The 72,089-nt window shown below is 48.9% G+C and overlaps 1 protein-coding gene and 6 non-coding genes across 7 annotated transcripts; all 7 read right to left on the bottom strand.

Annotated features, from left to right (window-relative positions):
- Positions 1 to 26,930: 26,930 nt before the first annotated feature.
- Positions 26,931 to 27,002, bottom strand: TRNAP-AGG (transfer RNA proline (anticodon AGG)). Its single transcript has one exon. It is a non-coding gene; the product is annotated as a tRNA-Pro (tRNA).
- Positions 27,003 to 27,216: 214 nt separating this feature from the next.
- TRNAP-UGG (transfer RNA proline (anticodon UGG)) lies at positions 27,217 to 27,288 on the bottom strand. The gene has a single exon. It is a non-coding gene; the product is annotated as a tRNA-Pro (tRNA).
- A 142-nt stretch (positions 27,289 to 27,430) lies between these two features.
- On the bottom strand, positions 27,431 to 27,502 carry TRNAP-CGG (transfer RNA proline (anticodon CGG)). Its single transcript has one exon. It is a non-coding gene; the product is annotated as a tRNA-Pro (tRNA).
- Positions 27,503 to 31,242: 3,740 nt separating this feature from the next.
- TRNAP-AGG (transfer RNA proline (anticodon AGG)) lies at positions 31,243 to 31,314 on the bottom strand. The gene has a single exon. It is a non-coding gene; the product is annotated as a tRNA-Pro (tRNA).
- Positions 31,315 to 31,658: 344 nt separating this feature from the next.
- On the bottom strand, positions 31,659 to 31,730 carry TRNAA-CGC (transfer RNA alanine (anticodon CGC)). Its single transcript has one exon. It is a non-coding gene; the product is annotated as a tRNA-Ala (tRNA).
- Positions 31,731 to 32,136: 406 nt separating this feature from the next.
- Positions 32,137 to 32,208, bottom strand: TRNAP-AGG (transfer RNA proline (anticodon AGG)). The gene has a single exon. It is a non-coding gene; the product is annotated as a tRNA-Pro (tRNA).
- Positions 32,209 to 43,100: 10,892 nt separating this feature from the next.
- LOC143975955 (uncharacterized) lies at positions 43,101 to 69,692 on the bottom strand. Its single transcript, XM_077478482.1, has 3 exons — positions 68,654 to 69,692; positions 56,645 to 58,288; positions 43,101 to 44,078 (listed from the first exon to the last, which is right to left on the bottom strand). The coding sequence occupies exons 1-3, from the start codon at positions 69,690 to 69,692 to the stop codon at positions 43,720 to 43,722; spliced, it is 3,042 nt and encodes a 1,013-aa protein (XP_077334608.1). The 3' UTR covers positions 43,101 to 43,719.
- Between the last annotated feature and the right edge of the window lie 2,397 nt (positions 69,693 to 72,089).

Genomic DNA, 72,089 nt, shown 5'->3' with positions numbered 1-72,089 from the left:
CCCCCAATGTACATTTATGTCCCCCTCAGAGCCCCCACATACATTTGTGCCCCCCTCAAAGCCCCCATTTACATGTATGTCCCCGTCAGAGCACCCCATGTACATTTATGTCCCCCTCAGAGCCCCCATGTGCATTTGTGTCCCCCTCAGAGCCCCATGTGCATTTATGTCCCCCTCAGAGCCCCCCATGTAAATTTATGTCTCCCCAGAGCCCCCATGTACATTTATGTCCCCCTCAGAGCCCCCCATGTAGATTTATGTCCCCCTCAGAAACCCCACATACATTTGTGTCCCCCTCAGAGCCCCCCAATGTACATTTATGTCCCCCTCAGAGCCCCCACATACATTTGTGCCCCCCTCAAAGCCCCCATTTACACGTATGTCCCCGTCAGAGCACCCCATGTACATTTATGTCCCCCTCAGAGCCCCCATGTGCATTTGTGTCCCCCTCAGAGCCCCATGTGCATTTATGTCCCCCTCAGAGCCCCCATGTACATTTATGTCTCCCCAGAGCCCCATGTGCATTTATGTCCCTCTCAGAGCCCCCCATTTACATTTATGTCCGCCTCAGAGCCCCCACATACATTTGTGTCCCCCTCAGAGCCCCTGGAGCCCCATGTGCATTCATGTCCTCCTCAGAGCCCCCATGTACATTTATGTCGCCCCATGTGCATTTATGTCCCCTTCAGAGCCCCCATGTACATTTATGTCCCCCCGGAGCCCCATGTTCATTCATGTACCCCTCAGAGTCCCCATGTGCATTTATGTCCCCCAGCGCCCCATGTGCATTTATGTCCCCCTCAGAGCCCGATGTACATTTGTGTCCCCCTCAGAGCCCCCACATACATTTATGTGCCCCTCATTGCCCCCGACATACATTTGTGTCCCCCTCAAAGCCCCATGTACCTGTATGTCTCCCTCAGAGCTCCCTATGTACATTCATGTCCCCCTCAGTGACCCCACATACATTCGTGTCCCCCTCAGAGCACCCATGTACATTTATGCCCCCTCAGTGACCCCACATACATTTGTGTCCCCCTCAAAGCTCCCATGAACATTTATGTCCCCCTCAGTGACCCCACATACATTTGTGTCCCCCTCAGAGCTCCCATGTACATTTATGCCCCCTCAGTGCCCCCCCATACACCTGTGTCCCCCTCAAAGCCCCATGTACATTTGTGTCCCCCTCAGAGCCCCCACATACATTTATTTCACCCTCAGATCACCCCATGCACATTTATGTCTCCCTCAGAGCCCCCATGTACATTTGTGTCCCCCTCAGAGCCCCACATACATTTGTGTCCCCCTCAAAGCCCCCATGTACATTTATGCCCCCCTCAGAGCCCCATGTACATTTGTGTCCCCCTCAGAGCCCCCACATACATTTGTGTCCCCCTCAGAGCCCCCATGTACATTTATGTCCCCCTCAGATCCCCCCATGTACATTTATGACCCACTCAGAGCCCCCACATACATGCGTGTCCCACTCAGAGCCCCCCATGTACATTTATGTCCCCCTCAGAGCCCCTATGTACATTTATGTCCCCCTCAGAGCCCCCACATACATGTGTGTCCCCCTCAGAGCCCCCCATGTACATTTATGTCCCCCTCAGAGCCCCTATGTACATTTATGTCCCCCTCAGAGCCCCTATGTACATTTATGTCCCCCTCAGAGCCCCCACATACATGTGTGTCCCCCTCAGAGCCCCCCATGTACATTTATGTCCCCCTCAGAACCCCTATGTACATTTATGTCCCCCTCAGAGCCCCTAATGTATATTTATGTCCCCCTCAGAGCCCCCACGTACATTTGTGTCCCCCTCAGAGCCCCCATGTACATTTATGTCCCCCTCAGAGCCCACATGTACATTTATGTCCCCCTCAGAGCCCCCCATGTACATTTATGTCCCCCTCAGAGCCCCCACATACATTTGTGTCCCCCTCAGAGCCCCCCCATGTACATTTATGTCCCCCTCAGAGCCCCACATACATTTGTGTCCCCCTCAGAGCCCCCCATGTACATTTATGTCCCCCTCAGAGCCCCCACATACATATGTGCCCCCTCAGAGCCCCCATGTACATTTATGTCCCCCCAGAGCCCCATGTGCATTTATGTCCCCCTCAGAGCCCCCCATGTACATTTATGTCCCCCCAGAGCCCCATGTACATTTATGTCCCCCTCAGAGCCCCTAATGTACATTTATGTCCCCCTTAGAGCCCCCCATGTACATTTATGTCCCCCCAGATCCCCATGTGCATTTATGTCCGCCTCAAAGCCCCCCATGTACATTTATGTCCCCCCAGAGCCCCATGTACATTTATGTCCCCTCAGAGCCCCCATGTGCATTTATGTCTCCCTTTTAAACCCCCTCGTACATTTATGTCCCCCTCAGAGCCCCAATGTACATTTATGTCCCCCTCAGAGCCCCAACATACATTTGTGTCCCCCTCAAAGCCCCCACGTACATGTATGTCCCCGTCAAAGCACACCATGTACATTTATGTCCCCCTCAGGGCCCCCATGTGTATTTGTGTCCCCCTCAGAGCCCCATGTGCATTTATGTCCCCCTCAGAACCCCCCATGTACATTTATGTCCCCCCAGAGCCCCATTTACATTTATGTCCCCCTCAGAGCCCCCACACACATTTGTGTCTCCCTCAGAGCCCCTAATGTACATTTATGTCCCCCTCAGAGCCCCCATGTACATTTATGTCGCCCCATGTGCATTTATGTCCCCCTCAGAGCCCCCCATTTACATTTATGTCCCCCCAGAGCCCTATGTGCATTCATGTCCCCCTCAGAGTCCCCATGTACATTTATGTCCCCCCCCCCCAGAGCCCCATGTGCATTTATGTCCCCCTCAGAGCCCCATGTACATTTGCGTCCCCCTCAGAGCTCCCACATACATTTATGTCCCCCTCAGTGCCCCGACATACATTTGTGTCCCCCTCAAAGCCCCCATGTACCTGTATGTCGCTTTCAGAGCTCCCCATGTATATTTATGTACCCCTCAGTGACCCCACATACATTTGTGTCCCTCTCAGAGCTCCGAATGTACATTTATGTTCACCTGAGTGACCCCACATACATTTGTGTCCCCCTCAGTGACCCCACTTACATTTATTTCCCCCTCAGTGACCCCACATACATTTATGTCCCCCTCAGAGCTCCCCATGTACATTTATGTCCCCCTCAGTGACTCCACATACATTTGTGTCCCCCCCCCAGAGCTCCCATTTACATTTATGTCCCCCTCAGAGCCCCCACATACATTTGTGTCCCCCTCAGAGCCCCTAATGTACACTTATGTCCCCCCGGAGCCCCATGTGCATTCATGTCCTCCTCAGAGCCCCCCATGTACATTTATGTAGCCCCATGTGCATTTATGTCCCCCTCAGAGCCCCCATATACATTTATGTCCCCCCGGAGCCCCATGTGCATTCATGTCCCCCTCAGAGTCTCCATGTGATTTATGTCCCCCAGCGCCCCATATGCATTTATGTCCCCCTCAGAGCCCCATGTACATGTGTGTCCCCCTCAGAGCCCCCACATACATTTATGTCCCCCTCAGTGCCCCCGACATACATTTGTGTCCCCCTCAAAGCCCCATGTACCTGTATGTCTCCCTCAGAGCTCCCTATGTACATTCATGTCCCCCTCAGTGACCCCACATACATTTGTGTCCCCCTCAGAGCTCCCATGTACATTTATGTCCCCCTCAGTGACCCCACATACATTTGTGTCCCCCTCAGAGCTCCCATGTACATTTATGTCCCCCTCAGTGACCCCACATACATTTGTGTCCCCCTCAGAGCTCTCATGTACATTTATGTCCCCCTCAGTGCCCCCCCATACACCTGTGTCCCCCTCAAAGCCCCATGTACATTTGTGTCCCCCTCAGAGCCCCCACATACATTTGTGTCCCCCTCAAAGCCCCCATGTACCTGTATGTCTGCCTCAGAGCTCCCCATGTACATTCATGTCCCCCTCAGTGACCCCACATACATTTGTGTCCCCCTCAGAGCCCCCATGTACATTTATGTCCCCCTCAGAGCCCCCCATGTACATTTATGTCCCCCTCAGAAACCCCACATACATTTGTGTCCCCCTCAGAGCCCCCCAATGTACATTTATGTCCCCCTCAGAGCCCCCACATACATTTGTGCCCCCCTCAAAGCCCCCATTTACATGTATGTCCCCGTCAGAGCACCCCATGTACATTTATGTCCCCCTCAGAGCCCCCATGTGCATTTGTGTCCCCCTCAGAGCCCCATGTGCATTTATGTCCTCCTCAGAGCCCCCCATGTAAATTTATGTCTCCCCAGAGCCCCCATGTACATTTATGTCCCCCTCAGAGCCCCCCATGTAGATTTATGTCCCCCTCAGAAACCCCACATACATTTGTGTCCCCCTCAGAGCCCCCCAATGTACATTTATGTCCCCCTCAGAGCCCCCACATACATTTGTGCCCCCCTCAAAGCCCCCATTTACACGTATGTTCCCGTCAGTGCACCCCATGTACATTTATGTCCCCCTCAGAGCCCCCATGTGCATTTGTGTCCCCCTCAGAGCCCCATGTGCATTTATGTCCCCCTCAGAGCCCCCATGTACATTTATGTCTCCCCAGAGCCCCATGTGCATTTATGTCCCTCTCAGAGCCCCCCATTTACATTTATGTCCGCCTCAGAGCCCCCACATACATTTGTGTCCCCCTCAGAGCCCCTGGAGCCCCATGTGCATTCATGTCCTCCTCAGAGCACCCATGTACATTTATGTCGCCCCATGTGCATTTATGTCCCCTTCAGAGCCCCCATGTACATTTATGTCCCCCCGGAGCCCCATGTTCATTCATGTACCCCTCAGAGTCCCCATGTGCATTTATGTCCCCCAGCGCCCCATGTGCATTTATGTCCCCCTCAGAGCCCGATGTACATTTGTGTCCCCCTCAGAGCCCCCACATACATTTATGTGCCCCTCATTGCCCCCGACATACATTTGTGTCCCCCTCAAAGCCCCATGTACCTGTATGTCTCCCTCAGAGCTCCCTATGTACATTCATGTCCCCCTCAGTGACCCCACATACATTCGTGTCCCCCTCAGAGCTCCCATGTACATTTATGCCCCCTCAGTGACCCCACATACATTTGTGTCCCCCTCAAAGCTCCCATGAACATTTATGTCCCCCTCAGTGACCCCACATACATTTGTGTCCCCCTCAGAGCTCCCATGTACATTTATGCCCCCTCAGTGCCCCCCCATACACCTGTGTCCCCCTCAAAGCCCCATGTACATTTGTGTCCCCCTCAGAGCCCCCACATACATTTATTTCACCCTCAGATCACCCCATGCACATTTATGTCTCCCTCAGAGCCCCATGTACATTTGTGTCCCCCTCAGAGCCCCACATACATTTGTGTCCCCCTCAAAGCCCCCATGTACATTTATGCCCCCCTCAGAGCCCCATGTACATTTGTGTCCCCCTCAGAGCCCCCACACACATTTATGTCTCCCTCAGAGTCCCCCATGTACATTTATGTCCCCCTCAGAGCACCCCATGCGCATTTATGTTCCCCCGAGAACCCCCACATATATTTGTGTCCCCCTCAGAGCCCCCTTCTACATTTGGGTCCCCCTGAGAGCCCCCACATACATTTATGTCCCCCTCAGTGCCCCCGACATACATTTGTGTCCCCCTCAAATCACCCATGTACATGTATGTCCCCCTCAGAGCTCCCCATGTACATTTATTTCCCCCTCAGTGACCCCACATACATTTGTGTCCCCCTCAGAGCTCCCATGTACATTTATGTCCCACTCAGAGACCCCACATACATTTGTGTCCCCCTCAGAGCTCCCATGTACATTTATGTCCCCCTCAGTGACCGCACATACATTTGTGTCCCCCGCAGAACTCCAATGTACATTTATGTCCCCCTCAGTGCCCCCCCATACACCTGTGTCCCCCTCAAAGCCCCATGTACATTTGTGTCCCCCTCAGAGCCCCCACATACATTTATGTCACCCTCAGAGCACCCCATGCACATTTATGTCTCCCTCAGAGCCCCCACATACATTTGTGTCCCCCTCAAAGCCCCCATGTACATTTATGCCCCGCTCAGAGCTCCATGTACATTTGTGTCCCCCTCAGTGCCCCCACACACATTTTTGTCTCCCTCAGAGTCCCCCGTGTACATTTATGTCCCCCTCAGAGCACCCCATGCACATTTATGTTCCCCGAGAACCCCCACATATATTTGTGTCCCCCTCAGAGCCCCCATCTACATTTGGGTCCCCCTGAGAGCCCCCACATACATTTATGTCCCCCTCAGTGCCCCCGACATACATTTGTGTCCCCCTCAAATCACCCATGTACATGTATTTCCCCCTCAGAGCTCATCATGTACATTTATGTCCCCCTCAGTGACCCCACATACATTTGTGTCCCCCTCAGAGCTCCCATGTACATTTATGTCCCCCTCAGTGACCCCCACATACATTTGTGTCCCCCTCAGAGCTCCCATGTACATTTATGTCCCCCTCAGTGCCCCGACATACGTTTGTGTCCCCCTCGAAGCCCCCATGTACCTGTATGTCTCCCTCAGAGCTCCCTATGCACATTCATGTCCCCATCAGTGACCCCACATACATTTGTGTCCCCCTCAGAGCCCCCATGTACATTTATGTCCCCCTCAGAGCCCCCCATGTACATTTATGTCCCAATCAGAAACCCCACATACATTTGTGTCCCCCTCAAAGCCCCCATGGACATGTATGTCCCCGTCAGAGAACCCCATGTACATGTATGTCCCCCTCAGAGCCCCCATGTGCATTTGTGTCCCCCTCAGAGCCCCATGTGCATTTATGTCCCCCTCAGGAATTTGTGTCCCCCTCAAAGCCCCATGTACATTTGTGTCCCCTCAGAGCCCCCACATACATTTATGTCATCCTCAGAGCACCCCTTGCACATTTTTGTCTCCCTCAGAGCCCTATGTACATTTATGTCCCCCTCAGAGCCCCCCATGCACATTTATGTCTCTCTCAGAGCCCCCATGTACATTTATGTCCCCCTCAGAGCACCCCATGCAAATTTATGTCTCCCTCAGAGCCCCCCATGTACATTTGTGTCCCCCTCAGTGCCCCCGACATACATTTGTGCCCCCCTCAAATCACCGATGTATATGTATGTCCCCCTCAGAGCTCCCCATGTACATTTATGTCCCCCTCAGTGACCCCACATACATTTGTGTCCCCCTCAGAGCTCCCATGTACATTTATGTCCCACTCAAAGCCACCCACATACATTTGTGTCCCCCTCAAAGCCCCCATGTACATTTGTCTCCCCTCAGAGCCCCCACATACATTTATGTCCACCTCAGAGCCCCCATGTACATTTATGTCCCCCTCAGAGCCCCCATGTACATTTATGTCTCCCTCAGAGCCCCCATGTACATTTATGTCTCCCTCAGAGCACCTCATGCACATTTATGTCTCCCTCAGAGCCCCCCATGTACATTTGTGTCTCCCTCAGAGCCCCATGTACATTTATGTCCCCCTCAGAGCCCCATGTACATTTGTGTCCCCCTCAGAACTCCCATGTACATTTATGTCCCCCTCAGTGTCCCCCACATACATCTGTGTCCCCCTCAAAGCCCCATGTACATTTGTGTCCCCTCAGAGCCCCCACATACGTTTATGTCACCCTCAGAGCACCCCATGCACATTTATGCCTCCCTCAGAGCCCTCATGCACATTTATGTCTCCCTCAGAGCCCCCATGCACATTTATGATTCCCTCAGAGCCCTCATGCACATTTATGTCTCCCTCAGAGCCCTCATGCACATTTATGTCTCCCTCAGGGCCCCCACACACATTTATGTCTCCCTCAGAGTCCCCCATGTACATTTATGTCCCCATCAGAGCACCCCATACACATTTATGTCCCCTGAGAACCCCCACATACATTTGTGTCCCCCTCAGAGCCCTATCTACATTTGTGTCCCCCTCAGAGCCCCCACATACATTTATGTCCCCCCCAAAGCACCCATGTACATGTATGTCCCCCTCAGAGCCTCCCATGTACATTTATGTCCCCCTCAGTGACCCCACATACATTTGTGTCCCCCTCAGAGCTCCCCATGTACATTTATGTCCCCCTCAGTGACCCCACATACATTTGTGTTCCCCTCAAAGCCCCATGTACATTTGTGTCCCCTCAGAGTCCCCACATACATTTATGTCCCCCTCAGAGCACCCCATGCACATATATGTCTCCTCCAGAGCCCCTACATGTACACTTGTGTCCCCTTTAGAGCCCCATGTACATTTATGTCCCCCTCAGAGCACTCCATGCACATTTATGTCTCCCTCAGAGCCCCCCATGTACATTTGTGTCTCCCTCAGAGCCCCATGTGCATTTATGTCCCCCTCAGAGCCCCCACATACCTTTAAGTCCCCCTCAGTGTCCCTGACATACATTTGTGTCCCCCTCAAAGCCCCCATGTACCTGTATGTCCCCCTCAGAGCTCCCCATGTATATTTATGTTCCCCTCAGTGACCCCACATACATTTATGTCCCCCTCAGTGACCCCACATACATTTATGTCCCCCTCAGTGACCCCACGTACATTTGTGTCCCCCTCAGAGCTCCCCATATACATTTATGTACCCCTCAGTGACCCCACATACATTTGTGTCCCCCTCAGAGCTCCCCATGTACATTTATGTCCCCCTCAGTGCCCCAACATACATTTGTGCCCCCCTCAAAGCCCCCATGTACCTGTATGTCTCCCTCAGAGCTCCCCATGTACATTCATGCCCCCCTCAGCGACCCCACATACATTTGTGTCTCCCTCAGAGCTCCCATGTACATTTATGTCCCCCTCAGTGCCCCAACATACATTTGTGTCCCCCTCAGAGCTCCCATGTACATTTATGTCTCCCTCAGTGCCCCCCACATACATCTGTGTCCCCCTCAAAGCCCCATGTACATTTGTATCCCCTCAGAGCCCCCACATACATTTATGTCACCCTCAGAGCACCCCATGCACATTTATGTCTCCCTCAGAGCCCCCATGCACATTTATGTCTCCCTCAGAGCCCCCCATGTACATTTGTGTCCCCCTCAGAGCCCCCACACACATTTATTTCTCCCTCAGAGTCCCCCATGTACATTTATGTCCCCTTCAGAGCACCCCATGCACATTTATGTCCCCCAAGAAACCCCACATACATTTGTGTCCCCCTCAGAGCCCCCATCTACATTTGTGTCCCCCTCAGAGCCCCCACATACATTTATGTCCCCCTCAGTGCCCCCAACATACATTTGTGTCTCCCTCAAAGCACCCATGTACATGTATGCCCCCCTCAGAGCTCCCCATGAACATTTATATCACCTTCAGTGACCCCACATACATTTGTGTCTCCCTCAGAGCTCCCCATGTACATTTATGTCCCCCTAAGTGACCCCACATACATTTGTGTCCCCCGCAGAGCTCCCATGTACATTTATGTCCCCCTCAGTGCCCCCACATACATTTGTGTCCCCCTCAAAGCCCCATGTACATTTGTGTCCCCCTCAGAGCCCCCACATACATTTATGTCTCCCTCAGAGCCCCCACGTACATTTATGTCCCCCTCAGAGCCCCCATGTACATTTATGTCTCCCTCAGAGCCCCCATGTACATTTATGTCCCCCTCAGAGCACCCCATGCACATTTATGTCTCCCTCAGAGCCCCATGTACATTTATGTCCCCTTCAGAGCCCCCATGTACATTTATGTCTCCCTCAGAGCCCCCATGTACATTTATGTCCCCCTGAGAGCACCCCATGCACATTTATGTCTCCCTTAGAGCCCCCATGTACATTAATGTCCCCCTCAGAGCACCCCATGCACATTTATGTCTCCCTCAGAGCCCCCACATACATTTGTGTCCCCCTCAAAACCCCCATGTACATTTATCTCCCCTTAGAGCCCCCCATGTACATTTGTGTCCACCTCAGAATCCCCCACACACATTTATGTCTCCCTCAGAGACCCCACATACATTTATGTGTTTGTTTTTAAATTCATGAAAGTGTTTTTTTTTTCCCAAAAAAATGTATTTCAAATACCGCGTGACATAAAAAATTGCAACAACCGCCATTTTATTCTATAGTCTATTTATTCTATGATCCTCTGCTATTATATATATATATATATATATATATATATATATATATGTGTGTTGGATGGAAAGCGGTTAGAGGTCCATCAATACTGCAATGTATGTGGATTTATTTATAAAGTTTTAAAGCATAATTCCTGGCATAGATGCTGCTACTACACTGCTACTACAGTGATCTCCACTATATTCCAGATCCCGTGAGGTGTGGCCGCCCTGCGGCACAGTGAACACTGGAGGATGCCCGCTCAGAACAGGAACCATTCATATAACGCCTTGCATTCTTCTCAATAAATGCAAGGCGTTCTGTGATTGGGTCAGGTGGAAATTTTTACGTCAGTATCACACCTCATCACATCATCCAATCAGAGAATGCTTTGTATTCATTGAGAAAATGTGAAATGTTCTCTGAATAGTGCTCATGCCGCTCAGCGTGGGGCCCGGAAGCTAGTGGAGATCACTGGAGTAGCGGTGTAGTCGTTTTATATTGGTGGTGCTTTCTTCAGTGATTTCTAGTTTCTACCAGGATCCCAGAGGTATAGGACAGTCATACATACAAGCTGGGCAATGAAACTATGGAAAAGTGGCCATACCTGAAATTCAGCTTTAAAGGCCTTCTCCTCTCAATGTTATTGGAGCTTCAAAATCACATTCCAGTGCATGGAGCATTTAGTTATCATTGTTTGAATTCTTCTATGGTAGATGCGCCAAAATGAACCCTTTAATACCGTGATATCAATACACTATATGCCCTATGCCCTATATGCCATATACTCTATGTCCTATATCCTGGGGGGTCATACCCTTGATGCCCTATGCCCTATACGCCATACACTCTATGTCCTATATCCTAGGTGTCATGTCCTATATGCCCTATATGCCATACACTCTATGTCCTATATCCTAGGTGTCATACCCTATATGCCCTATATGCCATACACTCTATGTCCTATATCCTAGGTGTCATACCCTATATGTTAGGTTAGAAAAGATTCGACATAGAGAGAAAAGATTCGACATAGAGAGGAAATATTCGACATAGAGAGGAAATATTCGACATAGAGAGAAAAGATTTGACATAGAGAGAAAAGATTTGACATTATAGAGACAATAGAAAAAAAGTTGAATGTGCCTAACCTAACTTTGAGTCCAAGATTATTCGACATAGAGAGAAAATATTTGACATAGAGAGGAAAGATTTGACATAGAGAGAAAAGATTTGACAAAGAGAGAAAAGATTTGACATAGAGAGAAAAGATTCGACATAGAGAGAAAAGATTCGACATTATAGAGACAATAGAAAAAAAAGTTGAATGTGCCTAACCTAACTCTGAGTCCAAGATTATTCTACATAGAGAGAAAAGATTTGACGTGGTGAAATGCTCCGCCCATAGGCTATAGAAGAATTCTAATGTTGGGTGACTAGTAATAATAATGAATACATATAATTATTACTAGTGTCATACAACATTAGAATTCTACTATAGCTAGTAGGCAGAACATTCGACCGGAAATGTGTGATCGCGGCGTCGTACAGTTTAGCTGCTCCATCGAATCTTCTTAGAACATTCGACAGACACCATAAGCCTTCCATGACAGATCCCACCTTAATTATTTCTGATTTTCGGACTAATGCATTTTTTTAACAAAATGAAATAGATAAAAACGAATTTCGGGAGTAACTAAATAAATGTATTTTTCGGACAAAAACGAAATTCCGAAAATAAAATATTTCAGTGTGCACATGTCTAATAAAGAGTCATCCTCTCTGTGGTTTGATAGGTCCCACTCCAGGAATCATATGATTTGCTGAGGGAAGGAGTGAAGGATTCTGACTCACAGGGGCCGGACATTATATCAGTAAGACTCCGATCACTTACCATTATAATGCACAAGGAAGCCTTAAGCCACGTACACACAGGCGGACTGTATGGCCTACTTAGTCCATCATACAATCCGACGGACAGTCCGTCATACTTTCGAATGAACGGACTTGACCACACATGATGCACAAACAGTCCGTCGAAAGCTTGCGCGATGACGTGTACAGCACGTACGACGGGACTAGAAATAGGACGTCCAATACACAGCAATGCAACCTTCGCCGTGTAAATCCTTTCTGAGCATGCGCCATTCTTAGTCCGTCGAACTAGCCTACTGACGAGCGGATTGTCCGCTGAAACCAAAGTATGATGGACAGTATTACGGAAATTCCGAAATACTTAGTACGCCAGATTGCACGCTGAAAAAGTCCGCTGAAGCCCACACACGAGCGGACTGTCCGCTGAAATGTGTTTCGACGGACTAAGTAGGCCATACAGTCCGCCCGTGTGTACGCGGCTTTAGGGAGAGTTGGAAGAAATGGAACATTTAGCAGCTTGCCGGTCCTTACAAGTCCTCAGAGGTGGTGGCTGCGGTAGTTGTGCACGCTCAGCTCAGTGTATATTCTTAGCACTCTTTGGTGCCAAAAATGAATATACTCCTGGAAGCAAGCATGGGAGTTACAGTGGTGTGAAAAAGTGTTTGCCCCCTTCCTCATTTCCTGTTCCTTTGCATGTTTGTCACACTTAAGTGTTTCGGAACATCAAACCAATTTAAACAATAGTCAAGGACAACACAAGTAAACACAAAATGCAATTTGTAAATGAAGGTGTTTATTATTAAAGGTGAAAAAAAATCCAAACCATCATGGCCCTGTGTGAAAAAGTGATTGCCCCCCTTGTTAAAACATACTATAACTGTGGTTGTCCACACCTGAGTTCAATTTCTCTAGCCACACCCAGGCCTGATTATTGCCACACCTGTTCACAATCAAGGCATCACTTAAATAGGAGCTGCTTGACACAGTAAGGTCCACCAGAAGATCCTTAAAAGCTACACATCATGCCGAGACCCAAAGAAATTCAGGAACAATTGAGAAAGAAAGTAATTGAGATCTATCAGTCTGGAAAGGGTTATAAAGCCATTTCCAAAGCTTTGGGAATCCAGCGAACCACAGTGAGAGCCATTATCCACAAATGGCGAAGACATGGAACAGTGGTGAACCTTCCCAGGAGTGGCCGGCCGCCCAAAATTACCCCAAGAGCGCAGCGACGACTCATCCAAGAGGTCACAAAAGACCCCACAACAACGTCCAAGGAACTGCAGGCCTCACTTGCCTCAGTTAAGGTCAGCGTTCATGCCTCCACCATCAGGAAAAGACTGGGCAAAAATGGCCTGCATGGCAGAGTTCCAAGGAGAAAACCACTGCTGAGCAAAAAGAACATCGAAGCTCGTCTCAATTTCTCCACAACACATCTTGATGATCCCCAAGACTTTTGGGACAACATTCTGTGGAGCGATGAGACAAAAGTGGAACTCTTTGGAAGGTGTATGTCCAAGTATATCTGGCGTAGAAGGAACACTGCATTTCATAAAAAGAACATTATACCAACAGTAAAATATGGTGGTGGTAGTGTGATGGTCTGGGGCTGTTTTGCTGCTTCAGGACCTGGAAGACTCGCCGTGATAAAAGGAACTATGAATTCTGCTGTCTACCAAGAGATCCTGAAGGAGAATGTCCGACCATCTGTTCGTGTACTCAAGCTGAAACGAACTTGGGTTCTGCAGCAGGACAATGATCCTAAACACACCAGCAAGTCCACCACCGAATGGCTGAAGAAAAACAAAATGAAGACTTTGGAGTGGCCTAGCCAAAGTCCTGACCTGAATCCTATTGAGATGTTGTGGTATGACCTTAAAAAGGCCGTTCATGCTCGAAAACCCTCTAATGTAACTGAATTAGGACAATTCTGCAAAGATGAGTGGGCCAAAATTCCTCCAGGACGCTGTAAAAGCCTCATTGCACGTTATCGCAAACGCTTGGTTGCAGTTGTTGCTGCTAAGGGTGGCCCAACCAGTTATTAGGTTTAGGGGGCAATCACTTTTTCACACAGGGCCATGATGGTTTGGATTTTTTTTCACCTTTAATAATAAACACCTTCATTTACAAATTGCATTTTGTGTTTACTTGTGTTGTCCTTGACTATTGTTTAAATTGGTTTGATGTTCCGAAACACTTAAGTGTGACAAACATGCAAAGGAACAGGAAATGAGGGAGGGGGCAAACACTTTTTCACACCACTGTATGTCACCCCCTTCCAGCCAACCAATGGCGGAAAGGCACCCAGAGGAAGCCTGAGATACGATTTTCAGTGTTGCTGTTATCTGTACACCCAAAGCCGTTGAACGCTCTCTATATCTCTACAATTCACAGAGACTGACATTGGAGGAGCTCGCCTGCAGAGGCCTCAAATCTTTGGTGGCCATCTTCAACCAAGGCAAGGAGTATGCTAAACTGGAATCCTCTCTCATCCACCTCTCAAACAAAGTAAGTACACCCTGTATACATGTGTATGTAAGCCTCACGTCCTGCCTCAGTTGCTATATTAATCTCTTGCTGACCGCATAATGGAGGCATACATTTGAAAGAAACATATGTGTCCATGGTGGATGGAGGTTGTGTGCTGAGAGTGCTTTCACTGTGCTTTCCCAACAATCTGACCGAGCTGTCACCAAGAGCTTTTGATCAAGTCTTCTGATCAGGAGCGGGTGGTATGGGCTCCAGAGGGAATCCCTTATGCCTCTTGGGCATTAAAGGCCACTTAAAGGTCCCATGGGAGGCAGCAATAATGGATTAAAGAACCCCTTTCAGTACCCCATCAATACCTGTCTTAGTACCCCTCTCAGTACCCGTCGTAGTAAGCCTCTCATACTTTTCCCCCATCATGACCTTTCTCTGCCAAAAGCCCTCTTAGTATTCCTCTCAGTACCCCTCTCAGTGCCTCTCTTAGTGCCCATCTCAAAACCCATCTCAGTACCCCCAGTATCTATCTAAGTTCCCCCCTGTATCACTGCCAGTACACCTCCCAGTACCCCTTCCAGTCCACTTCTCAGTATCCCCCCCAGAAACCCTCTGACTATCCATCCCAGAACCCACCTCAATGCCTCTCTCTCAGTACCTCTTCCAGTACCCTTCTCAGTACCTCTCTCTGACCTCTTCCTACCAGTACCCCTCTTAGTACCCATATCAGAACATATCTCATTACTTCTCTCAGTACCCCTCTTAGTACCCTTCCTCCCAACACCTGTCCCAGTGCCCTTCTCATTACTCCTCCCTGTACCTGTCTCAGTTCCTGTTCCAGTACCCCTCTTAGTACCCCTCTCAGTACATGTATCAATACCCGTCTCAGTACCGATTCCAGTACCCCTCTCAGTACCTGTCTCAGTACCCCTCTGAGTTTCTCTCCCAGTACCCATCTCACTATTCCTCCCAGTCCCTCTCCCCGTACCCTTCTCAATATTCCTCCCAGTACCTGTTCCAGTACATCTCCCAGTACTCCTCTCACTATTCCTCCCAGCACCCCTCCCAGTACCCTTCTCATTATTCCTCCCAGTACCTGTCCCAGTACATCTCCCAGTACTCCTCTCACTATTCCTCCCAGAATCCCTCCCCGTACCCTTCTCATTATTCCTCCCAGTACCTGTCCCAGTACATCTCCCAGTACTCCTCTCACTATTCCTCCCAGCACCCCTCCCCGTACCCTTCTCATTATTCCTCCCAGTACCTGTCCCAGTACATCTCCCAGTACTCCTCTCACTATTCCTCCCAGCACCCCTCCCCGTACCCTTCTCATTATTCCTCCCAGTACCTGTCCCAGTACATCTCCCAATACTCCTCTCACTATTCCTCCCAGCACCCCTCCCAGTACCCTTCTCATTATTCCTCCCAGTACCTGTCCCAGTACATCTCCCAGTACTCCTCTCACTATTCCTCCCAGAATCCCTCCCCATACCCTTCTCATTATTCCTCCCAGTACCTGTCCCAGTACATCTCCCAGTACTCCTCTCACTATTCCTCCCAGCACCCCTCCCCATACTCTTCTCATTATTCCTCCCAGTACCTGTCCCAGTACATCTCCCAGTACTCCTCTCACTATTCCTCCCAGAACCCCTCTCCGTACCCTTCTCATTATTCCTCCCAGTACCTGTCCCAGTACATCTCCCAGTACTCCTCTCACTATTCCTCCCAGAACCCCTCCCTGTACCCTTCTCATTATTCCTCCCAGTACCTGTCCCAGTACATCTCCCAGTACTCCTCTCACTATTCCTCCCAGCACCCCTCCCTGTACCCTTCTCATTATTCCTCCCAGTACCTGTCCCAGTACATCTCCCAGTACTCCTCTCACTATTCCTCCCAGCACCCCTCCCCGTACCCTTCTCATTATTCCTCCCAGTACCTGTCCCAGTACATCTCCCAGTACTCCTCTCACTATTCCTCCCAGCACCCCTCCCCGTACCCTTCTCATTATCCTCCCAGTACCTGTCCCAGTACATCTCCCAGTACTCCTCTCACTATTCCTCCCAGCACCCCTCCCAGTACCCTTCTCATTATTCCTCCCAGTACCTGTCCCAGTACATCTCCCAGTACTCCTCTCACTATTCCTCCCAGAATCCCTCCCCATACCCTTCTCATTATTCCTCCCAGTACCTGTCCCAGTACATCTCCCAGTACTCCTCTCACTATTCCTCCCAGCACCCCTCCCCATACTCTTCTCATTATTCCTCCCAGTACCTGTCCCAGTACATCTCCCAGTACTCCTCTCACTATTCCTCCCAGAACCCCTCTCCGTACCCTTCTCATTATTCCTCCCAGTACCTGTCCCAGTACATCTCCCAGTACTCCTCTCACTATTCCTCCCAGAACCCCTCCCCGTACCCTTCTCAATATTCCTCCCAGTACCTGTCCCAGTACATCTCCCAGTACTCCTCTCACTATTCCTCCCAGCACCCCTCCCCGTACCCTTCTCATTATTCCTCCCAGTACCTGTCCCAGTACATCTCCCAGTACTCCTCTCACTATTCCTCCCAGCACCCCTCCCCGTACCCTTCTCATTATTCCTCCCAGTACCTGTCCCAGTACATCTCCCAGTACTCCTCTCACTATTCCTCCCAGCACCCCTCCCCGTACCCTTCTCATTATTCCTCCCAGTACCTGTCCCAGTACATCTCCCAGTACTCCTCTCACTATTCCTCCCAGCACCCCTCCCAGTACCCTTCTCATTATTCCTCCCAGTACCTGTCCCAGTACATCTCCCAGTACTCCTCTCACTATTCCTCCCAGCACCCCTCCCCGTACCCTTCTCATTATTCCTCCCAGTACCTGTCCCAGTACATCTCCCAGTACTCCTCTCACTATTCCTCCCAGCACCCCTCCCCATACCCTTCTCATTATTCCTCCCAGTACCTGTCCCAGTACATCTCCCAGTACTCCTCTCACTATTCCTCCCAGCACCCCTCCCCGTACCCTTCTCATTATTCCTCCCAGTACCTGTCCCAGTACATCTCCCAGTACTCCTCTCACTATTCCTCCCAGCACCCCTCCCCGTACCCTTCTCATTATTCCTCCCAGTACCTGTCCCAATACATCTCCCAGTACTCCTCTCACTATTCCTCCCAGCACCCCTCCCCGTACCCTTCTCATTATTCCTACCAGTACCCGTCCCAGTCCCTCTCCCAGTACCCTTCTCATTATTCCTCCCAGTACCTGTCCCAGTACATCTCCCAGTACTCCTCTCACTATTCCTCCCAGAACCCCTCCCCGTACCCTTCTCAATATTCCTCCCAGTACCTGTCCCAGTACATCTCCCAGTACTCCTCTCACTATTCCTCCCAGAACCCCTCCCCGTACCCTTCTCAATATTCCTCCCAGTACCTGTCCCAGTACATCTCCCAGTACTCCTCTCACTATTCCTCCCAGAACCCCTCCCCGTACCCTTCTCATTATTCCTCCCAGTACCTATCCCAGTACATCTCCCAGTACTCCTCTCACTATTCCTCCCAGCACCCCTCCCCGTACCCTTCTCAATATTCCTCCCAGTACCTGTCCCAGTACATCTCCCAGTACTCCTCTCACTATTCCTCCCAGCACCCCTCCCCGTACCCTTCTCATTATTCCTCCCAGTACCTGTCCCAGTACATCTCCCAGTACTCCTCTCACTATTCCTCCCAGCACCCCTCCCTGTACCCTTCTCATTATTCCTCCCAGTACCTGTCCCAGTACATCTCCCAGTACTCCTCTCACTATTCCTCCCAGCACCCCTCCCTGTACCCTTCTCATTATTCCTCCCAGTACCTGTCCCAGTACATCTCCCAGTACTCCTCTCACTATTCCTCCCAGCACCCCTCCCCATACCCTTCTCATTATTCCTCCCAGTACCTGTTCCAGTACATCTCCCAGTACTCCTTTCACTATTCCTCCCAGAACCCCTCCCCGTGCCCTTCTCATTATTCCTCCCAGTACCTGTCCCAGTACATCTCCCAGTACTCCTCTCACTATTCCTCCCAGAACCCCTCCCCGTACCCTTCTCATTATTCCTCCCAGTACCTGTCCCAGTACATCTCCCAGTACTCCTCTCACTATTCCTCCCAGCACCCCTCCCCGTACCCTTCTCCTTATTCCTCCCATTACCTGTCCCAGTACATCTCCCAGTACTCCTCTCACTATTCCTCCCAGCACCCCTCCCCGTACCCTTCTCATTATTCCTCCCAGTACATCTCCCAGTACTCCTCTCACTATTCCTCCCAGAACCCCTCCCCGTACCCTTCTCATTATTCCTCCCATTACCTGTTCCAGTACATCTCCCAGTACTCCTCTCACTATTCCTCCCAGCACCCCTCCCCGTACCCTTCTCATTATTCCTCCCAGTACCCGTCCCAGTCCCTCTCCCAGTACTCCTCTCACTATTCCTCCCAGCACCCCTCCCCGTACCCTTCTCATTATTCCTCCCAGTACCTGTCCCAGTACATCTCCCAGTACTCCTCTCACTATTCCTCCCAGCACCCCTCCCCGTACCCTTCTCATTATTCCTCCCAGTACCTGTCCCAGTACATCTCCCAGTACTCCTCTCACTATTCCTCCCAGAACCCCTCCCCGTACCCTTCTCAATATTCCTCCCTGTACCTGTCCCAGTACATCTCCCAGTACTCCTCTCACTATTCCTCCCAGCACCCCTCCCCATACTCTTCTCATTATTCCTCCCAGTACCTGTCCCAGTACATCTCCCAGTACTCTTGTCAATACCTGTCATAGTACCCCTCCCAGTACCATTCTCAGTGCCCATCTCAGTGCCTGTCTAAGTCCCCCTCTCCAACTTCTCTCCATCATGACCTTCTGTTTTCTTCTGTTTGAAGGTGAATTGTACATTGAATTATGAAGAGGAGTATGACCTCATGTCGGCTTTTGAAGAACTTTTCCGGGGTTTCCAACATCATTACCATCAGTAATGTCTCCTGATTCCCTGCCATGAATACCACCATTTCTTGTTTTTATTTATTTGTAAGCATGAAGACATGCAATGCTATGTATGTAAACATATTCATACGTCTGTTCAGATGAACTTTTATAAATCTTCCTTTCCATATCTATGGTCATCTTTATTTATTATCCAGATAATATGGAAAAACATTGGCTCCTCTAGGGAGAGGACTTTAACATGGGCAGGTGGCCATACAAAATATGCAAAATTACATCAAAATAATAATTTGTAATTCAATAATAATAATTAAAAAATTAACAATATTAAATACAATACAAATTTCATGTGTTTACAAACATAAAATGACAAATATACAAAATATATATCCTGTTACACTGTGTACTTCCTCAATCCAACTGTATAACAACACCCTACAGTGGACGGAAGGCAACAACCCAACGCGTTTTGAGATCTTAGATAAACTCTCTTCATCAGGGGTATAGATAAATTGCATCAAACAGAAAACAGGAAATCTAAAAGCAGAATAACACAGTATTTAGTATCTATATCAATAGAAAACAATTAAATAGTATGTACCGTATATACTCGAGTATAGGCCGACCCGAATATAAGCCGAGGCCCCCAATTTACCCCCAAAAAAACTGGCAAACTTATTGACTCGTGTATAAGCCGAGGGTGAGACATGCCTGTCCATCCCTGTGTGTGTGTCCGTCCATCCCTGTGTGTCCGTCCATCCCTGTGTGTCCGTCCATCCCTGTGTGTCCGTCCATCCATCCCTGTGTGTCCATCCATCCATCCATCCCTGTGTGTGTGTGTCCATCCATCCATCCATCCCTGTGTGTGTGTGTCTCCATCCATCCATCCATCCATCCCTGTGTGTGTGTGTCTCCATCCATCCATCCATCCATCCCTGTGTGTGTCTCCATCCATATGTGTGTGTGTGTGTGTGTGTGTGTGTGTGTGTGTGTGTGTGTGTCCAGCCTACCTTTGTCCCGAGCCTCCGTCCCGTGCCTTGCCTCCTTGCCTCCGTCCCGTGCCTTGCCTCCTTGCATCCGTCCCGTCCCGTGTCGTGCCTTGCCTTGCCTTGCCCCCGTCCCGTCCCGTCCTGTGCCGTGCCGTCCCGTGCCCTCTTCGTCGGCGGCCATTGTAAAGTTCAAAAGCTGCGCCGCCGCCTTCGCCTGTGATAGGCGGAACACTGAATTTCCCAGCAGCCTGTGTTCCGCCTATCACAGACGTCGTATCATCCTCGTCCGTAGTACGAGGATGATACGATGTCCGTGATAGGCGGAACACAGGCTGCTGGGAAATTCAGTGTTCCGCCTATCACAGGCGAAGGCGGCGCCGGAGGCGCGGCTTTTGAATAGAATGGCCGCTGTCTGTCTGCTCGACACGCTGATCGAGCGGGCAGACAGCGATGACTCGAGTATAAGCCGAGGGGGGCACTTTCAGCCTCAAAAAAGAGGCTGAAAATCTCGGCTTATACTCGAGTATATACGGTAAATAAGTAAAGAGGAAGTTACAGGAGCAAGGAAAAAAAAAAAAAAAAAAAAAACATTTTTTATTTATTTTACAACAAAAGGCATCACTCACCACTATAGTAACCAGAGTCAATATCCTGGACGGTATAAGGGATGCAAGATAGTGAAAAAAGGAACCCTCTATCCAGACACTGGGAAGTGGATTGTGAACCAGTGGAATCAGCAAACGTCACTCAAATGACCCGTATGACAGAGTACTCACAAGGGACATCAATTGGTATGACCCTATAGGATGAACAAGACACTGTAGAGAGAAGGGGTATATTAGTACATTGAAAATATTTATTATCCATACCTATCACACTCTGTACCCCTCATCTGCTCTGTATTTTCTGTCTACCGCTTAATCTCCCCCTACTCCTTATCCTATACCTCCCCACTATTTCTATGTTTCTCTAACTGCCTACCTCTCCCCCTCACCCTTCTACATTTCCCACTTCTCTATCTGCCCCCTTTAACCCCTCTATCTGCCCACTCATACCCCCATCCCCCACTCATTTATCTGCCCCCTCTAACCCCTCTATCTTCCCCATCTCACTCTTTTCTCAATTTGCCCCCTCTAACCCTTTGCTTGGCCCCTTCCCCCAACCCTCTGTCTGCCCCCTCTAACTTCTCTATCTGCCCCATCCCACTTACTTCTTTATCTGGATTATAATTGTGAGCATCTTAAAAGGGTGGTACTGTGGATGCCAATATTGACAGCATAGTGCCACGTCCCATAAATGTATAAACAATTTGGACAAAGCGGTGGACTTTATAGGCACCAAAAAACAACTGTTTCTTAAAAAAAATATAAAAATGTAATTACAAATAATCCTAAAATATAATCAGGTATAAAAAAATCTCACAGTGAACCTGCTAACCAAAGTTCACAACTATCACCAAATGTAACATCAAGAGGCCCTAGCAGACTTCATGAAAACAAAAAAAGCGCCAGTAATGCGTCTACCGGTAACCAGACAGGCTTGATGTGGCTCTACATGTTTCACGCCATTGCGCTTCCTCAGGAGCTTAAGCAGGTATTCGTTTATAGTAGCAGGTTGGGGAACTACATGGATAAAAAGCCATCAGAGGGAGCAGTACTGGTGGGTGCTCCAGGAGGATGCAGACAAGATACTTGGAGACCAAAAGCATGGTTATTTAGGGCCCATCACCAATACTGGAGACACTAATCTATTGAAGACCTGTGGTTTTCAAGAGACTCCTATTATGTCTGGATATTCTATACCCTAATATTGTTACACATATTTATCCATATATTGTCCTAAGCAGTTCGTACTCCATGTCAAAGCTGAGTTAATATCTCGGCACTCACAACGTCTAATCCTCTTGGCATACTTACCTTAGAGACTGATGGATGGTGGCTCCCGTACTGTTCCCCCTGATGGATTTTTTTTTCATTAATGTAGTTCCTCAACCTGCTATTATAAACTAATAGCTGCTTAAAGAGGGGTTCCCACTCAAAAAAATAAAATAAAAGTCAGCAGCTACAAATACTGCAGCTGCTGACTTTTAATAATTGGACACTTAGCTGTCTTGGAGTCCAGCAATCCAGGGGATCGAAGCCCTGCTCATCTCCCCCTCTGCTCAGCGGCACTGGCATTTTAACTGTGGGCGCCCGGCTGTGGCTTCACAGCCAGGACACCCACTGCTCATGCGCGTGTCGTGCGCCGTCACTGGCCGCGCAATCATCCGGGACCGTACACGTGTCCCAGATGATTGACAAGAGGGAGTGGGGAGAGGCAATCTCCCTTCCTGCCCCAAGGGAAGTGACGTCAGGAGCCCAGGAGCTGAAGTAGGCAGGCTACGAGGGACCCCCTAGCAACAGGCATTTAGAGGTGAGTTTTTTAAGCACATTTATACATTTTAGTTTTTTGAGGTGGAACTCCACTTTAAGTCCTGAGGAAGAGTAACAGCGTGAAACATGTAGAGCTACATCAACTTACACCAAGCCCGCCTGGTTACCGGTAGACGCATTACTGGTACTTTATTTTCATGAAGTTGGCTAGGGCCTCTAGGTGTTGTAGTTTGTGACTTTTTTAGGAGGATCACTGTGAGATTTTAAATATATGCGTAGCACTAACCCCCAAAGGAGCTGCTGGTTATTATTTTTTTTTGGGATTACCGTTACCTTCCACTTCTTCTTATGGCACATCTAGGGGATGTCCCGTGGTAGATGAACCAATAACTTGGGACTGACAATAAATCCAGTTGAATGGATTTTATTTGCAAACTTCAACCATTGAACAGTCTTTAACGTGGGATCAGAGGGTTGGAAAGGAAAGTTCAGGTTCTCTCAATGTCAAAGTCAAAAGCGTTAAGGAACTTGCTTACTTTGACTGAATCCAGAGAATAGCCATTCGCAGCTGGATCATCACGCAGGTTGGACAGTCTTTCACTCACAAGGCCTCGCAGCCAATAAGGCGCTTATTCAGGAACAAAGTCTTTATCACAGACGTTGTTGCAGAACATATAGGCAAACTAAGCTGTAGAACACTTGTGAGATACCTGGATCTTTCAACCATCTTGGTGATATCCACCAGTCCGGATTTTTTCGATTACTTCAGCCCTTCCAGGCTCTTGTTAAGAAAACCAAACTTACTTGTGATGTTATTCTAAAGAGTCCTCCCCTGGAATGCTTGAAGTCCAATGGGTCTCTCCCAAACCGGAGACGGCACCCAATCACCTCAGAATCCTCCTTCAGTTTCCCTGCCTCGGGCTAACCAGTCCCGAGGCATTAAAGTCGGGTGGATCCCAACGTCTTACCAGTGTCTCTGGCTCGATATCGCAGCGTCACGGAGGTCAGCTGATGGGTTGTTCAGGGTTGCGCTGTGATGATGTCATAGCGCACGTGTTCGGAGCATGCGTGCTCCTTCATCAGGCATGATGCCTGATGCCTGATGAAGGAGCATGCATGCTCCGAACGCGTGCGCTATGACATCATCACAGCGCGACCCTGAACAACCCATCAGATGACCTCCGTGATGCTGCGATATCGAGCCAGAGATGCTGGGAACCACCGGCGCCACCGGACAAGACTCCACAGCCTAAGAGGACCGCTTCTCCCTGGGAACCCTGTGATGTACCCTAAAACTTCTCTTTTGTGTAAACGTGATGTGCCTGATTTACTCCAACAGAGAGTGAGTGTATTACTTTGTGAATAAATACTTGTGGTTTGCAATACTGCACTTAGGTTGGCGCTGTTTTTGTCTTTTGTTTGTATATCTTTTAAAGGTGTCTTCAACCCTTGAACATGCTGCCTCCCTACTTGTGCTAAGAAACCTTCTTTTTCCAGTGACTACAATTTACTATATCGGAAGTCTAAATACTGCTGTATACCATAGTCACAGTATACACCCCCTATCTCCCCATCCCCCCCTTCCCCTCTTCCCCCCCTTTTTTTGTTTCCCCCCCCCTCCCCCTCCCAATAGCCTTCCCCCACCCCTGATACATATAACCCAGCAGCGCAACAAAGAAAAAATCTGTCTCTCTTACTATGTCCGCTAGCAAAAATGTTAACTTTGCCTCTCTCTCCCATTTAATCTGGGCACCATGTTTAATCAGGACCACTTGGATCACCGCTTTATGGGCCTCCAAAACCACCCTAGGGGCCCAATCGGGAGTATCATTAGTCTGGAAGAACCACATCACCTCCTTAAATATATATAGTTACATAGTTACAAAGAGGACACAAGTCCATCTAGTTCAACCACAAAAAAAATAAAAATAAAATAATAATATCATGCAATCCCATATACCCAAATCTATACCCACAGTTGATCCAGAGGAAGGCAAAAAACCCCAGCAGAGCCATGATCCAATTTGCTAAAGCAGGGGAAAAAATTCCTTCCTGATCCCCCGAGAGGCAATCGGATTTTCCCTGGATGAACTTTACCTATAACTGTTAGTACCCCGTTATATTATGTGCACTTAGGAAATAATCCAGGCCCTTCTTATAGCAATCTACTGAACCGGCCAGATCCACCTCTGCAGGGAATCTATTCCACATTTTGACAGCTCTTACTGTGAAGAAACCTTTCCATATTTGTAGATGAAATCTCTTTTCCTCTAGACATAAAGAGTGCCCCCTTGTCCTCTTTGCTGACTGAAAGTGAATTACTCCACATCAAGTTCACTATATGGACCCCTTATATATTTGTACATGTTGATCGTATCCCCCCTTAATCTCCTCTTATCAAGAGAGAATAAATTCAGTTCCTCTAATCTTTCCTCATAGCTGAGCTCCTCCATGCCTCTTATCAGTTTGGTTGCCCTTCTCTGCACTTTCTCCAGTTCCCTGATATCCTTTTTGAGAGCTGGTGCCCAAAACTGAACTGCATATTCCGGAGGAGGTCTTACTAATGATTTGAACAGGGGCAAAATGATATCTCTCTCTCTGGAGTCCATACCTCTCTTATACAAGAAAGGACTTTGATCGCTTTAGAAAGCTTGGCATTGCATGTTATTATTGAGCTTATGATCTACTAAAACCCCCAGATCATTCTCCACTATGGATCCCCCCAGTTGTACTCCCCCTAGCGTGTATGATGCATATTCTTAGCCTCCAAGTGCAGAACTTTACATTTCTCAACATTAAACCTCATCTGCCACATAGTCGCCCAATTAGACAGAGCATTGAGGTCGGCTTGTAAATTGGAGACATCCTGTAAGGACGATATTCCACTGCATAGCTTGTTGTCATCTGCAAAGACAAAAATGTTACTTTTGATCCCAGACCCAATATTATTTATAAAGATATTAAAAAGTAAGGGTCCCAATACTGAACCTTGGGGTACACCACTGATAACCTCACACCACGACTCTCTGAATTCTGTCTTTTAACGAGTTTTCTATCCATTTACAAACTTATATTTCCAAACCTGTAGACTTTACCTTAAACATGAGCCGTGTGTACGGAACTGTATTGAACGCTTTTGCAAAGACCAAGTATACCATGTCCACAGCCACCCCTCTGTCCAAGATTTTACAGGCACAGGAGGTCCAAGCTACAAGACCTTGAGTTACTTTCCAGACCCTACTGGTGGAAAGGAGATGATTTTGCCCTGACAACATTTCCCCTTGGATTTTTATATTTTCAAAATAGGCAAAGATTGCAAACTCCTTTCATCCAAGGAAGAAGACGTTTGGGGAAGAGAAGGCTTGGGGAAAAAAAATATTGTCTAACGAATGTGACATTCTCGGCTCGTTGGTCAAGGGGAAACTTGGAGACGAGGTAAAATCATCTCTGTTGGTTCCACAGAGGTGAAAATGAACTCCACATGGGCTCATCCGGGATTTGAACAGGGGACCTCTTGTACCCTAAGTGAGAATCATACTCCTACACCAATGAGCCTAAAAAACACTTGGTTGTTTTTTTTTTTTGTTTTTTTTTAAGTCCAACAAGTGCCTCTTGATAGCCAAAACCCAGTGCCTCCTACAACAGCATCTGCACATTTTGGGACCTCTCACACCCGAAGCGAGAATCATACCCCTAGACCAACGAGCCGAGAATGTCACATTCGTTGGAGATTATTTTTTTCCCCCCAAAAAAGAGCCTTCTCTTCCCCAAACGTCTTCTTCCTTGGATGAAAGGAGTTTGCAATCTTTGCCTATTTTGAAAATATCAAGCTCCAAGGGGAAATGATGTCAGGACAAAATCACCTCCTTTCCACCAGTAGGGTCTGGAAAGTAACTCAAGGTCTTGTGGCTTGGACCTCCTGTAACCAAAGGTGGATAAACACCTTTGAAGGAGCAGAACCCAAGAGCCACCTCTCAGAAGAGACGTTTCCAGCACTTTGGAGATGCAAGAGCTGTTAGGCACTTTTGTGCGTTGCAAGCACAGTTGCCTGCATGGATTAATCCACCATGTAAACAAAGCCTCAAGTTAGAATGCCAAGTCTAATGCTAAACAATGGGCTCGTCTGGGATTTGAACCCGGGACCTCTCGCACCCTAAGCGAGAATCATACCCCTAGACCAACGAGCCTTGATTGCTCATACTGGTTTTATTTTTTTATTTATTTTTATTTTTTTTTAAGTCCAACAAGTGCCTCTTGATAGCCAAAACCAAGTGCCTCCTACAACAGCATCTGCAAATTTTGCTAAAAAAAATCTTTTTTAGGGTCAAGGGGACTGGGAGACTTGGAGATGAGGTAAAATCATCTCTGTTGGTTGCACAGAGGGGAAAAAGAACTCCCCATGGGCTCATCTGGGATTTGAACCCAGGACCTCTCGCACCCAAAGCGAGAATCATACCCCTAAACCAACGAGCCGAAAGCTGCTTGCCTATGTTGGCTGGTTTCCCGGGCTAGGCTGAGCAGTAGACAAGGGCACTGCAAAAGTTCAGGCATAGCATAAAGGCACCTTGACTGTGACAAGAAGATGATGGGAAATCGGGCCTGCTACCTAAAGCTTGGGCTCGTCCGGGATTTGAACCCGGGACCTCTCGCACCCGAAGCGAGAACCATACCCCTAGACCAACGAGCCGAGAATGTCACATTCGTTGGAGATTATTTTTTTCCCCCCAAAAAAGAGCCTTCTCTTCCTCAAACGTCTTCTGCCTTGGATGAAAGGAGTTTGCAATCTTTGCCTATTTTGAAAATATCAAACTCCAAGGGGAAGTGATGTCAGGGCAAAATCACCTCCTTTCCACCAGTAGGGTCTGGAAAGTAACTCAAGGTCTTGTGGCTTGGACCTCCTGTAACCAAAGGTGGATAAACACCTTTGAAGGAGCAGAACCCAAGAGCCACCTCTCAGAAGAGACGTTTCCAGAATCACTCAATAAGACATGTGCGACTTTACAACTTGCCCAAAGTCTTGCCCAATATCGCTCTGATCTCAGGCTTCTTTTGATATAACAATATGACAAACATGTCAGATATTTCAAACTGTCCCACTATGCCTCCGGGAATCGGGCAGGCACGTTTCTTGCTCAAAGGCTTAGAGCAGCAAGAATTAAATCAAAAATTTCATACCTTATACATCCTCCAACTAAACGGAAGATCTATAACCCCAAGGAAATAGCGAACTCCTTTGCTGAGTATTATGCCTCGCTCTACAATCTAAAAAATGACTCCAACACCCCTCAACCGAATGAACATACTATAAAGGAGTTCTTAGCGAAAATTAATTTGCCCTCCCTTACCCCTGACCAACTTAACTCCTTGAACTCCCCTATTACGGAGCCTGAGATTAGGAAAGTAATTAGAACCCTCCCTCTGGGGAAGTCTCCAGGCCCAGATGGACTCCCCAATGACTAATATAGGTCTTTTCAAGACAATCTTATACCAACACTTATGAACGTTTATTCAACAGCAATGTCCTCTGCCTCGTTTCCTGCAGAAATGCTTAAAGCATATGTAGTTACCATTCCGAAACCAGGGAAAGAACCCACTTCACGAGCCAACTTTAGGCCGATCTCTTTGCTTAACTCTGATGTTAAGCTGTATGCGAAAATCCTCGCACATAGACTACTCCCGATCCTGCCTGGACTGGTTGGTGCTGACCAGGCGGGCTTTACTCCGGGCAGGCAAGTCTCCGATGCCATGAGAAGAGTTATTAACATTATGCAATATGCCGGGACCTGTCGGGTGTCTTCTCTGCTCCTCTCTTTGGATGCGGAGAAGGCATTCGACAGGATTCATTGGGGTTATATGAGACTCACATTACAAAAATATGGATTTACAGGCCCTATCTTCGCGGGCATAATGGCCCTCTACTCGTCCCCCTGTGCGCAAGTGTATACGTCTAATATGCTGTCGACCACGTTTACCATATCTAATGGTACCAGACAGGGGTGCCCCCTATCCCCTACCATCTTTAACTTGCTCATAGAGCCCTTAGCGGAAAGGATTAGAACTCACCCTAATATTGCTGGCTTTGACCTTCCACATAGCTCACATGTTATCAATTTTTTCGCGGACGATATCATTCTATTTCTAACCTCACCATGAACCTCCCTTCCCTACGCCCATAGCACACTTACAGAATTTAGCAATATATCCTACTATAAGGTCAACTGCACGAAATCGCTTATTCTCCCATAGGACTTCCCTCCCCCCTTTGTGAATCTCTACAGAACGCTTTCCCCTACACCTGGAGCACAGATAGTATAGCATACCTTGGTCTAAAAATTACTGATATCAAGACATTAGCAGACGCCAATTACGGGCCCCTCATAGACAAACTTACTAAGGAAACCAAACGCTTGGCTAATACTGAATTGACCTGGTCGGGTAGACTTGCTACATTTAAAATTCTACTTCTCCCTCAAGTGCTGTATGTCTTCCGGACCCTTCCTATCCCGGTAAAATCGAAACATATCAAAGCTCTGAATTCTCTACTTAAGAATTTAATTTGGAAAAATTCGAGGCCCAGATGCGCAAAACCTTTACTGACCAAACACAGATCGGCCGGGGGGATGGGTCTGGTCGACATACAGGACTATTATAGAGCATCTATCCTTACTCAACTGCGGAAGTGGTTCCACCAACCCTCGGACACTCCTTGGTGCAGTGTCGAACGTGCCTTGAGCCCGACCAAAGATCTCAAACAGCTTCTGATGGTCGACGCCCTACATCCAACTCCCACACGTTTTACCTCCCACTCTCCGTGCCTCCCTAGAGGTTTGGAGGACTTTTCTAAAACTTCCTCTTCCATCTGACAGGCTGACTACCATCCCAATACCCTTATCGACCCTACAACAGGCCATACCCAATATATCACTCACGAGCTGGCAGGAAAAAGGGCTACAACTTATCACTGACCTATATGATGGGAACTCCTTTATCCCGTTCGACGTTCTCCAACTTCGTTTTAACTTATCATCATCCGATAAATATAAATATAACCAAATCCATCACTTTTGCAGATCCATCACATCACCCACCATTCATCTTCCAAAAGAGGCCTGGCAATTTTATAATACTACCCCTATATCTTCTAAAGGTATCTCTTTATTTTATAATCTATTCCAATGTAAAATGGACTTTGTTAAATCACCCCCCTATCAAAAATGGGAAGCCGACCTTCAGACGACCTTTACTATTCCACAGTGGAAGGAAGCTTTCAAGTGGCTATATAGAGCCTCAAAATGTGTGAACCATTGGGAACTGTCACAAAAGATTGCCCTTAGGTGGTATCTTACCCCATACAGGGTTGCCCAGTTTAGCAGAGATGGCTCACCGTTATGCTGGAGGAACTGTGGAGAGGTGGGCAACTTACTCCACATGTTTTGGACATGTAAACATCTCACTAGCTACTGGAACTCCATATTCCGCTCGCTCTCCAGCATCACGGGTTTTATCACTCCCCCCAGCCCGACCCTGGCCATACTAAATTTGGGAATAGACTCTTTCCCACCAGAATTTAGAGTAGTGGTTACCCACGTATTGATAATAGCCAGGTCTCTAATCACAAGACATAGGAAGATGGACAAAGCCCCGGACGTAGCCGAGGTTTTTACTACTATGCAGACCCATTATACCTATAAGTCACTAATAGCAGCAGCGGGGGGAAACAAAAAATATTTTGATAACAAATGGAAGTGTTGGACAACTTGGTATAAACGTACGAACTGATCAGTACCCCAGCCAGGTAGACTGGACCAGACCGCCTACACCCTCCCCACCCCCTCTCTGATTCCCTTCTTTTTGCCCCCTATTACAATTTCTTGCGTGCACAATCTTCGGTAGAATACTTTTATAGTAAAATACTGGTATGACTGAGCTTCTGCAGCCCAGAGATGTCAGATTGTTAGCTCTACAAATGGGTTAATATATATATGATTCACATCCTGATATTCCCTCAACTGCTTATCTGTCGCAATTTGCATTTGTTGGTTTACTTACATCACTGTACCGATATCCTGTAACTGTGGTTTCTGTTTTTATTTATTTTCTTCCTCCTTTTTTTTTTTCCTGTTTTTTTTTTTCTTTTTTTCTTTTCTTTTCCCTTTCTTGCCATTATGCCTAATGCACTGTGGAGATCGGCATCTGTCAGTTGCAAGGAATGTATTTTCTTTTCGCCCTATGTATCCTGTATTTCTGTATGCTAAAATTTTTAATAAAGACTATTTACAAAAAAAAAAAGAAGAGATGTTTCCAGCACTTTGGAGATGCAAGAGCTGTTAGGCACTTTTGTGCGTTGCAAGCACAGTTGCCTGCATGGATTAATCCACCATATAAACAAAGCCTCAAGTTAGAATGCCAAGTCTAATGCTAAACAATGGGCTCGTCCGGGATTTGAACCCGGGACCTCTCGCACCCTAAGCGAGAATCATACCCCTAGACCAACGAGCCTTGATTGCGCACGCTGTTTTTTTTTTTTTTTTTTTTTTTTTTTAAGTCCAACAAGTGCCTCTTGATAGCCAAAACCAAGTGCCTCCTACAACAGCATCTGCAAATTTTGCTTAAAAAAATCTTTTTTAGGGTCAAGGGGACTGGGAGACTTGGAGATGAGGTAAAATCATCTCTGTTGGTTGCACAGAGGGGAAAAAAAACTCCCCATGGGCTCATCCGGGATTTGAACCCAGGACCTCTCGCACCCAAAGCGACAAGGGCACTGCAAAAGTTCAGGCATAGCATAAAGGCACCTTGACTGTGACAAGAAGACGATGGGAAATCGGGCCTGCTACCTAAAGCTTGGGCTCCTCCGGGATTTGAACCCGGGACCCCTCGCACGCGAAGCGAGAATCTTACCCCTAGACCAATGAGCCGAGAATGTCGCATTCGTTGGAGATTATTTTTTTTCCCCAAAAAAGAGCCTTCTCTTCCCCAAACGTCTTCTTCCTTGGATGAAAGGAGTTTGCAATCTTTGCCTATTTTGAAAATATCAAACTCCAAGGGGAAATGATGTCAGGGCAAAAGCACCTCCTTTCCACCAGTAGGGTCTGGAAAGTAACTCAAGGTCTTGTGGCTTGGACCTCCTGTAACCAAAGGTGGATAAACACCTTTGAAGGAGCAGAACCCAAGAGCCACCTCTCAGAAGAGACGTTTCCAGCACTTTGGAGATGCAAGAGCTGTTAGGCACTTTTGTGCGTTGCAAGCACAGTTGCCTGCATGGATTAATCCACCATGTAAACAAAGCCTCGAGTTAGAATGAGAATTCTAATGCTAAACAATGGGCTCGTCCGGGATTTGAACCCGGGACCTCTCGCACCCTAAGCAAGAATCATACCCCTAGACCAACGAGCCTTGATTGCACATACTTGTGTTTTTTTTCAGTCCAACAAGTGCCTCTTGATAGCCAAAACCAAGTGCCTCCTACAACAGCATCTGCAAATTTTGCTTAAAAAAATCTTTTTTAGGGTCAAGGGGACTGGGAGACTTGGAGATGAGGTAAAATCATCTCTGTTGGTTGCACAGAGGGGAAAAAGAACTCCTCATGGGCTCGTGCGGGATTTGAACCCGAGACCTCTCGCACCCAAAGCGAGAATCATACCCATAGACCAACCAGCCGAAAGCTGATAGCCTATGGATGGGCAGTGGTCACCAAGGGTAGGCCAGACTCGGTCATTGAGGTTCCAGTCCTTCCTTCCAGGACCAGAAGGGAAGAAGCCCGCCATCCACCCTTTTTTGCACCACTCCCTGCAGTCTGGAACCCCAACCAGGTATGAAAAATTAAGAATCGTACACGTTGGAGCAACATGATGATCACTTATTCCTCAACCTAATTAGGAAGCATGCTGTGGGTACAAGGACTGAGTCAGACATGTGCAATGTATACAGAGAGAAGATTCACACTTTAACCTAGTATATCTACTCAACACCCGATATTTCATGTTTTGTAGCCACGCCCAACTTTCACCATGCAATGCAAAGTGGGCCCTTTTTCTCCTTTCTTCTGTGGTCCCCAGTGTCCCAGTTCACCTGGTGGTGCATCAATTCTTGGGCAGGTACCCGGGCTTACAGGATGTCCTGAAGCAGGCCAGGAAAGTCTGTGTGCATTTCCGCCGATCATTTAATGCCTGTGCTCGGCTGGCTGAGCTCCAAAAAGAGTTGAACCTGCCCAAGAACCGCCTTATATGTGACATGCCCACCAGGTGGAACTCAACGTTGGCCATGCTGTAGCGGCTGCACATGCAGCAGAGGGCCATCAATGAGTACCTGTGCGACTATGGCACCAGGACAGGGTCAGGGGAGCTCGGTTTTTTCTCACCACGCCAGTGGGGCATGATCAGGGATGCATGCACTGTCCTGTCACCGTTTGAGGAGGCCACAAGGATGGTGAGCAGTGACAGTGCATGCATCAGTGACACTGTACCTCTTGTCCACCTCTTGGAGCATACGCTGCGTGGAATAATGGACAGGGCACTTGAGGCAGAACAGAGGCAGGAAGAGGAGGACTTCCTTGCCTATCAAGGCCCCCTTTATCCAGACAGTGTTCCTGCTGTGCCACCCATCACACAGGAAGAGGATGAGGAGGAGGAAGAGGAGGATGATTGTGTCAGCATGGAGGTGGAGGCTGGCACTCAGCATCAGCAGCAGCAGTGTTGTAGGGATGATTTACAGTCCCAAGAAACACGTGGACTTGTACGTGGCTGGGAGGAGGTAGCTGCCGATCATGTTGTCCTTAGTGACCCAGAGGACTCTGGACCGAATGCCTCAGCTAACCTACGCTGCATGGCCTCCCTGATCCTGCAAAGCATGCGGAAGGATCCTCGTATTCTTCGGATCAAGGAGAGGGACCATTACTGGCTGGCCACTCTCCTTGATGCACGGTACAAGGGTAAGGTTGCCGACCTTATCTTGCCATCGCAGAGGGAGCAGAGGATGAGACATCTCCGGGAGGCCTTGCAGAAAGGTCTGTGCAACGCGTTCCCAGAGACTGGGAGGTTACAAACTCCTGGTCCTGGACAACGTGTTGCTGAGGCATCGGTCAGAAGGAGTGGTGGAGAAGGTGGCCGTCTGACCGATGTGTTCAGACAATTTTTTAGTCCGCAGCCCCAAGGTATGATCGGTTACAGCAACCATCGCCAGCGTCTGATTTACATGGTACAGGAATACCTAGGGGCAAGGTCAGACTTGGACACCTTCCCCACCGAAAATCCTCTGGCTTACTGGGTCTTGAGGATGGATCACTGGCCAGAGCTTGCACAGTATGCAGTTGAGCTACTGGCCTGTCCTGCATCCAGCGTTCTTTCGGAATGCACCTTCAGTGCTGCTGGTGGCTTTGTTACCGATCACAGGGTGCGCCTGTCCACCGACTCAGTTGATCGACTGACCTTCATCAAGATGAATCAGTCTTGGATCACCCACAGCTACCAAGCACCTGAAGCTGATCTAACCGAATATTTTTTTTTTAAATATCACATCCCTTCAAGACTGCCTATGCTGATGCTGAGTGACTATCCTGTTATGTTGATTGTCTATCCTCTTCCTCCTCCGCTGATATGTTGGAAGAACATTTTTGGTTCTGGGTGATGCCACCAGCCCAATTTTTCAGCCCCTGTTTAACAGCGGTGTTTAATTACAATTTTTGATGCAATGCTTTGCAGCAGGGCTCATTCCTGCACCACAACTAGAGTATATGGGAGAGGTTGCAGTGTCGTGGCACCAGCACCAGTGCCAGCAGCCCAATTTTTCAGCTCCTGTTTAACAGGGGCGTTTAATTAAAATTTTTGATGCAATGCTTTGCAGCAGGGCTCATTCCTGCACTACAACTAGAGTATATGGGAGAGGTTGCAGTGTCGTGGCACCAGCACCAGTGCCTAAGGCCCAATTTTTCAGCCCCTGTTTAGCAGGGGCATGTAATTACAATTCTTCATATAATATTTCACAGCAGGGTCCATTCCTGTGCCCACCGAGAATAACTGTGAGGACTTATAGTGTTGTGGCACCAGCACCACAACCACCAAAGGCCCAATTTTTCTACCACTGTTCAACAATGGCATGTAATTACAATTCTTGATATAATCGTTCACAGCAGGGCGCTCCAGCGCCCACCAAGAGTCACTTTGAGGGCTTACAACGTTGTGGCAACACCTTGTTCCGCCATTTCTGCAGAGCATATAGGGCAGGCCCCTTCTTTCAAACATCCAACTTACAAACGTCTCCTACTTGCAAATGGAGGGAGACAACAGGAAGTGAGATGAAAAAAGATGGACGACAAAACAAATTATACAGGGGTGATAACCCTTCCCTATGTTTTCCAAAAAGCTTAAAAATAGATTTTTTGACTGGAGCTACACTTAAAAAATGTACCAGTTCAAAATTAAAAACAGATTATACTTAACACAACAAACCTACACAGTCCCTGTCTTGTTTGCACCGCCGGTATACTGCTGTTCTGAGTATATAGGGCCTGGGGGCCACACGCCTTTCCTTTTTTTAATATGGGTACGGGGTTCCCCTTAATATCTGTACAAGACCCAAAGGGGCTGGTAATGGGCAGGGAGGGCTACCCATGCCATGTTTCTCAATGATTTTCAACCATATTGCAGGAACCAGATATAACATTAAAACTGCAAGCAGTTTTAAATTACTTTTTTTCCGTTAAATGTCATTTTGTGCAGGGACTGTTCTAAACACGGGAAACACGTGGCACTTCACAGGCATACTACAGACACCCCCCAGGCACGATATTTAAAGGAATATTTCACTTTTTTTCACTTTAATCGTCATTGAAATCAGTGCTCCCGCCAAAATGGCCATTTTTAAAAACATTTTAGGCATTGACTCATGTCCCCTGGGGCAGGAGCCAGGTCCCCAAACCCTTTTTAGGACAGTATAATGCATATTAGCCATTAAAATTAGCACTTTTTATTTCGAACGTTTTTATCTATTCCCATAGACTTCAATGGGGTTCTAAAGTTCGTACGAATTTGCGGTCCGTTCGAAAGTTCTGATGCGAACCAAACCGGGGGGGGGGGGTTAGGCTCATCCCTACTCCCCACCAACCAGGTCACCCCTCACTAACCAGGTCACTCCCCACCAATCAGGTCACTCCTCACCAACCAGGTCACTACCCACCAACCAGGTCACTCCTCACCAACCAGGTCACTCCCCACCAACCATGTCACTCCTCACCAACCAGGTCACTACCCACCAACCAGATCACTCCTCACCAACCAGGTCACTCCTCACTAACCAGGTCACTCCCTACCAACCAGGTCACTCCTCACCAACCAGGTCACTACCCACCAACCAGGTCACTCCCCACCAATCAGGTCACTCCTCACCAACCAGGTCACTCCCAACCAATCAGGTCACTCCTCACCAGCCAGGTCACTCCCCACCAACCAGGTCACTCCTCACTAACCAGGTCACTCCCCACCAACCACGTCACTCCCCATCAACATTGTCACCCCTCACCAACCAGGTCACTCCCCACCAACCAGGCCACTCCTCACCAACCAGGTCACTCCCCAACAACCAAGTCACTCCCCAACAACCAGGTCACTCATCACTAACCAGCCACCTCCCTTCAACTTATATCACAGGTGACCATTTCCAAACCTGCAGATGAAAGACCCTACTCCAAAAGAAATCACTCCCCCCACTCGCTGATTGATATCCCTCCATGACCACCTCCAACCCCCTGCTGACAGACCTCACACCCCCTGCTGACAGACCTTTCACCCCCCCTCCTGACAGACCTCCCATCTCCCCCGCTGACAGACCTCTCTCCCCAGCCTATCCCCACACACCCTCTCACCTGCTGACCTGTGGATGGGGGAATCACTCCTGTAGTGTTATTGTGTTCTGCCAGTGGGGAACCTTCCCTACCCACACAATACAATCATCAGTGTTGCTAACTATAGCTGACAGCACTGATTGTTCTGGGAAAAACCTGACAGGCTGGTTGTACTCAACTCAATTAATAGATTGACTTGTGTACAACCAGCTAGTCCATACATATATCGACTATGGCTGGTCTCGGCTTAATTGGCTTAATTTCAATCCATGTATGGCCCGCTTAACTTCTACGCAGTCCCTAAACATCCGTCCATAAACCTTTAAAATTTTCCTTCCCAGATTCCTTCACCCTTCTCACCTGTACATAGTGCCCGCTGTCATATCCCCCACACTCCTCTCCTGTACATACTGCCCACTGTCATACCCTCCACCCTCCTCTTCTGCACATACTGCCCACTGTCATACCCTCCACACTCCTCTCCTGTACTTACTGCCCACTGTCATACCCTCCACCCTCCTTTTCTGTACATACTGCCCACTGTCATACCCTCCACACTCCTCTCCTGTACTTACTGCCCACTGTCATACCCTCCACACTCCTCTCCTGTACATACTGCCCACTGTCATACCCTCCACCCTCCTCTTCTGTACATACTGCCCACTGTCATACCCTCCACACTCCTCTCCTGTACTTACTGCCCACTGTCATACCTTTCACACTCCTCTCCTATACATACTGCCCACTGTAATACCCTCCACACTCCTCTTCTGTACATACTGCCCACTGTCATACCCTTCAAACTACTCTCCTGTACATACTGCCCACTGTCATGCCCTCCACACTCCTCTTTTGTACATACTGCCCAATGTCACACCCTTCACACTCCTCTTGTGTACATACTGCCCACTGTCATACCCTCTACACTCCTTTCCTGTACATACTGCTCACTGTCATATCCTCCACACTCCTCTCCTGTAAATAGGGTCCCCTGTCATACCCTCCACACTCATCCTCTGTACATACTGCTCACTGTCATACCCTCCACACTCATTTCCTCTATGTACTGCCTGCTGTCATACCCTCCACACTCCTTTCCTCAACATACTGCTCATTGTCATATCCTCCACACTCCTCTCTTGTACATACTGCCCAATGTCATACCGTCTACACTCCTCTCCTGTACATACTGCTCACTGTCATACCCTTCACACTCCTCTTCTGTACATACTGTTTACTGTCATACCCTCCACACTCCTCTCCTGTACATACTGCCCGCTGTCATACCCTTCACACTCCTCTCTTGTACATACAGCCCACTGTCATGCCCTCCACACTCCTCTCCTGTACATACTGCTCACTGTCATACCCTCCACACTCCTCTCCTGTACATACAGCCCACTGTCATGCCATCCACACTCCTCTCCTGTACATACTGCTCACTATCATACCCTCCATACTCTTCTTCTGTACATACCGCCCACTGTCATACTCACCACACTCCTTTACTGTACATACTGCTCACTGTCATACCCTCCACACTCCTTAACTGTACATACTGCCCGCTGTCATACTCTCCACACTGGTCTCCTGTACATACTGCTCACTGTCATACCCTCCACACTCCTCTCCTGTACGTACTGCCCACTGTCATATCCTCCACATTCCTCTCCTGTACATAGTGCCCACTATCATACCCTCTACACTCCTCTTTTGTACATACTACCAGCTGTATATCCCTCCACACTCTTTCCTCTACATACCGCTCACTGTAATACCCGCCACACTCCTCTCCTATACATACTTTTATAACCTCTATACTCCTCTCATGTACATACTGCCCACTGTCATACCCTCCACACTCCTTTTCTGTACATACTGCTCACTGTCACACTCCTCTTCTATACATAATGCCCACTGTCATGCCCACCACACTCCTCTTCTGTACATAATGCCCACTGTCATGCCTACCACACTCCTCTTCTGTACATAATGCCCACTGTCATACCCACCACACTCCTCTTCTGTGCATACTGCCCAATATCATACCCTCCACATTCCTTTCCCTCAACTGCACATCCTTCCCACTTTTATACCATCCATACTCCTCCCCTATGCCTCTTACCCACAAAAACAGTTCTTTAAAATTATATTGAGTAACCTCAATGTTACCAGCTCTAGAATGGGCACTTTTGTTAGTTTAACTAAAGGAAATCTCAATCCTTATATTTGTCCTGCCCATTATTAGTACTCATTTAATTTTGTGATTACTACAGTGATGTATAGAGGAACATAGGGAATGTCAGCTACTCTAAATATACCACTGGTAAAAAAGTGTCCCTGGAAATATTTTTTCAATGTTGGCAACTATGCACTTGGGCACTTCCGGTCACCGGGTCAGCAGGGGTCCCCATGAGAGGCTTCTGGGATCCTGTGATATTAAAGTGGTAGTAAACTTTGCTAACATTACTACTTTTTAGAGGCTGTGAGGTAGGTTATGTCATGATGTACAAGTATGCCCAGCATATTAGCACATTAGGGTACACTTACCTGTCATACTGAGCCCTGCGCTGTGATCTTCATCCGGTCTTCCTCCCGGGTTCTGTGCCTTCAGTCACTTGCCTTGGTCAGGCTGCATTGCTGTCACTCCCACGCATGCTCATGCGCATCCTTTCTCTCTCATCCCCCCTCCCTTACCCCTCACTCCTCTCTCATTCCCTTTCTTTCTCTCTCACCCTCCCTCTTTATTTAATTTCATTTGTTATACCCAAAAAAAATTGCATTTTATTTATTTTTTTATTTATAAAAAGCCCCACCATCAAAATCCTCAGCACCAGGCCCCTGATTTTCTTGATCCGGCCCTGTGTAAGGGTGGGGGAAAGGGAGACAGGCAAAGCACCAGATCGAGTGAGGACTTAGGTACGTAGAAAGAATCATCTAAAAAATGTTTAGGCTTTAGAAACAACTTAAGGAGTCGGCCCCTGCTGCCTCCTTCATAACCAAGGACTCATCCGCTGTCAGCCGGGGATTCCTCGCTGACAGCTGAAGGCCCTTCAGGTTTGGTATTGGTTTTTGGAAAGCTCAAAAATGGCAGGGAAGCCTCATGTTGACAAGGACAAGGCCTTCTTCCCTAGAACCCTGCCCTATGGTGGTGGGGGTGACTTATCAGAATCTGGAAAACCCTTTTAACAAGGAGGCCACCAGATCCTGTACCCCCCCCCCCCCCCCCCTCCCCATGTGAATGAGTAGGGGTACATAGAAACATCCACCACAAAGATGACAAGTAAATAAAACCAGTAAACTGTTTTTGAGAAGTTTTTTTTGTTAACCCCTTCCCACCCGCCATATAGCAGAATGACGGCCGGAAAGTGGTTAAGTTATCCTGACTGGGCGTCATATGATGTCCACAAGATAAGCCGCGATCGCATGCATGCGGGGGGAGTGCAGCGCGGCGATCGTTGGTGTGGTGTGTCAGTCTGATGCACCGCATCATTGTTCTCGGTAAAGAGCCTCTGATGTAGGCTCTTTACCATGTGATCAGCCATGTCCAATCACAGCTGATCACAGCATAAACAGGAGAAGCTGTTTATCAGCTTCTCCTCACTCGCATTGACAGGTGCCAGTAGAGGAGAGCCGATTGGTTGCTCTCCTCTACTGAATGCCACCCACACACAAAAAAAAAAAAAACCTGCTGACCACCAACACGTCGACACCTGATGCTTGAGTTCCACCATCTGGCATGCCACCTCCCCCTACTGCCTAAGTAAACAAAGGGTGGCAAGGTCAATGATGTCATAGACCATGCATGGACACATCCATATTTGGTCAATGACATCACTGGGTTGCCCCACCCCCTTGTGATGTAATTTACAAAGCATGACTGTGTCCATGTATTGTCAATGACATCACCAGGTGGCCCCCTGCCCATAAATACAGTAGGTGGGTCAGCCATCGGGTTATGAATATTTAACAGATTGCAGCAGATGCCTGGGAAGAGGCGCTCAGAAGGTGCTGGAGGAAGGTAATAAATGTTTGGAAGGCCTGCTCAGAGGGTCTTTGTCCTGGGGCTGATGCCCCTAGGGTGCAGCCTGTGTACTGAAGGTGCTGTTTGGGTCTCTGCAAGTGCTGGGCCTGGAGAAGATATGCTGAAAGGATTATTTTCACCTGGAAGTAATTATGTTGAAGTCTGGAGAAGGATCTTTGCGTTCCTTACTGAAGAGTGCTGCATGGAAGCTGAGTGGCAGACAGCTGTCAGAAGACACCATGAGTAGGACTTGGTTCTGGACTTTCAGGTGTGCAGGAAGGAATTTAGTGCCAGAGGTTACTGGATGGACTGGGTCTACTCTTACAAAGACCTAGAATTACTGGCCATTCCCTATTACCTCCATTCAAGGTTGATTCAAAAGAATTTTTGTAAAAGTTTGTCTACCTGTTGATTTCTGCTGTCATTTTGGAGCATCCTGGACCCTTAACCTCATTTTCTGGAAATAAAATCCACAAAAAGGCATCTCCTAGACACTTTTCCTGTGTTGTAGGTATGTGTGGTACTGTACTATTGCCGGAGAACCTGTCAATTCTCAGCAGCTCCTTTGGGGGTAATGCTATACACAGGGCCGGTGCTATCACTAGGTGAACTAGGCAGCCGCTGCCCCTCCTCCACACACACCGGTGCACCTACACACAGCGGAAGTGAGCTGAGATTCTGGACAAAATCATTCACTGGACAATGGTGATCGCTGCTCGCTGCAGCTGAAGTCAGCCCAAAGCTCAGATTGCCGTCTGTCATTGCCCACCAGCATGGCGCCCAGGGTGGAGGTGTCGGGGTGGCTGGTCTGGTCTGCAGGAGTGTACCAGAGGAGGAGAGGGAATGTCCCCTACGGGGAACCATGCCGAGATAGGAGAGTTCAGGTGTAGGGTGGAGGTACCCCAGCCAAGTGCTGCTCGCTGTGTTCGCCAAGATGGCTCAGGTCAGTTCAGTGAGGGGGCAACACACATCGCAGAGTGCTATTGTTTTTAAAGTGTCTTGAAAAACATGCGAGGGTACAGATGCCTTCAAGTTCTGATTTAGGAAACCCCTAGTGGCGGGAATGTGTGCAGATGTTTGTAGATGCCGCACCCAGGAGGAATCCCGCCACTAGCACAACACCCCCTCCTCCACCAGAGGAGGGATGACCAACCAGAGGGCAAGGAGAGCCTGACGGAGGAGGGGGTATTGGGCTAGCGGCGGGATTCCTCCTGGGTGCGACATCTACAAACATCTGCACAAATTCCCGCCACTAGGGGTTTCCTAAATCAGAACTTGAAGGCATCCGTACCCTCGCATGTTTTTAAAGACATAATAACTGGAATGTTGACTACACCATTTATAATATTTGTAAGTGTTCTTCTTTTTTGATACTGCACTCTAATAATACTGTATGTCACTGAATACTAGTGTCATTATTATGCATTTATCCATTTATTATTCTGTTCTAGAAAAACATAGTTTCTTCTTGCTTATACCCCTGAAGAAGGAGACAACTTAGTACTCTGAAACGCGTTGGGTACAAGAAACCACAAACTGTATTGTATATTTATGCATGTGACAGTGTATAAGTTTTAGACGTGTTTAAACATTCTATGCTTTTATATATATTATTTTCTATACATTTCCTAAATAAATATTTTTTGAAACATTAATTAATTTTAATATTATTAATTAAACATTATTAATATACTTTACTAAAATATTTCTAAATAGTATTGTGCCTTAACGCAAACGTTTAGGAAGATGCAGAAAAGGGGGCGTGATGGGTGGCATACTTCTAGTTCTTTATTTTCTGAATCTCTGGAAATCTGCCAGGAGAGCTCAAACATGCACAACAACAAGTGATAGAGATATGAATTCTTCGGAACGTGAAGCCTCCACTGTGAAAAGCACTTTCTTCGTACTTAGAAAACACGGCCATTTCTTGGAACAAACATGCATCGCAGATTATCTTCAGAGAAGAAAAAGTCGTGAAAAAACAGAAGCAGGCCACGGTGTCTCAGTGTTAGCTCGGGGACATCTCATATTCTAAATCAAACCACAAAAACCACATTCCACCGGCAGCCTCTGGTTATGGCCTCACTCGTGCAGAGTCAACCCCTCAGACCTGACAGCTCTGCAATTCATGATATCATTACCGTTCTAATAGGGTCTTTCTGCAACATTCAGACATTCCTCACCATGGACTGATCACCAGGGCTTAGTGCGGTCAGTTATTCAGGCCTCTGCTCCAGGGAGCCCCCAAACTACAGCCCTTCAGCTGTTGATGGACTGCAAGTCCCATGAGGCATTGCAAGACTGACAGGCACCACTCGAAAGCCTTCAAGTCCCATAAAGCAAAGGCTTTATGGGACTTGAAGTGCCTCAGCAGCTGAAGGGTCATAGTTTGGAGAGCCCTGAATGGAATGGGTGTGCGTGGGGTGGGGTGGGGTGTAGACAATGTACTATGAGGTCCAGTCATTTGAAAATATGAATACGACGGCTGGAACACTGGAAATTGTTGACTTTTCAACATACAGAAATTTAATAGGCAAACATTAGATCCCGATTCCCATACAGGTAAAGGTGATATATGTGAACAAACAATGGAAGTGCACCCCAATAATTACCAACATTTACCACCATGAAATTACAATGGGTGTTCCAGATTAGGATCCAATGATTAGAAACTCCTTGGAGAGTATTCAGGTGGGACCTGTCATATATAAACCTCAGGTATTCCGGGACTGGAGTTCCCTTTTATATGGACATGTATGATGTCATCATGTCAAGATCAATGGGGCTCTTTAAGGCCCTCAGACAGTCAATATCCCTGGGGGGAGGGGGTCACAGTAGTGATTGGTGGGTAGTATAAATCCTGGGGGAGGGGTTTCAGTAGTGATTGATGGGTGGTATAAATCCTGGGGGGAGGTGTGTCAGTAGTGATTGGTGGGTGTTATATATCCTGGGGGGAGGGGTGTCAGTAGAGATCAGTGGGTGTTATATACCCTGGGGGGAGGGGTCAGTAGAGATCAGTGGGTGTTATATACCCTGGGGGGAGGGGTCAGTAGCAGATAAAACCAAGGTGGGTGGCACAGCACTGGTCATACCAGGTGAAGTTGTTTTCTAGTGAGATGAGGGTACAAAGGTTGGTGTCGGGGTCGCTAGGCATACCATCCCCCCAGTTGATGTAGTCAGTGGGTTGCCCATCCATCCAGTACAGGTACCCCCATACTTTGTGCCTGCGGAGGCCGATCCATAGTCTGGTCCCCGACGCTCCGGTCTGGTTAATCATAGTAGCCACAAGGTTCTGGGTGCGTTCATCCGGCACGCTTAACAGGTCGGTGTAGTGTTGGCGGCAGTAGCGCAGGGCGTCCCACCAACTAAGGGGAGTGTCCATCAAGTAGATTTCAGCAAACCCATCTGCAGGAAGAGGAGGAGAAGAGACGAGTTAGAGGAGGGAGAGAAGTGGGAACTCACAGTGATGATAAGCCGCACTCCACCATGAGGATTGTAGACAACTCGAGACAACGCGGCCTCAGCGATGAATGACACGCTTCTTATCACCTGACCTGACCAGTGGCCCCTCCTCCTTTCCCTCATCCTCCAGTAGCATCTGATCCCCCACCCCCATCTGACTTATCTGCCCCCATTATATTCTACCCCTCCAACCTTTCCATAGACCTCTCTCATTGAACAGCAGACCACCTTCCATAGAGGTGCAAAGCATGCAGCATTTACCCCCCAATGAAATGCCAGCTCAGTGCTGGGGGTTCCCCCCAATTCGGGTTAGGCCCTTCATGTCTGGTGGGATCCCCTTAAAATTCAACGTTTAAGGGGAACCTGGCACTTTTCTGGCACCTTTTGTTCACATTTAACAATCTGTATTTTTTTCTAGAAAATTACATAGAACCCCCCAAACATTATCCACTTGCCGCCCGCCCTATAACAGAAACACGGCGGCAAAGTGCTTTCAAAATCCTGACTAGGGATGAGCTTCGTGTTCGACTCGAACATCGGCTGTTCGCCCGTTCGGCGAATTCCGAACGTTATGGGCCGTTCGCGCCAAATTCGTGTGGCGCTCACGGCCCACAATGCACTGCGTCATCGCAGTGCATTGCTGGCTCATGATTGGCCAAGCATGCACTGTGACCCCGCATGCTTGGCCAATCACAGCGCCAGCAGCGAGGAGAGCCATGATTGGCCACAGGCAGGATGCCTGTGGCCAATTATAGCTCAGGCTGTGTAGTACACGCCCCACACTATATAAGGCCGCCAGCGCGGCGGCCTAGTGTAGTGTGTTGGCGTCTGAAGCAGTTAGTGGGTGTTCTGTGTACCTTCAACACAGTACACACCGATCGTTTTCGGCCGATTTTCGATCTTGCTCTTCTGTAGTGGTTGTTGTCTGCGTGCCCTGACCGCAGTATACACCGCTATATTCACCTCACCTATATAGCTAGTGATCTATATTTTATAATAGAGCTTGCAGTCAGTAGTGTTAGGAGCTTGTGCGTGCTGTCTGCGTGCTCTGTACCCAGTACACACCGCTATATCCACCTACATAGCTCTTCTCTATTTGAGCCCACTTGGCATCTGCAGGAGTTATTGGAAGTTGTGTGTGCCTCCAGCACAGCACAGTATACATCTGTATATACCCCTTTATCTCTGGTGTTCTATAAAAAAGGCATCTGCAGGAGTTAGTGGGTGTTGTGTGCCTCCAGCACAATATACACCTGTATCTACCCTTTATTGCTGTTCTCTAATAGAGTCATCTGCAGGGTTTAGTGGGTGTTGTGTGACTCCATTACACTGCTGTTTTACCCAACTCCCTTCAGGCCATTACCATGTCTGGAAGGCCAGCAAGGAGAGGCAGACAGGCGCGAGCCGATAAAAGAGGGCAAGCAGGCTCTTTGTCTAGAGACAACAGTGCTGGTCGTGGACGCGGTGCATTGTCATCAGCACGTGGCCATGGGACACGCTTGTCCTTCTTTTCGGCAGCTGGACATGTTGAACCGCAACATGCCAACGACTTGGTAGAGTGGATGACCAAGCCCTCTTCATCCTCCTCATCCTCTCTCACCCAGTCTCAGGGTACTAGCAAAGCAGCTGCCAACGCATCGTCTTCCCTCGTCTCAATGTCATCATCAGTGACTCCTTCCCTAGACCCACCACGTCCTCCTGAGGAGTCTCCTGAACTCTTTGAGCACAGTGTTGGGTACATGCTCCAGGAGGATGCCCAGTGTTTTGTAGGCTCTGATGATGACACTCAGCTAGAGGAAGGCAGTAGCGTGAATGCAGAGAGAGGGGATGCTCAAGAAGGACAGCAATCTGGCAGTCATGTTCCACAAGCTGCAGCATACTGCCAGGTTTGCTACAGCGATGAAGAGGGAGGGGATGATGAGGGCACTGACTCCACGTGGGTGCCTGGTAGGAGAGAGGAGGAGGAGGAGGCACATGTCCAACGAGGCAGGATGCCCTCCGGGGGCCAGCTTAGGGGCAGCACACTGACTGAATCACACCGCAGAGCTCCGCCTGTGCAGGGCGCTGCCTCTGCGCGTTATTCTAAAAGTTCTTTGGTGTGGGCCTTTTTTGAGACGAGTGCATCAGATCGCACCGCTGCTATTTGCAACATATGTCTCAAGCGTATCTCGCGTGGCCAAAACATCAGCCGCTTGGGCACCACATGCTTGACCAGACATATGTTGACCTGCCATGCAACTCGTTGGCAAGCGTACCTCAAAGACCCACACCAAAGAACAAAGTGGACCTCTCCTTGCTCCTCATCAGCTGGCATCTCCAACCCCACTAGACCTTCAGTCCTCTCTGAAACCTGCTCTGAGAGGAATGAAGGTGTAGAATTAGGTGTGTCACAGCCAAGTGCTTCCGGGCACTCTGCTAGCAGTACACCCACGTCCGATTATAGCAGGCAAATGTCCCTGCCCCAGCTGCTGGACTGGCGGAAGAAGTTCACTCCCAGCCATCCACATGCCCAGCGGTTGAATGCTAGCTTGGCTAAATTGCTAGCACTTCAACTGCTGCCTTTTCAGTTGGTAGACTCGGCCCCCTTCCGTGAGTTTGTACAATGTGCGGTTCCTCAGTGGCAGGTCCCCAAACACCACTTTTTCTCATGGAAGGCGATTCCGGCTCTCTACCGGCATGTGGAAGGCAATGTCCTTGCCTCGCTGGACAGGGCGGTCAGCGGTAAGGTGCATATTACTGCTGACTCATGGTCCAGCAGGCATGGACAGGGACGTTACCTGTCTTTCACGGCCCATTGGGTCACTCTTCCGGCAGCTGGGAAGGATGTAGGACAAGGTGCAGTAGTGTTGCAGGTTGTTCCGCCACCACGCCTCCAAAATGCTACTATTGGTTGTGACACACCTCTCTCCTCCACCCCCTCCTCTTCTTCTTCCTCCATGGCCTCTTCCAGTGCTCTGTCCTCAGAACCAGCGGTGCTCCGTAGGCGTTGCAGGGGCTACGCAAGTACGCAGGCAAAACGATGCCATGCCATGCTTGCGCTGGTTTGTTTGGGGGACAGGAGCCACACTGGGGCAGATAGTTTGCCAGCTCTGCAATTGCAGGCCGAGAGGTGGTTGACGCCACGCCAGCTTAAGCCAGGAATGGTGGTTTGTGACAATGGCACCAACCTCCTCTCCGCCCTCCGACAGGGACAACTGACCCATGTGCCCTGTGTAGCTCACGTCCTTAACCTGGTGGTGCAGCGGTTCTTGGGCAGGTACCCCGGCTTACAGGATGTCCTGAAGCAGGCCAGGAAAGTCTGTGTGCATTTCCGCCGATCATTTAATGCCTGTGCTCGGCTGGCTGAGCTCCAAAAGGAGTTGAACCTGCCCAAGAACCGCCTTATATGTGACATGCCCACCAGGTGGAACTCAACGTTGGCCATGCTGCAGCGGCTGCACACACAGCAGAGGGCCATCAATGAGTACCTGTGCGACTACGGCACCAGGACAGGGTCAGGGGAGCCCGGTTTTTTCTCACCACGCCAGTGGGGCATGATCAGGGATGCATGCACTGTCCTGTCACCGTTTGAGGAGGCCACAAGGATGGTGAGCAGTGACAGTGCATGCATCAGTGACACTGTACCTCTTGTCCACCTCTTGGAGCTTACGCTGTGTGGAATAATGGACAGGGCACTTGAGGCAGAACAGAGGCAGGAAGAGGAGGACTTCCTTGCCTCTCAAGGCCCCCTTTATCCAGACAGTGTTCCTGCTGTGCCACCCATCACACAGGTAGAGGATGAGGAGGAGGAAGAGGAGGAGGAGGATGATTGTGTCAGCATGGAGGTGGAGGCTGGCACTCAGCATCAGCAGCAGCCACAGTCTTGTAGGGATGATTTACAGTCCCAAGAAACCCGTGGACTTGTACGTGGCTGGGAGGAGGTAGCTGCGGATCATGCTGTCCTTAGTGACCCAGAGGACTCCGGACCGAATGCCTCAGCTAACCTACGCTGCATGGCCTCCCTGATCCTGCAAAGCCTGCGGAAGGATCCTCGTATTCTTCGGATCAAGGAGAGGGACCATTATTGGCTGGCCACTCTCCTTGATCCACGGTACAAGAGTAAGGTTGCCGACCTTATCTTGCCATCGCAGAGGGAGCAGAGGATGAGACATCTCCGGGAGGCCTTGCAGAAAGGTCTGTGCAAGGTGTTCCCAGAGACTGGGAGGTTACAAACTCCTGGTCCTGGACAACGTGTTGCTGAGGCATCGGTCAGAAGGAGTGGTGGAGAAGGTGGCCGTCTGACCGATGCTTTCAGACAATTTTTTAGTCCGCAGCCCCAAGGTATGATCGGTTCCAGCAACCATCGCCAGCGTCTGATTTACATGGTGCAGGAATACCTAGGGGCAAGGTCAGACTTGGACACCTTTCCCACCGAAAATCCTCTGGCTTACTGGGTCTTGAGGATGGATCACTGGCCAGAGCTTGCACAGTATGCAATTGAGCTACTGGCCTGTCCTGCATCCAGCGTTCTTTCGGAACGCACCTTCAGTGCTGCTGGTGGCTTTGTTACCGATCACAGGGTGCGCCTGTCCACCGAATCAGTTGATCGACTGACCTTCATCAAGATGAATCAGTCTTGGATCACCCACAGCTACCAAGCACCTGAAGCTGATGTAACAGAATAATTTTTTTTGAAATATCACATCCCTTCAAGACTGCCTATGCTGATGCTGAGTGACTGTCCTGTTATGTTGATTGTCTATCCTCTTCCTCCTCCGCTGATATGTTGGAAGAACATTTCTGGTTCTGGGTGATGCCTAAGGCCCAATTTTTCTGCCCCTGTTTAACAGGGGCGTTTAAGTACAATTTTTGATGCAATGCTTTGCAGCAGGGCTAATTCCTGCAATCAAACAAGAGTATATGGGAGAGGTTGCAGTGTGGTGGCACCAGCACCAGTGCCTAAGGCCAAATTTTTCTGCCCCTGCTTAACAGGGACATGTAATTACAATTCTTGATATAATATTTCACAGGAGGGCCCCTTCCTGTGCCCACCCAGAGTAACTGTGAGGACTTATAGTGTTGTGGCACCAGCACCACAACCACCAAAGGTCAATTTTTCTACCACTGTTCAACAATGGCATGTAATTACAATTCTTGATATAATCGTTCACAGCAGGGCGCTCCAGCGCCCACCAAGAGTCACTTTGAGGGCTTACAATGTTGTGGCAAAACCAACACCTTGTTCCGCCATTTCTGCAGAGCATATAGGGCAGGCCCCTACTTTCAAACATCCAACTTACAAACATCTCCTACTTGCAAACGGAAGGAGACAACAGCAAGTGAGATGAAAAAAGATGGACGACAAAACAAATTATACAGGGGTGATAACCCTTCCCTATGTTTTCCAAAAAGCTTAAAAATAGTTTTTTTGACTGGAGCTTCACTTTAAAAATGTACCAGTTGAAAATTACAAACAGATTCAACTTAACACAACAAACCTACACAGTCCCAGTCTTGTTTGCACCGCCTGTATACTGCTGTTCTGAGTATATAGGGCCTGGGGGCCACACGCATTTCCTTTTTTAAATATGGGTACGGGGTTCCCCTTAATATGCATACAAGACCCAAATAGGCTGGTAATGGGCAGGGAGGGCTACCCATGCCATTTTTCTCAATGATTTTCAACCATATTGCAGGAACCAGATATTACATTAAAACCGCAAGCAGTTTTAAATGATGTTATTTCCGTTTAATGTCATTTTGTGCAGGGACTGTTCTAAACACGGGAAACACGTGGCACTTCACAGGCATACTACAGACACCCCCCAGGCACCATATTTAAAGGAATATTTCACTTTTTTTTTTTCACTTTAATCGTCATTAAAATCAGTGCTCCCGCCAAAACGGACATTTTTAAAAACATTTTAGGCATTGATCCATGTCCCCTGGGGCAGGAGCCAGCTCCCCAAACCCTTTTTAGGACAGTATCTTGCATATTAGCCGTTAAAATTAGCACTTTTAATTTCAAACGTTCGAGTCCCATAGACTTCAAGGGGGTTCTAAAGTTCGTTCGAATTTGGGGTCCGTTCGAAAGTTCTGGTGCGAACCGAACCGGGGGGTGTTCAGCTCATCCCTAATCCTGACCGGACGTCATATGACGTGATCAGGATTTTGAGCCGCTGCGCGCCCCCGGGGGCGGGCATCGCGGCGATCGTTGTTGCGGGGTGTCAGTCTGACACCCGGCAACTACGATCTCGGTAAAGAGTCTCCGACGGAGACTCTTTACCACGTGATCAGCCGTGTCCAATCACGGCTGATCACAGTGTAAATAGGAAGAGACGGTAATCGGCTTTTCCTCACTCGCGTCTGTCAGACATGAGTAGAGGAGAGCCGATCGGCTGCTCCTCTGACAGGGGGGGTCTGTGCTGATCGATTATCAGCGCAGCCCCCCCGAGGATGCCCACACTGAACCGCCAGGGACGCCACCAGACCACCAGGGATGCCCAGGACAAGGTATGCCACCCTAGACCACCAGGGATTCCAGTCAGTGCCACAATGGATGCCAATCAGTGCCCATAATGGATGCCAATCAGTGCCCACAATGGGCATCACTGATTGGCATGCATTATTGTTTGGCACTGATTGGCATCCATTAGTACAGTATATTAGAATACAATGTAAAAATATAAGAGATGATGTTAGGCTCAGTAAATTGATACCAAGCATGTCACATTTTAACCGCTTCAGCCCCGGAAGGATTTACCCCCCCCCCCCCTCCTGACCAGAGCACGTTTTTTGCGATTCGGCACTGCATCGCTTTAATTTATTTTTTTGCGATTCGGCACTGCGTCGCTTTAATTGACAATTGCGCGGTCGTGCGATGTGGCTCCCAAACAAAATTCCCCCCACAAATAGAGCTTTTCTTTTGGTGGTATTTGATAACCGCTGCGGTTTTTATAAAAGAGCAACAATTTTGAAAAAAAAAAAAAAGAAGCCATTTTTCCTTCCCGGGGTCATGTGACCCGTTAGTGTTACAAGGTCTCAGGTGTGAATGGGGAGCAAGTGTGTTAAATTTGGTGTTATCGCTCTCACTCTCTCATACTGGTCACTGGAAGTTCAGCATGACCCTGGGAAGGGAAAATGGTTAATTGGGCCCAATTTGGACATTTTCACTTAGGGGTGTACTCACTTTTGTTGTCAGCGGTATAGACATTAATGGTTGTGTGTTGAGTTATTTTGAGGGGACAGGAAATGTACACTGTTATACAAGCTGTACACTCACTACTTTACATTGTAGATAAGTGTCAAGATTTACAAAAATGTGAGGGGTGTACTTACTTTTGTGAGATACTGTAAATATATATATATATGTACTCTGCATTTAGCATAGACTAGATATGCAGTGTAGACTCTATAGTCTGTCAATGCAGGCAGTGTAGTTTATGAAACACAATGTATTGACGTGGTTTTGAAAAATGGCGTGGGGGTCCCCCCAAATTCCATACCAGACCATTATCCAAGCATGCAACCTGGCAGGCCACAGTATAAGGGGGGGCAGATGAGAAAGCCCCCCCCCCCAACCATACCAGGCCACATGCCCTCAACATGGGGAGGGGGGTTTTGGGTCCCCCCCAAAGCACCTTGTCCTCATGTTGATGGGGACAATGGTCTCATCCCTGTGGGTCTGTGGGCAGGGGGCTTATCGGAATCTGGAACCCCTCTTTAACAAGGTGGCCCCCATATCCCCCCCATGCGAATGGGTAGAGGTACATTGTACCCCTACCCATTCCCCAAAAAAGTATCAAAAAAGTCAAAACGACAGCGGACAGTTCTTGACAATTCCTTTATGGAAGAACAAAAACAAAAATGTCCCCCACGGCCTCCTGGGACAAGTCTCAGGTCCCAGGAGGCTGTGGGACCATTCATAGTGTGCCGTAGCTCATACATGTGCAGTAGAGAGCAGGCTGTGAAGCCACAGGGAGTCGTAGCCAGCTTCCCAGAGTAAAGTTGGCGGCCCATGGGACCTGAAGACCAGCAAAGAAGCAGCCTGGGCGGGGAGAGCGCCGGATCCCTGGACTGGTAAGTGTTTCCCTAAATTAAAAGTCAGTAGCTGCACTATTTGTAGCTACTTGTTAGCTAATTTGCCACTAGGGGGGTTCTGTACCAGAATAGTGTCTGGTTAAAGCAAATAGAGTCATCAGGTGCTGGGCCCCTTTTAGGTAGAGCCCTCCCACAGTGATGTCATGAGTGAGGCAGTGGCTTGTTATAAGCCAGGTTTGGAGGAGCCCTAGGAGCACTTGAGGCATGGGAGCAGAGATGGGTCAAATACCCCCCCCCCCCCCCCGTTCGGTTTGCAGCAGAACTCCCGAGCAGTGAACCCCATTGAAGTCTATGGGAGCCAAACAGAAAAAATCAATAGTGCCCATTTTAAAGGCTTATATGCAAATAATTGGCCATAAAGGGGGTATGGGGGTCCGGGTACTGCCCTGGGGAACATGTATCAATAAAACAAAAAAAAACAATTGTTTTTCAGGAGCAGTGATTTTAATGATGCTTAACCACTACAATACAGGGCACTTTCACCCCCTTCCTTCCCAGCCCAATTTTCAGCTTTCAGCGCTCTAGCGCTTTCAGTGACAATTGCGCGGTCATGCTACACTGTACCCAAATGAAATTGTTATCATTTTGTTCGCACAAATAGAGCTTTATTTTGGTGTTATTTATTCGCGACTCCGTTTTTTTTTTTTTTGCGATATAAGCGCAAAAAAAGCGGAAATTTGGGAAAAAAACAATATTTTCTTTTTTCTATTTGAAAAGAAATCCAATAAAATCAAATTTTGTCATAAATTTAAGCCAAAATGTATTCTGCTACATGTTTTTGGTAAAAAAAATTCCGTTAAGTGTATAATAATTGGTTTGTGTGATCACGGACATATGTACGCAAATGATCATGTACATATGTGTGCAGGTGATCACGTACATATGTGTGCAGATAATCATTGGGACATGTGATTTTAGTGGGACATATGTGGGGGACATGTTTTTATTATTAGGGACATGTGTTTTTTATTATTTGGGGACATGTATGTTTTGGGGACATGTATGTTTTGGGGACATGTGTGTTTTGGGGACATATGTACTGTGTGGTGTGTTGTGTGTTTACACTACACTGATGATCAGTGAGTAAAAAGCTGTAAAAAGCAGCCCATACTCACTGATCATCAGCCGGCTGCAGCGTTCTGCTCTCCTCTCCTCAGCGGTGACTTCCGTGTGAGGAGAGGAGAGCCGATTGCCTAGCAACCGGCTGTTTGTTTACATCACATGACGGCCGTGATTGGACACGGCCGTCATGTGATCAGGAGGGCCAATCACAGAGCCCTCCTGCCGATCTGAGATGTGCCGTGTCCGGGTGACACGAGCACATCGGGATCGCGCCGCTGCGCTGGCGCGCGCGCGCGTGATCCCGCTACTCCTGAATGACGTTCCTGAACGTCCTATCAGGAGTAGACGGCTCCCACCCGGCCGTATATATACATTGGCCGGGTGGGAAGTGGTTAAATTGCAACAATAAAAATGAAAAAATCCTCTAAATATAGTGCCTGGGAGGTCCCCTTAGTGTGCCTGTAAAGTGGCACATCTATTGCACGTATAGAACCTGCTGCAGCAAAAATTACATTTATAAAAAAAAATAGTCAATTCGCATTTAAATTGACTCTCGGTTGCAATTGCCGACACCCAGCTATTGAAAAAAAGAAAGAAAAAAAAGGCGCCCCCCCCCCCCCAGTCCATACCAACCCGACTTGTGATGTTACAGACATGTGCACACTGAGTCGGTGACATCACAAGGGGGCGGTGCCACCAGGGGATGTCACCAGGTGGCCCCACAGTTACCTATAAAGGAACTCTCAAATGGCGGAGGAGGCGTTAGACCAGCCTTTCTCAACCTTTTCAACACAGAGGAACCCTTGAAATAGTTCTCCGGTCTCGGGGAACCCCCTGCTAAAAATTTGAAATCTACAACTCCTGATACATTAGTGTGATGGTCAGTGGGAAGAATGGTCCTTACACTTGTGGTCAGTGGGAAGAATGGTCCTTACACTTGTGGTCATTGGGAAGAATTACCTCCTTACAGATAGCTAAAAAGATCAATGGTGTGAGTGGGAAATTATCTCAGAGGCAGAAATTGTCCAATGCTGAAGGAACCCCTACAACCTCTGTAGGAACCCTGGTTGGGAATCCCTGCATTAGACATTTCAGCTGTCAATTAATGCAGAGCTTTTTTTTGTTTTGTTCTATAAGTAATGGATATACCCCATACATTTGCATGGGGGGCGGCGGGATCTGGAGGCCCCTTGTTAAAAAGGGCTTCCAGATTCTGATAAACTCCCCACCAACAGACCCCCCCAACCACAGTCCAGGGTTGTGGGGAAGAGACCACCCCACCCCAAAGCACCCCCCCATGTTAAGGGCATGTCGCCTGGTATGGTTCAGGATGGGGGGCTGCATGCTCAGATAAGGGTCTGGTATGGATTTTGGGGGGGACTCCACATTGTTTTTTTTTTTTTTACAATTTTTTTTACTGCAATTTTTATCATTCAGCTGTCAGCGGGGAGACCCGTTGACAGTTGATGACTCGTCGGTTGTTAAGGATGCTGCAAGGATGCTTCCTGTTACTCGCTCCTTAACAACCAGATTTTACTTTGCACTGTGCTGTGTGCAGGGTATTCCCCGAACAGGGCAAACAGTCAATGTTTAGCCCAAACTCATGCCCGGGCCGAACCGTTCACCCAACACAACAAGGGAGCTAAACACCCCCCACCTATGAGGATGCAACCAGCATTTGTAGACCCTGGATAGGTCAGGAGCTCGGGAGGATTAGACCTGCACCCAAGAAGAGTCGGCTGTAGTCTTTCTCTCCCTTATGGAGATTGGAGCTAGGCCTTTAAGGCCTTTTAGGGCAGGCTAAGAGTTCTCTGAGTAAGGCTGCTTCCCTGGAGGGTCCCTGGAGAGGTGTAACTAGCAAGGAGGTGACTACAGAGAGCTCAGTCCTGTGAGTATTAATGACCCTGGGGTGGAGAAGAGACTGTAAAAGGGAGATGGCTGCCAAGGTGCTGAAAATGCTTTCACATGTGACTACTGCGGACTGTCCACTAAAGGTGAATGGCTATTTAATGTCAAGTGACTCTGCATGGTAAGTCAATGTGATGTGACTGTTATTCTGTTTCCAGAAAGTGTGGACATTCCTTCCTTTGGGGATGTAAAGTTCAATGGCCATGAATGTAGTATGGAGGCCTCTGATATGGAGTGAGGCACAAGAAGGCAGAGGGTTCGGCTTAAGCAGGGGAGGACAATGTTCTAGCAGGGGTGGGGCCTTGTGCTCTTGATGCCAAATCTAGCCGACCATAAAGCCCCTCTTACATGCTGATTTTTTCCTCTTATCCGGTTTAATGGTGTATTAACCACTAGCGGACCACCCCATGTTCCCCCGTGTGCTAAATCACGTACATGTACATGATTTTAAAATTATGGGTAGGGGGCGCGCCCGATCTGTGCTGTGATTCGGTACAGCCCAAGCCAGTCAGCAGGTCCCGGCCAATGATTCATGGCTGGGACCTGCTGATCAGCTTAGCTAATCACAGCACATAGCCCTGTGTTTACTAACAACACAGGGCTCTGTACATGGAGCAGCAATGTGGCTCATTTTTCTCCCTGGAAAGTAGGGAGAGAAATCAGCCGGATCTCCTAGTAAAAGCAGCACACATTGCAGGCATTACGCGTTGTTAGGCACATAGTTAACCCTTTGATCACCCCCTAGATGCCAACCCTTTCCCAGCAAGTTTCATTAGTACAGTGACAGTATATAGCATTAGCACTGATCACTGTATTAGTGTCACTGGTTGTGTCAGGGTCAGCTAGTCAGTTCCCCTTCAGCATCAGTTAGCGTTAGATTGTCAGCCACACTATTAGAGTCCCATTATAAGTCACTAATCGTCGCCATTACTAGTATACAAAAAATAATAATTACAGTATACTGTATACTGCATATCCCATAGTTTGTAGATGCTATAACTTTCACACAAACCAATGAAAATACACTTACTGGGATTTTTTTTTTTTTTTTTACTAAAGATATGTAGCAGAATACATTTTGCCCTAAATGTATGAAGAAATTAGATTTTTATTTTATTGGATATGTTTTATACCAAAAAAACAAAATTCAATACATTTCAAAATTGTCGACCTTTTTTTGTTTATATCGCAAAAAAAATAAAACAGTGGTAATCAAATGCCACCAAGAGAAAGCTCTATCTGTGTGGGAAAAAAATGATATACATTTAATTTGGGTAGTGTTGCATGACCGAGCAATTGCCAGTTAAAGTAGCGCAGTTCTGAATAGTGAAAAAAATGGCCTGGTCATGAAGGGGGTAAATATTCTGGAGGTCAGGTGGTTAAGAAATAGAGAGCTGCGCTCATTTGTGTATTATATCTCTGTCTGGAGTTCAGCTTTGATAAGTAGTAACCCTTCCTACCTTCACAAGACTTGGTGCTCAGGCTGGTGACCACAGTGGTGGTGGTAGTGGGAGTGGTCATCTCATGTAGATTCGTGGTGGTAGTGGTTGTCTTTTGAAGAGTGGTGGAAGTGGTCATCGTGTGTAGACTGGTGGTGGTGTTGTCCTTCGTATTTTCACTGGTGGTGGAGTTGTCCTTCTTATTTTCACTGGTGGTGGAGTTGTCCATCTTATTTACACTGGGGGTGGAGTTTTCCTTTGTATTTTCACTGGTGGTGGAGGTGTCCTTTGTATTTTCACTGGGGGTGGAGGTGTCCTCTGTATTTTCACTGGGGGTGGAGTTATCCTCTGTATTTTCACTGGGGGTGGAGTTATCCTCTGTATTTTCACTGGGGGTGGAGTTGTCCTCTGTATTTTCACTGGGGGTGGAGTTATCCTCTGTATTTTCACTGGGGGTGGAGTTATCCTCTGTATTTTCACTGGGGGTGGAGTTATCCTCTGTATTTTCACTGGTGGTGGAGGTGTCCTCTGTATTTTCACTGGTGGTGGAGTTGTCCTTTGTATTTTGACTGGTGGTGGAGTTGTCCTTTGTATTTTGACTGGTGGTGGAGGTGTCCTTTGTATTTTCACTGGGGGTGGAGTTATCCTCTGTATTTTCACTGGGGGTGGAGTTATCCTCTGTATTTTCACTGGGGGTGGAGTTGTCCTCTGTATTTTCACTGGGGGTGGAGTTGTCCTCTGTATTTTCACTGGGGGTGGAGTTGTCCTTCTTATTTTCACTGGTGGTGGAGTTGTCCGTCTTATTTACACTGGTGGTGGAGTTGTCCGTCTTATTTACACTGGTGGTGGAGTTTTCCTTTGTATTTTCACTGGTGGTGGAGGTGTCCTTTGTATTTTCACTGGGGGTGGAGGTGTCCTCTGTATTTTCACTGGTGATGGAGTTGTCCTTTGTATTTTCACTGGGGGTGGAGGTGTCCTCTGTATTTTCACTGGGGGTGGAGTTATCCTCTGTATTTTCACTGGGGGTGGAGTTATCCTCTGTATTTTCACTGGGGGTGGAGTTGTCCTCTGTATTTTCACTGGGGGTGGAGTTATCCTCTGTATTTTCACTGGGGGTGGAGTTATCCTCTGTATTTTCACTGGGGGTGGAGTTATCCTCTGTATTTTCACTGGTGGTGGAGGTGTCCTCTGTATTTTCACTGGTGGTGGAGTTGTCCTTTGTATTTTGACTGGTGGTGGAGTTGTCCTTTGTATTTTGACTGGTGGTGGAGTTGTCCTTTGTATTTTCACTGGTGGTGGAGTTGTCCTTTGTATTTTGACTGGTGGTGGAGTTGTTGTTTGTATTTTGACTGGTGGTGGAGGTGTCCGTCTTATTTACACTGGTGGTGGAGGTGTCCGTCTTATTTACACTGGTGGTGGAGGTGTCCGTCTTATTTACACTGGTGGTGGAGGTGTCCGTCTTATTTACACTGGTGGTGGAGGTGTCCGTCTTATTTACACTGGTGGTGGAGGTGTCCGTCTTATTTACACTGGTGGTGGAGGTGTCCGTCTTATTTACACTGGTGGTGGAGGTGTCCGTCTTATTTACACTGGTGGTGGAGGTGTCCTTTGTATTTTGACTGGTGGTGGAGTTGCTCACTGCGTTGAAAGCTGATGTTGCGTTACCTGTGCAGAACAGAAAGTCACAGATTATTGTAACATCTCACCCATTTCTAACATATGTCCTCCTTGGATCGAGCTGTACCAAGTGTGCTCCTAAAAGTTCCGTTATGTAGAGGTATAAGCCAAATCGTAATGTGCAACTTGAAGTTTACTGTGTGAATACAAGAGAAGTTAAACATATCACTAAAAATGGAAAAGGGTATGTAAAACACATATGGCAATGTAAAACAGGCAGTGCATCTACTGCTGTATAAGGCTGCCCAGCTGTAACTCCCACAAATGTCACTAGGTGGTAGCAAATAACAGAGAAAATAGAGAAGAAATCACTAGCGCTAAACAACCCAACACAGTTCTGCCTAGTACAAACCGTCTCCTGGGGGTAACATCACTCTCACAAGGAGGCTGACAGTAGCTGGTAGCACAAATGAATGATCAAACCAAGGTATCTCTGGACAGGTTCCCCTAACAGGGGTCTCCAGCCAGGCTCCACCCACAGGGAACTCATGACAAGTTCCACATACAGGGATTTTCTAGACCATTTACACCTACGGGAATATCCAAACAAGCTCCACCCACAGGGAGCTCAGGACAGTTTCCACCTACAGGGTTCTCCACAGAGGCTCCACCCACTGGGAACTCAGGACAAGTTCCACATACATGGATTTCTAGACAGGTTCCACTCACAGGGATCTCTGTATAGGTTCCACCCACAGGGACCACTTTTATTGTGACAACGTTGTCGTGATTTTTTTAATATTGGTGAAGGTTTTACTGTTATTGTGACTAATAGCCATAAATTATTGAAAATGGTGTCTCTTTTCTTTTAATAAACTTTGTATCTATGCCGCTGTGAGTTCCATATCGAAGCCCCTTTACAAGCCTGCTTGGCTTGTTTTATTTTCTTTCCACCCACAGGGATCTTAGGGCAGGTTCAACTAGAACAGGGAGGCCCGGAAATGAAGGCAAGGACAGAGGTGAAGGGCTGGGCATGACTGAGGCTCGGGGAAGCAATTGCAGGGTTAAAAAAAAGTAAAAAAGTATAGGAGAAAAGGGGTGGAGCAATGGAGGAAGAAAGGAGGGGGTGGAGTAATATATAAAGTAATATATAAAGAAGGGGAGGAGTCGTGAGGCAAGCGTGGGTCACAACACGGGTGAAGTTGGACTGTACAGGTTACCGAGTGCACGATAGGGGGCGGGTAGCATGAGGGGCCTGTTGTTTCTGGGGACAGTGAGCGGAGGCTGTGGGCGGTATGGCGGATGTTGACTGCTCTTTTGGAGAGGTTACGAGCGGCAGCAGCATCTCGGGGGACAGATTGGCTGCAGACGCAGGTGGCGGCCATCACGCGGGAGGCGGCGGGGGGCCACCAGTGGGGGGGAATGCACACCACGTACTCGCAGGTCCAGGCCTCCGGAGCGCTTTTCACCTGGCCCCTCCACCAGAGCCCAGCGCCCTCCTAGGAGCCCGGTAACGGGCGGAATCCTACACTTTGGTGGGGCTCGGGGAGTGGGGCCGTAGAGACGGATGGCGCCCCCTCCCCACCGGCAAGGGCAGTAGCGAGAGGGAGTCCGGTCCCCCCTTCCACAGCGGAGTTTTCAGCGCAGGGGGAGACCTGGCGGAGGAGGGGCATTGTCACGCCTGCGAGGCAGCTACCAGACGCTGCGGGCAGGTCCGACGAGATGTTGGGATGAAGATTCTATTATCTATTTTGAATCACAATCCCACCATCGCTCCTCATGCTGCAGTCCCGGGCCTCGATGTGGCCGTGTTTATGCAGCCTCAGCTCCCGTGGGAGGTATGATCTCCCCATGGCGTCTTCAGCCTTTAATACTATTACCCTATTACTTGCCTGCATTTTGAGATCGTTGCACACGCAACTGCTCCTGATGAGTGGGAATCCCCCCCACGAAACGCGTAGAGCCCTAGCCTTATGCTACATCCATTAATCACGTGATTTTGAGATGCCGCAATAAGTAATATTAACTTATTTTCTATTAATGTTTATTGACTTATTATTATTGCTATGTTTGTTGTTTATGTATTAGCATAATTGCATTACCGTGCTACCATGTTCTCACTAGTTATAGACTGGTTTGGAATTATGTTATTAACCTAATCATGCTGTTCATGAACTAATATAAACAAGTTTAATTGTATTTATCATGTATCAACAATTTTGTCACCTATAGATTGGCTATGAATTGTGTTACTATCATGTATAATAAATGATTAAAGGTTTATTAATTTTACCATGTTATTTTCTTGATTTATTGTATACGTTTTTTTTTGGCATCCTTAACCGGTTCCCGACCAGCGCACGACGATGTACGTCGACAGAATGGCACAGGCAGGCATATTGGCGTACAGGTACGTCCAATATTCAATGCCGCCCTGCCATCGTGAGCGCGCCGCCGGCGGCGCGCTCCCGCGCTGGTCGGGACCCCCGTGAGTCCGGTCGCGGGACCCGTGGACTCGATCGCCGCGGGCATCCCCGCGATCGTCTCACGGAGCGGCCGAATGGAGGAAATGCTGTGTAAACAACATTTCTCCATTCTGCCTAGCAACTAGTGACGCTGAACTCTGCTCCATGTGATTGGAGCAGAGATCAGTGTTCACTAAATGAAAGCCCAACCCCCCCACAGTTAGTAACACACCCCTAGGAACACATAACCCCTACACTGCCACCCACTGGTTAACCCCTTCACTGCCAGTGTCATTTACACAGGTATCACTGCATTTATATAGCACTGATTACTGTATAAATGACAATGGTCCCAAAAATGTGTCAAAAATGTCCGATGGGTCCCCCACAATGTTGCAGTCACAATAAAAATCGCTGATCGCCGCCATTACTAGTAAAAAAAAATAATAAAAAATTATTAATAAAATTGCTATAAAACTATCCCTATTTTGTAAACGCTATAACTTTTGCGCAAACCAATCAATAATCGCTTATTGCGATTTTTTTTTACCAAAAATATGTAGAAGAATACGTATCGGCCTAAACTGAGGGAAAAAATGTTTTTTTATATATTTTTGGGGGATATTTATTATAACAAAAAGTAAAAAATAATGCGTTTTTTTCAAAATTGTCGCTCTATTTTTGTTTATAGCACAAAAAATAAAAACCGCAGGGGTGATCAAATACCACCAAAAGAAAGCTCTATTTGTGGAAAAAAGGACGTCAATTTTGTTTGGGAGCCACGTCGCACGACCGCGCAATTGTCAGTTAAAGCGACGCAGTGCAGAATCGCAAAAAGTGGTCTGGTCTTTGACCAGCAAAATGGTCCGGTCTGCAAGTGGTTAATCATGTGGTTTTTATTTTTACGTTCCTAGCTGTGCTTCATATAAAGTCCCAACTTTTCTTTTAGACATTTTTGTATACATTAGGGATGGAGGCAGATGAACCTATCCATTCACTGCCTCACGTAAAGTCCCAAACTTCCTTTGCCCTCCCCTCCCCCCCTTTTTGATGACATGATTTTAGGAAATGGCTGCAATATAACAAAGAGTGAAAAATGTAAGGGGGTCTGAATACTTTCTGCCCCCACTGTATATATATACAAATATGTGGCATTGGACACACTTTTTTAAAGTGCTCTGAATGCCAATCAAAGTTTCTATCACTAAATAAAATGGTTCCCTACAGTCGTTGTATTTGCTTCCCTTCAAAAATGATCTCTCATGTTGCTTTCTTGGTGCTTCAAAGAGTCTCCAAAGCCTCCATAGAAGTCTATGACAACGCTCACTTACAGCCCTGGGCGTCCGCAGAACTTTTTCCAAGGGGGGGCATCATTTTAAGGCCACATATGTGTTATATAACAGATAATTCATCTTCACTTTGTATTGGGAGTGACTCTGGTGGCTGTGTTCCAGGCCCATATAGCCTAGAGAATCTACATCTTTTTACATTGCAATACATCTGTTGTGGCCATATTTTGATCTCATACTGTCACTGGATTGGCTGTTTTCATCAAGATAAAAATATGGCCACAACAGATGTATTGCAATGTAAAAAAAGATGTACATTCTCTAGGCTATATGGGCCTGGTACGCAGCCACCTGAGTAACCTTGCGGATGCCCATGCTTTCAAAAACCAGCCCTGGGAAAATTTCATACCAGCCTCACAGTATTATTATACCAGCCCAACAGCATAACGTCATTATTTTCTTGTTCATGAAAGGGAAAACCATACATTTTACCAGTTAATAGTGGTAAGTGATCAATCATCAAGGGGGACCCCAGGAACTCAGAACATGGGGGGGGACCACCTTCTGCAGAAAGAATACTCAAAGGTAAGGGGGGTGGGTTACCAATATAAGGAGGAAACCCTTTATATCAGTGCCCCCTTACATTATCGTATTCACTCCTCCCTTACATCAGTGACCCCTCCCCCCCCCCCCCCCCTGACTGGCCTGGCGGTGCTTTCACTGACCTACTCTCAGGTGCATGGTGCAGGGCTCAGTCAGTCGGCTCCAGCTTGGTTGTCTGGTTTTATCCTATAGTCTCCTGTCCACAGTCCACACAAGTCTGACTTCTCCCATGACCCCCATCCCGGCGGTGCTCCCACTCTTGACTCCTCTCCAGACTCCCTCAGAGACTGCAGACATGCTACAGGAGATGGTCAGAGACTGCAGACTTGATGCAAGAGCTCAATGCAGCCTCACTGTGCCCATCAATGCAGCCTCACTGTGCCCATCAATGCAGCCTCACTGTGCCCACCAAATGCAGCCTCACTGTGCCCACCAAATGCAGCCTCACTGTGCCCACCAAATACAGCCTCACTGTGTCCATCATTGCAGCCCCTCATGTGCCCCATGTCCCAGTCTGCAGTCCCTGTCTGTGGGAAGGTGTGTTGTTGATGCTTAGTACGGTACCTTGCATGCCAGCAGGATATCCATGATGGGCAGCAGCAGGCAGGGTCTGTTCTCGTTTTGGATGGGGACGGTGCTCCTTCCAGAGGATCTGTCTGGAGTGGTCCTGGCCACCAGCACCTTCAGCCATCCTCATTTTCCGGCCCCAGTCAGCCTGTCCTCTGGTCCTGGGAAAGTGGAGAGCACTGGGTGGGAGTTGGAGAGAAGGGGGAGCGTACTAGAGAGTAGAGAGTACTGCTGGGGTTGGAGAACACATGGGTGGGGGCAAAGAGCGAGGGGGAGTGGAGATCCCAGGGGTGGGGAGCAGAGAGCGCTGGGGGGGCCAATAAGAACAAGGATAGAGAGCACGTAGGCTGAGAGCACTGGGGGGTCTAAGAGTGTGGGGCGGTGAAGAGCACCGGGGGGGCAGAAAAAAAGGGGTGGGAGAGCACGGGGGCTGGAGAGTACTGGGGGTACAAAGAGCAGGGGGGAGAGGAGAGCACCAGTGGGGGCCAGAAAGACAGGGGTGGAAAGCACGGGGGACTGGAGAGCACTATGGGGGGGTGGAGAGCACTGGTAGGGTTGGAGAGCACATGGGTGGGAGCAAAATGCAGGGGTGGAGAGCACAGAGGGTAGAGAGCACTGAGGGGGCTGGAGAGCACCAGGGGGGCAGAAAGGACAGGGGTGGGGAGAATGGGGGGCTGGAGAGTGATGAGGAGAGCTGAAGAGCACTGGGGGGAAAGAACAGGGGGGAGCACTGGGGGGGAGTGGAGAGCACAGGAGGGGGAGAAAGAACAGGGGGGAAAGAACAGGGGGGAGAGCACATGGGTGGGGGCAAAATGCAGGGGTGGAGAGCACAGAGGGTAGAGAGCCCTGGGGGGGCTGGAGAGCACCAGGGGGTAGAAAGGACAGGGGTGGGGAGAATGGGGGGCTGGAGAGCACTGGGGTGGGGGCTGGAGAGTGATGGGGAGAGCTGAAGAGCACTGGGGGGGAAAGAACAGGGGGGAAGAAACAGGGGGGAGAGCACTGGGGGGGAGAGCACTGGAGGGAGGTGGAGAGCACTAGAGGGAGTGGAGAGCACTGGGGGGGAAAGAACAGGGGGGAGAGCACTGGAGGGAGAACAGAGGGGAGAGCACTGGGGAGGAGAATGGTGGGAGAGGACTGGGGGGAGTGGAGAGCACTGTGGGGGGGGGGAGCACTGTGGGGAGTGGAGGAGCACTGGGGGGGGGGGAACAGGGGAGAGCACTGGGGGGGAACGGGGGAGAGCACTGGGGGGGGAACGAGGGAGAGCATGGGGGGGGGGGAACGGGGGAGAGCACTTGAAGGTGGCTAGAGAAGGATGGGGAAGAGCTGGAGAGTAGGGGGGCAGGAGAGTGTGGTGGTGGAGAGCACGGGGGGGGGGGGGGGGGGCAGGAGAGTGTGGTGCGGTGAAGAGCACTGGGGGAGCAGAAAAACAGGGGTGGAGAGCACGGGGGCTGGGAGAGTACTGGGGGGGGTACAAAGAGCAGGGGGGAGTGGAGAGCACCAGTGGGGGCAAGAAAGAACAGGGGTGGAAAGCACTGGGGACTGGAGAGCACTGGTAGGGTTGGAGAGCACATGGGTGCGGGCAGAATGCAGGGGGAGTGGAGAGTACAGGGGTGGGGAGTGGAGAGTGCTGGGGGAGCCAAAAATAACAGGGGTGAAGAGCACTGGGGGGGGGGGGGGCTGGAGAGCACCAGGGGGGCAGAAAGAACAGGGGTGGGGAGAATGGGGGGCTGAAGAGCACTGGGGTGGGGGCTGAAGAGCACTGGGGTGGGGGCTGGAGAGTGATGGGGAGAGCTGAAGAGCACTGGGGGGGGGGAAGCACTGGGGGGAGTGGAAAGAAGAGGGGGAGAAAGAACAGGGGGAGAGCACTGGAGGGGGTAGAGAGCACTGGGGGAAAAGAACAGGGGGAGAGCACAGGGGGAGAACGGAGGGGAGAGGACTGGGGGGAGCGGAGAGTGCTTGGGGGGAGCGGGGGGAGCACTGGGGGGAGTGGAGAGCACGGGGTGGGGGGAACGGGGGGGAGAGCACTGGGGGGGACAGGAGGGAGCACTGGGATGGTGGCTAGAGAAGGATGGGGAGAGCTGGAGAGTTGGGGGGGCAGCAAGAACAGGGGAGGAGAAAAATGTGAGGGGGGCAGGAGAGTGTGGTGGTGGAGGAGAGCACTGGGGGGGGGCAGGAGAGTGTGGTGGTGGAGGAGAGCACTGGGGGGGCAGGAGAGTGTGGTGGTGGAGGAGAGCACTGGGGGGGGGGCAGGAGAGTGTGGTGTGGAGGAGAGCACTGGGGGGCAGGAGAGTGTGGTGGTGGAGGAGAGCACTGGGGGGGGGCAGGAGAGTGTGGTGGTGGAGGAGAGCACTGTGGGGGGCAGGAGAGTGTGGTGGTGGAGGAGAGCACTGGGGGGGGGGGGCAGGAGAGTGTGGTGGTGGAGGAGAGCACTGGGGGGGGGCAGGAAAGTGCGGTGGTGGAGGGGAGTGTGGTGGTGGAGGAGAGCACTGGGGGGGCAGGAGAGTGTGGTGGTGGAGGAGAGCACTGGGGGGGCAGGGAGAGTGTGGTGGTGGAGGAGAGCACTGGCGGGGGTAGGAGAGTGTGGTGGTGGAGGAGAGCACTGGGGGGGCAGGAGGGTGTGGTGGTGGAGGAGAGCACTGGGGGGGGCAGGAGAGTGTGGTGGTGGAGGAGAGCACTGGGGGGGGCAGGAGAGTGTGGGTGGTGGAGGAGAGCACTGGCGGGGGTAGGAGAGTGTGGTGGTGGAGGAGAGCACTGGGGGGGCAGGAGGGTGTGGTGGTGGAGGAGAGCACTGGGGGGGGGGGCAGGAGAGTGTGGTGGTGGAGGAGAGCACTGGGGGGGGGCAGGGAGAGTGTGGTGGTGGAGGAGAGCACTGGGGGGGGGCAGGAGAGTGCAGTGGTGGAGGAGAGCACTGGGGGGGGCAGGAGAGTGCGGTGGTGGAGGAGAGCACTGGGGGGGGGGCAGGAGAGTGCGGTGGTGGAGGAGAGCACTGGGGGGGGGCAGGAGAGTGAAGTGGTGGAGGAGAGCACTGGGGGGCAGGAGAGTGCAGTGGTGGAGGAGAGCACTGGGGGGGGCAGGAGAGTGCGGTGGTGGAGGAGAGCACTGGGGGGGGGCAGGAGAGTGAGGTGGTGGAGGAGAGCACTGGGGGGCAGGAGAGTGCGGTGGTGGAGGAGAGCACTGGTGGGGGAGCACAAGGTGAACTGGGGACAGTAAAATAAGTTGGATACCCCCCCGATCCTCCTATCCAGGCACTGTGGCACATAGGGCGGGCTGTACCTGCAGCATTTCCTTCTCTTGATCATAGTGCTGGATGGCTCTGTTTACTGCAGCCGCTCTGTAACATGGCCCCGCCCCCAGACCGGCTCATGTGATAGGCGGAACGTTGATTCTCTTTACTATCACATGAGCCGGTCTGAGGGGGCGGGGCCATGTTACAGAGCGGCTGCAGTAAACAGAGCCATCCAGCGCTCTGATCCATAGGAGTCGGAGAGGGCGGAGGATGCAGCCGCCAGCGGACAAAAAAAATAAATTAAAAAAAGTGAAAAAAATGCAGCATGGCGGCGGCTACGGCAGACACCTTGGGGATTACAAGGGGGGGGCACTTGACCCCCCTTGGCCCCTGCTGCGGACGCCCATGCTTACAGCACCTGAAGCTTCTGAGGGGCTTTTATTCAGCATTAGCTTTGCTTTGTTTTGGAGATATTGCAGGTATGAGATATCCCAGGATGCACTGGGAAAACCAACAAGCGAACCTGAAAGACGTCATCAGCTGTCACTTCCGGTTTGTGTGCATATATTCTGGGAGTTTCTGGGGCAGACGTCACATCTGGTGCGCAGCGTGGAGTAGCAGGAAGGTGAGCGGGGTCCGGACTGGAGAGGAGCACCTAGCAGACGGCAGACGTGGTGTGCAACATGGGAACACTATAGTGAAAGGTGAGTGGGGACCGGAGACAGAAAGGACAGAGTGGCAGAGAATCAGCAGAGCTGAGGGAGCGGCAGGAGGGAACTAGCAGATGTCACACGTGCTGTGCAGCATGGAAGCAATATAGCAGAAGGTGAGCAGGGACCAGATTGAGGGGAGGATCAGGATTGAGGGGAGGATCAGCAAATCAGAGGATCTGCAGACCTGAGGGTTGCTACTCAGTTGGCGTTCAGCAGAGCTGGGGGAACTACCGAGCAGGGGATCTGCTGAATGATGGTTCCAGTACACTGGGGATCTGCTGAACATGGGTGCTAAGGAGCTGGGGATCTGTTGAGTGGAGGTACTACTGAGCAAGGGTTCTACTAAGCCCCTTTAAAACAAATAGAAATTTAAAGTGGTTGTAAACCCTTACAACACACTTTGACCTACAGGTAAGCCTAGATTAAGGATTACCTGTAGGTCCAAGAAATATCTCCTAAACCTATACGGTTTAGGAGATATTTGCCCGAAGACAGGCACCGCTGTCTACGGCGCATGGCAGCGTCAACGACGGAGATGCCGCGCGTGTCGGCTCCCGTGCGCATACACGGGAGTGACGTCATCACGGCTTCGCCGAATGACAGCGGCGGAGCTGCGAGACCCCACCAAGAAGATGGATGCGCCGGACTACAGGGGACAGCGGTGACTTCGCTGGCTCCTGTGCCAGGTAAGTGACACATAATGGACTACTATGCGATGCAATGCGATGCGATGCGATGCATAGTAGTCCAGTATGCTTTGCCTTTGCAGGGAATGAAAGAGGAAGTAACACCCATCAGGGTTTACTTCCTCTTTAACATACTCACAGGGCATTTGCCGAGCTTCCATAAAACTTCAAAAAAGCTTCACAGAAGCATCAAAAACACATCAAAAAAGCATATTAAAGTGATAGGCGCTGTAATATGTGTTAAAGTTGAATGAGCCCTGAGAGTAATTATTTAGGCTGTGCATAGGGTTGCCACTTTTTCTTCAAGTCAAACCCGAACACTTTAGCGGTGCACAGCAATTTGTTTTTATACATATATTTTGCTATTAAATAACATTTCTAATCATATGAAGTTAATAACAAGGGCCCCCTTTTACATCTGAACTTGCAGAGTTCCCTTTCACTATAAGGGGGACTCTGCAGACTCTGATGTAAGGGAGAACTCTGGGGAGTAAAGGATGCTCTGGTAGCCATGATTTAAGGGGTAACACAGAGAACTCTGATGTATGGAGAGGTCTCTGATGTAAGGGGAAACACTGTGACCTCTGGTGTAAAGGGGAACTCTGATGTAAGGGGTGACCTGAGAACCCTGACACTCTCAGCTTAGACAAATGCATGCAGCAACCCTGCTGGGAAGCCATAGCCCAGTCTAAATAATGTGTCCGGGTTTCAGGCAGTCTGAAACCCGGACACATGATTCCAAACCCGAACTGTCCGGGTGAATCCTGGACAGGTGGCAACCCTAGCTGTGCAGCTTGTTTTTCTGTTGAATAACCACAATACTAAAATCAATTACATGAATGGCAAAATAAAGAGCATAATTACCAGTAGTGCTGTAGGACATGACCCAGACATGTTCATTTGAAAGTTGTTGAACATAGTGAGATCCCGGGGAGATGGTCACCTCCACCCAGCAGGTATTCAGTGTCTTCAAATCATTGTCATTCCAGGCGGTGCTCGGTGGGAGTGAGATTCCATCTACCACTATACTTGACTTTTGGCTACTGATGGGAACTACAAGCAGGTTGGTTGTAAAGCCAGAGGGAGCATGGACCACCTGGGAAGTCTCAAGCATGGTGGTGGCCATCACATTGGACATGAAGGGATTCAGGAGTAGGTTTCCTAGACCACCAAGACTTCCATAAGAGAAAAACATGACCATCACATTCTGATCGGCCTTTATCCAGAGGGCATTTGCATTGATCGTTTGCTCAAAAGTGACTCCTTTCGAAATTCGGTTAGAGGCCATTACCCTAGGCCCATTATATACATCCAGATTCGTGGTTTGAGAAACCATCACCAGGATTTTAGCAGTCTCCCACTGGATAGACATCGGGGGCACTAAAAACGATCTCCCCCACCTACTTATGGGGAGCATCTGCTCAAAGATGTTGCCAGAGCTGAGACTATTCCAAAATAATTTACGAATGGACCATTGATGGCCACTCAGAACAGCGATAGGTTTATCCGCTTGTATGAAGGATCCTGAGAGGTCACCGCCAGGCAGCTGAAACTGGGCACTTTGGTAGGGTGAGAGTGAGAAATTTTCTGAATTTTTAGATGTAAAGGACATGCCCTGCAATGTGACAGAGCCACCAGATAATGTCACTGTGACAGAAGTTTGCTGGTCCAGGCTTATTATGGCAAATTGGGTGTTTCTCGTAAAGTCTGAGACGGGTGTGATGATATAGTATTCTTTGTCTAGAAGATCCACTGGGTAGACGTATGACCAATCATAGCCATCAGTCCCCCAGACGTTGGAGATGACAGATATACTGCTATTGGATGAAATCACAACGACTCCTGCGGAGGAGATGGAACTCCCATGGAGCATGGCGCTGATTGGAATTGCGAGGTTGACCATTTCTCCCTGCTGGAGGGTAACGCTCCGGAAGAAGTTGGTATCCTGTATTGTCACAGTGACCGCGGCGCAACAATCAATCCCATTCAAGATGAGCTCAAACCGGGTGTCGTCTGATTTCGAAGATTCCATGAAAGCGGTAACAAACGTTAAGCCACCGAAGAGAGAAGCTGACCCTATAGAGGAGACAAAAGCAGAGCTATAACCTTCGTGGCTGCAATCACAACATAGCTTAAAGTTGAAATGTGACAAATTAAATAAGTGCACCCCAAATTAAGGTTTCATTGTTTTTTTTTTTTTTTCCCCTAGATACTGGAAAGTTAGAAAACCTGGCAGCTCCTTCTTATGGACGTTTCTAGACGCCGGCTTCTAGCTGTCAAAGTGAAATCGTTCAGGAGAGGCTAAACAACGTTTACATGAAGCCTAGCGCTACTACAGAAGTCATAGATATGGGGTTTCCACGGCTGCTGTTCTTATTATGGGGGTCCCTACTGTAGCCAAGTCCTGGGGCCCCTGAGGCCTAATGATGACCTCCAGGTTTAGGGACAGCTGACGTCCTTCTGTGTAGAGTGGGTTACAAGGCATGGTGGGGGCGATGCAATGTAGATCGATGGGTGCCAGACAGAGGCGTATCTAGTGAAAAGGGCGCCTATGGCAAGCACTGAAACTGCGCCCCTGTCAAAACATTCCAAACCCATCTTTCAGATAACCTTACCAAAAAAAAACCTGCTAACAAAACGTAAAAACGGAAAAGTCAAGCTCTTTAATCTTTCAATTAACAAATTATGGATTAGCACTGATGAGCTACACTAATGGGCACCGATAGGCAGCACTGATGAGCAGCACTGATGGGTTGCATTGATGGGCACTGATTTGCAGCATTTATGGGCACTGATGAGGTAGAACTAACACTAATAGGCAGCACTGATGGGCACTAATAGGTGAGCTGTCACCGACAGGTGGCACCGATGAGCTTCACTGATAGGTGACACTCGGGTAGGGATGAGCTTTGTGTTCGAGTCGAACATACGTTCGACTCGAACATTGGCTGTTCGTCCGTTCGGCGAAGTCCGAAAATTTTGGTCCGTTTGCGCCAAATTCGTGTGGCGCTCACGGCCCACAATGCACTGCGATGGCGCAGTGCATTGCTGGCTCATGATTGGCCAAGCATGCACTGTGACCCCGCATGCTTGGCCAATCGCAGCGCCAGCAGCGAGGAGAGCCATGATTGGCCACAGGCAGGATGCCTGTGGCCAATCATAGCTCAGGCTGTGTAGTGCACGCCCCACACTATATATGGCCGCCATCGCGGCGGCCTCGTGTAGTGTGTTGGGGTCTGAAGCAGTGGGTGTTTTGTGTACCTTCAACACAGTACACACCGATCGTTGTCGGCCGATTTTCGATCTTGCTGTTGTGTAGTGGTTATTGTCTGCGTGCCCTGACCGCAGTATACACCGCTATATTCACCTCACCTATATAGCTAGTGATCTATCATTTATAATAGAGCTTGCAGTCAGTAGTGTTAGGAGATAGTGCGTGCTGTGTGCCTGCTCTGTACCCAGTACATACCGCTATATCCATCTACATAGCTCTTCTCTATTTGAGCCCACTTGCCATCTGCAGGAGTTATTGGAAGTTGTGTGTGCCTCCAGCACAGCACAGTATACATCTGTATATACCCCTTTATCTCTGCTGTTCTTTAATAAAGGCATCTGCAGGAGTTAGTGGGTGTTGTGTGCCTCCAGCACAATATACACTACCCAATTGCTGTTTTACCCAACTCCCTTCAGGCCATTACCATGTCTGGAAGGCCAGCAAGGAGAGGCAGACAGGCGCGAGCCGATAAAAGAGGGCAAGCAGGCTCTGTGTCTAGAGACAACAGTGCTGGTCGTGGACGAGGTGCATTGTCATCAGCACGTGGCCATGGGACACGCTTGTCCTTCTTTTCGGCAGCTGGATATGTTGAACCGCAACATGCCAACGACTCGGTAGAGTGGATGACCAAGCCCTCTTCATCCTCCTCATCCTCTCTCACCCAGTCTCAGGGTACTAGCAAAGCAGCTGCCAACGCATCGTCTTCCCTCCTCTCAATGTCATCATCAGTGACTCCTTCCCTAGACCCACCACGTCCTCCTGAGGAGTCTCCTGAACTCTTTGAGCACAGTGTTGGGTACATGCTCCAGGAGGATGCCCAGTGTTTTGTGGGCTCTGATGATGACACTCAGCTAGAGGAAGGCAGTAGCGTGAGCGCAGAGAGAGGGGATGCTCAAGAAGGACAGCAATCTGGCAGTCATGTTCCACAAGCTGCAGCATACTGCCAGGTTTGCTACAGCGATGAAGAGGGAGGGGATGATGAGGGCACTGACTCCACGTTGGTGTCTGGAAGGAGAGAGGAGGAGG

The sequence above is a fragment of the Lithobates pipiens genome, unplaced genomic scaffold, assembly GCF_037356315.1.
Source record: "Lithobates pipiens isolate NorthernLeopardFrog02 unplaced genomic scaffold, aLitPip1_a1.2 Scaffold_13, whole genome shotgun sequence".
NCBI classification, from domain to species: Eukaryota; Metazoa; Chordata; class Amphibia; order Anura; family Ranidae; genus Lithobates; species Lithobates pipiens.
The sequence above is the reverse complement of the archived record's forward strand: the minus strand, read 5'-3'. Positions and strand labels throughout refer to the sequence as shown.

Excerpts from the sequence above, each read along its gene's own strand:
- LOC143975955 (XM_077478482.1), bottom strand. The coding sequence starts at position 69,692 with ATGGTCAACCTCGCAATTCCAATCAGCGCCATGCTCCATGGGAGTTCC. Across the intron at positions 58,289-68,653 it reads CATGTCCTACAGCACTACTG|GTAACGCAACATCAGCTTTC; the intron begins GTAATTATGCTC and ends TGTTCTGCACAG. Across the intron at positions 44,079-56,644 it reads GAGCACCAAGTCTTGTGAAG|ATGGGTTTGCTGAAATCTAC; the intron begins GTAGGAAGGGTT and ends CTCTTCCTGCAG.